General features: G+C 53.6%; 1 long non-coding RNA gene across 4 annotated transcripts; it reads left to right on the forward strand.

Annotated features, from left to right (window-relative positions):
- Positions 1-9,383: 9,383 nt before the first annotated feature.
- LOC123479124 (uncharacterized) lies at positions 9,384-27,076 on the forward strand. Of its 4 annotated transcripts, none has more exons than XR_006654640.2 (3): positions 9,384-9,521; positions 11,546-11,669; positions 26,966-27,076. It is a non-coding gene; the product is annotated as an uncharacterized lncRNA (long non-coding RNA). The 4 variants fall into 4 exon arrangements; XR_006654641.2 differs by lacking the exon at positions 26,966-27,076 and adding an exon at positions 25,206-25,808; XR_008426435.1 differs by lacking the exon at positions 26,966-27,076 and adding an exon at positions 18,786-19,112.
- The last annotated feature ends 43,444 nt before the right edge of the window (positions 27,077-70,520 follow it).

A 70,520-nucleotide genomic window follows, 5' to 3' on the forward strand; every position in this document is an offset into this window, starting at 1 on the left:
AGTGATTTATGAGTGCACCTGCCCACACCACGCTGAGTGTTTGTCAGTTTTTGACCAAAAATGGCATGATTCCCATGCCCCACCTTCCCTATTCACCCAGTCTCGCCCCAGGTGACTTCAGTTTTGTTTCCCTGGATGAAAAAAGCCCTCAAAGGGAAATGATGTGGAAGAGGTGAAACAAAAAATGGCAGAAGCACTTAAAGGCATCAAAATCGATGAGTTCAAAAACTGTTGTGAGCAGTGGAAAAAATGTTTCGATAGGTGTAGTGCATCAAATGGAAAGTACTTTGAAGGTGACTGAAGTTTAAACACGTAAAAATAAATACACAATTTTTGATAAATAAATTCCAGGTTTTTTTGGGGGTCCCCCCTTAAATGTAGAGGTAGGATTTGACTCTGGGTCTTCCAACCCCATGGCCTGGACTCACACCCACCATCTCCGCCGTCTTTGATGAGTTCCTCCGGGGAGGGATTGTGGCTGCTCTGCTCTCTGTGCCCTTAGCACCCAGTGCCAGCCACATGGGTCTGCTGTGAATGTTAAATAATTATTCCCATTTTAAAGATAAAGGAACTTGCCCTGGCTGGTGTAGCTCAGTGGATTGGGTGTGGGCTGCGAATGTCACCAGTTCGATTCCCAGTCAGGGCACATGCCTGGGTTGCGGGCCTGGTCCCCAGTACAGGGTGCGTGAGAGGCAACCCCACATTGATATCTCTTTCCCTCTCTCTCCTTCTCTTCCCCTCTCTCTAAAAATGAATAAATAAAATCTTTAACAAAAATAAAGATGAGGAAACTGAGGCACAGGAAATCAAATGACTTGTTCAAGGTCCTAGAACAGACAAGCAACAGAGGTGGTTGTCTTATGTTGGGTCCCCCTGCGTCAAGGATTTGAATGCAGTTTGCCTGGGAGGTGATTTCTGGATGTACAGGTAGATGAGCTAGGAAGTAAGAGAGGAAGGGGAAGGAGCTGAGAGAGGGTGTGTCAGAAAGTGGGTGGGCACTGTGGGCAACTGGGCCTCGGGGTGAGTGGAGAGCAGGCCCCATAGTCCTCTCTCCAGGGGGGGAGGGGAAGGATGAAGAGGCCGGGCTATTTGTCCTCCCACCCGCATCTCTTTGGCTGAAAGCTGTTCTAGGCTCTTCTGGCCCATTGTATACCTGTGGCCAGGGAGGCAGAGTCATAGGTGTTTGTGTGCGAAGCTCATGGGCTGCTGGATGTTGAGGGAGCACAGGGGGGACACCTGCAGCCTCTGCTGCAGCAGTGTTCACAGCTTGGCTTTTCAGAGCCTAAATTCATCTGTCTGTCCATCAGTCCATGCGTGCCTGCATCCATCTGTCCACCCACCCCCTATTCATGCATCCGTAAATCCATCACTCACCATCCATCCATCCATCCATCCATCCATCCATCCATCCATCCATTTACCCATCCACTATCCTGAGTCCTCCTGGGTGCTTGACACAGTCCTAGGGCCCAGTGGGTCAGAGATGACTGACCCGGCTCACTTCAGTCCCCATCTTTCTTCACAGGGGCTGCATTTCTGGCAGTTGCTGTGAGGAGACCAGGCAGAGTGGGAGTGGGCAGGCTGGCTCCTGTGGCCAGCAGCCCCCTGCTGTCCCCGTGTGAGATGTTTGGGCTCACAGCTCTTCAGCTCCTTGGAGGCTCCAGAGGTAGCTGGTGCCACTGTCATTCCAGGAAGTCCCTCAGAGTAAACACAGCTGCCACTCACAGACCGGCTGCTGGTAGCCTTAGAGCCCCAGCTGTCCTGTCCCAGTGCCCCGTGGGGGCCCTGTGCCTGGTTCCCCCATCAGGCTGGGTGGTGGGTTATGGGCCTAGTCCGGGCTGAGGACACCCACTGGGTCTTTTCTGGGCAACCTCGGGAGGCCGAGCAGTGCCACCGGTGCTCCTGGCATCCTATTCCCGCTCTGTCGTCTTGGTGCCCAGAGGGGCTCACATTCTGGAGAGGAAGTAGGGACAAAAAGCTGCCACTGAGCACCTACTAGGTGCCAAGCCCTCTGTGCAGTGGGCCCCCCTGAACCCTCGTGTCAGTGCTACAGATGGGCATTCTCATCCCACCCACCCCCTGCACACTCGAGGACACCAGGGCTCAGAGATGGGGCATATCCTGTGTGGATATTTCCACACAGGCCACACAGCCAGTGGATGTTAGTGCAGGCACGAGCCCAGGTCCCCTCGACTGGAGTTTCTGGGTCTTTCCCAGTCACTGGCCCCCTGGCACAGCTGTTCCCGGCCCTGGCTTCATCAAGAGTTTCCCCTCCCCTGTCATCGCCACCGTCACCGTCACACAGGCCCAGATGGGCGGAACAGCTCATTCCCTCCCCAGGGGCCGCCGTTCCGGGCACATGCCGTGTACCTGCCTGCAACAGAGGGTGCAGAGACGCGTGTCACCTGCCAAAGGCCACAGATTGTCCCCTGGTGGGTGGAGCCCAAATTTGGGGTGGGGCAGACCTGAATTCCGGCCTTGGCTTTGCTCGTTTCTTTCTGTGTGACCCTGGGTAAGTTACCTCCATTTCTAAGCTGTTTAGTTTCCTGATCAGATGGGAGAAATGCACACCTGTCCTGCAGGGAGGGCGGGACGAAAGCGGGAAAGGGGGAGAAGTGTGCACAGCGCCCTGCTCCCCGTGCCTGGCTTACTGACACCCTACGAACGAGTGGGGAGGAATAAAAAGGGCCCAATTCTGCGTGAGCATTTCAAGGCCTGGAGGTGCTAATTATAAACCAGTATTATTTAATCATTAAAGTAGTCTCTCCTTTTGCCCAGAGAGACTCTTATTCGCCTGGCCTAGTGCCTTTCAGAGTCTGGGGCACACATTTCTTTCTTCAAATGAAATCACACCTCAGATTTCAATGGTGAAAGCAGGTAACAGTGGATTTGGTCGCATAAAAGCTGGGAGGCTGCTCTGTCTCTTGCTGCTGCCCTCCGCCCCCATCTTCGGCCCCCCTCCCCTACCTTGGCAGCCCTTAAGGCATCTGTGAGGACACTCACAGCCCCAAGAAGCACAGTGTGAGGGCTCCTGGGGTCCCAGTCCTTGAAAGGGGGTAGGATTGGCTTGGTGGGCCCTAGAAAGGCCTCCCCAGGCCACACTTGAGTGAGGGAGTGAGTGAGGGAGGGAGTGAGTTTGTTGTGCACACAGGGCTGGGCCTGGTGACAAGGGGGCAGCCTTGTCACTCCCTGTTCACTCCTGCTCCCTGCGGGCTTTTCCTCCCCCTCCCATGGGCTGTCTTTACTCAGCCAGCTCTCCCTGTCCCTCAAGGGCTGGTGGGGGGAGGGGGGACTCATGGGTCACCTCTGGGTTTTGTAACAATGATTTAGAAACTGCCAGGTCGAGGTAGGGACTGAGGCACTGCTCAGGCTGAGTCTCTGCCAGGTGGGGGTCCCTCTGTCCGCCTCTGGCTCCTTCTCCGACTGCACTCCCTGGCGCTCCTATCTGTCTGGATTCTCCAGCCCATCACCCACTGGAAAGGCCCAGAGAGGGATAGGACCTGCCTGATGTTGCACAGCACCTCAGTGCCGGGACTGGGTTTGGGGGCAAAAGTCTGGGTGCATGTTGGACAAGGGAGGCCTGGCTGCTGGTTGGGAGTCCCCAAGTAACTTCATTCCGTCTTGAAGATCACTGGGGCAGAGACTATTAATAAAGTGGGGCCCCAGGGGTCACTCTGAGGGGTGATGTCCGTTCATTCCATCATCACTGGCCCTGGCTGCTTGCCGGCCTCCAGGCTCAGGGTTGAGGGCTGAGAAACAGAGCATGTCTCTGTCCTTGGGAGGCCTGCTGTCCAGAGGGCACAGGGAGCAGGTCCGGGATGCACTTCCCACTACTCAGCTGCTGGGCTGTGTGACCCTGGAAACTGCCCTCCACCTCTGGGCCTTGGTCTCCTTCCCATCCAATGCAGTTACCGGGTTAGAGCCTCCCAGGTTCACTGTGAGGCTCCCAGCACTGTAGACACTGGCTGCTGTGATTACTATTGGGACTGCCCTCGTAGTCTGCTGTGGGCCTGGCGTTTTGGATATTACCTGTGTGTTTCACCGTGACTCTGAGAGAGAGCGTTACAGAAGGGGAAACTGAGGCTGGGAGGTGCCACGCTCAAAGTCATACATCAAGGAAGTGATTGGGCTGGATTTTAACCCAGTTCTGTCTGCCACACCCCACTGCCTTCCTGGTGCCACCTCCCACCTCAGTAGATCCTGGAAGGGCAGGTCTACCCTTGCCTGGCAGCCCCGGGCCCACTGGCTGCACCTCTCCCCGTAGGGCCTGCCAGGGTTTCCAGCCCCAATGATGGATGGGTCTGGGGATGTTTTCTTCCAGGGCAACCACGAAGGCCAAGGGCCCTGCCAGGGTCTTCTCTGGCTTTTGTCCTCCCTCCCCCACCACTTTCCCCAGGGGACCAAGCTGAGACTGCCTGGGCCTGCCTGCCCCATCCCCTCTCATAGCTCACATTCCTCCAGAAGTTTCTCCCCCAGGCTGGTGGGCGGATCAGCACCTCGCTGTGCACAGCCCTCTCTTCCTGCTCTGCTCCCAGGTCTCGAAAATGGGTCCCGGGGTCACACAGGCTACTTCAGTCCCACCCAGCATCTGTCCAATGCCCCTGGTGCATCCCAGGTGCCTCCCCTGGCTGCCTGTACCTGAGCTGCCCATGCAGGCCAATGCTTAGCCCAGAGAAATGAAGGCCCAGTGCTCGAGGGGAAGACACAAGTGGGCAGGTGGAATGGTCTTCAAACCATGGCAGGGAGGCACCCACCTACCTGGTTTCGGTGGAGGGTGCTTCCTGGGTACGGTCTGTCTCCACCTGAGAAGGCTAGCATTCAACCGCCAGACCTCGCCAAGCCTCAGTTTTCTCGTCTGAGGAATGGGGCTGCGAACGTCTACCTCCCAGAGCCATGAGGACTCAGGGAGACCCTAATGGACCTCTGGTGTCCGTACAGAGAAAGGATGTACAAAATCATGTGATCTAGATGACCGGGGAAACAGTAGAAGTGTGCCAAGAGGAAAGGCACGCTGGAAAGGATGTTCCAGAGGGAACGGCTTGTACGAAGGCAAGGGGGTGTGTCATGATGTGAGCGGCGGACCAGCGGCGAGCCACAGGTGGCCTGACGGTCAGCTCACAAGAACTGATGGTTAAGTTCTCAGGAATCAGCAAACTGCTTGTTAGGCAAAGCCATCACTAAAAACTAAATTATATAAGCTTGTAATTGAACTAGTCATATTACAAAGAAAAGTAATACTCAAAGCTCATTCAGTCCTAATTATTTTGCTATTATCTATTCTCTCGATTACCAGTTGTTCTCTTACTTACTTCATTGTACCTGCATAATGGAAAGCTACATAATGGAGTGCTGCTTTGCGTCTCGCCCCAGCTTCGTGCTCAGGGTGTCAGGCCGTGGTGAGAGCATTCACGCGGTGGAGATCGGCCAAGGCTACACCCTGGGCCGCTCCCGCGCAGAGCCTGCTCTCAGCCATTTGCCAGCTCACCGCCGGCTGACACGTGGTAGGACCTCACGTGTGCCAGGCTGCACTGTTGTCAGGCCGTGCACACACTATGTCCTCTAAGCCTCTTGGCCACTCTGGGAGGCTGGCACTGTTGTCGCCCTGTTTCCCGTTGTGGAATGTGAATGTTCTCTGAGTCCTATAACAAGCGGCAGAGCCAGAAGCATTCCTGGTGTGAGGGGTGTCTGCTGAGGGTGGTTGGGGATGTTCTAAGCCCTAACCTTTCCCTTGCCCTCTTCTTCCCACAAAGGAGGCTGAATCTGACATTTGAGGGCGTGGAGGCAGAAGGAGCCTCAAAGGCAGCTGATAGAGTCCCTCTAGCCTGCCTCTGGCCTCCCAGCTGGGAAACTTAGGGGCCAAAGACCCTGAGAGTGTAGGGATGGCTGTGCCTGGCCCTCCTCTGGGACAGCCCTGAGTGTCACCTGCCTACCTGCTCAGCTCTTGGCCTCTGTAGCTTGGATGGTGCCAGTCCCTGCTCCAGAACCAGCCTGCTTGCCAGGCTGCGTTTCGCAACCGCCCAGGGCTGCCGCTTGGCTGGGTGGTGGCTGGTTTGTAAATACATGTGTTTTTGGCACCTTCGCCCCATTAGGCTGTGTAATTGCTTTGCACCACACGCAGCTGACACGGCCTAATGGGGCCCTGCCGACGTGGCACCTAGCCTGGTGGCTCCCAGGGTAGGGCTTGTGCCCCTTTGAGGCCAGTGCTCCCTTCCTGAGGTTCTGGGTTGTGGGGGCCCAGTGGTCTCTGAGCCTTAGGGGGCACTGACTATGCACTCTGAGAGGCGGTGTGGGGTCATGGGCTGTGAGCTCACTCAGACCAGGAGCTGCGTGGCTTGGGTGAGTGATTTCACCTCTCTGAGCGTCAGCTTCCTCATCGGCAAAAACCAGGCACAACAACAGCTCTCTGTGTTGTTTTGAGAGGATGAAGTGAAGGTTACCTGGCCATGTTCGGGAGGGAGACTGATGCACACAGAAAGCACTCCCCTTCCTGTTTTGCAGATGGGGAAATTGAGGCACAGGGAGGGGGAGGCACAGGGAGGGGAAGCCATCGCCCACAGTCATGCAGCACCTTAGTCATGACGGATACCTTACCGTCACAGACAGATACCAGGCTCTTTCCATGCCAGATTCCAGGCATCGTATTCACAGTTGTGGGGCTGAAAATTGTTTCAGAGGAGAACTAGAGGGAGGGTGTCTTCCTGGTTTAAATTCAACAGGCATTTAACAAGCTTCTTCTCTGAGAGCTCTTTAAATGGCTTCCGATCTCCGGGGAAGCCAGCTTAGAGCAGGAGCGCAGAGAGCTAAGAGACACGCCCCTGGTCACAGAGTAGGCCAGGGCCAGTCCTTGGCTCTGCAGACCCAGATCCTGGCCTTGCTGAGGGATTTGGGGATGGGCGCATCCCCTTTTTTGGGCCCCTGTTTCCCTTGGAGCTGGCAGTGTGCCAGGTTTGAAAGAGGGTGTGCTAGAGTGGATGGTGGGAGAGAGCGCGAGGGAGTTGGGGGCCTGGTGGGGTCACGGGACCCACAGACACTGGCCCCGTGTACACTCACCTTCCTGCAGCTCCCTGCAGGCCCTCCTGCACAAGACATGCTTGAGTGCACACACATACGTGTGCACCAGGTCAGCTCCACATGGACCCCAGCACACGCATGCTGATCTGAAAGATCAGACAGGCACCTGGGCGCACACACATGCTGCCCCGACCCAAGTATCAGGCGACTGTTGATTTGCCTTCTTCACTCCCTTATTCCCCAAAAGACTTTCAGAAAGGATATAGAAGGAAAAGAGGCTTCTGGGGTATCTTTATATTGCAAACAAGTGCTCAAATTAGCCTCTGTGTTTCCAAGTGGCCAGGGTAAAAAGGGATGGGTGGGCTTTTTACCCCACTTCCATCATAACCCAGGATGGAGCCAGATCTGGACTGGGAAGCACTTTACAAAGCATGGGACCTCTGTTAAGAGGGGCTGCGTGGCTTGGGTGAGTGATTTCACCTCTCTGAGCATCAGCTTCCTCATCGGCAAAAACCAGGCACAGTTATTAACAATGTCTGTGGACATGTCTGGTTTCACAGCTGAGACCCCCCCTCTGGCCTTGACGCCATATGTCTAACCCGCAGGCCTCTCCAGTCTTGTTGCCTGTCATTTCTTCACCCATGATGGATCCTCAGGTGGCACCAGGCGTTTGCTCGGGCTGTTGCCTCAGCCTGAACCAGGCTCACTGCTCCTTAGGAGTCTTTTCTCTTCCAAAACTCCTTCCCTGGACCACCCCAGCCTGGGGCTGGGCCCTCCCTGGACTTCCGAGATTCGATCACACAGCGCACCGTTTACACGCACCCTCCCTTGCCAGACCCCTTGAGGGCAAGGGTGGAGGCCTGGTTGGTTTTGACATCCCCAATGCCTGGCACAGACCCTGGCACAGAGTTGGTGCCTGGAAGGGGTTTGCTGAGTGAATACACGTTGGTAATGAGCCCACACCCTATCCTCCAATCTCCACCTGTCCAGTCAGGGCAGAGACCTGGGCTTCTGGGCGTCGTCTCCCCAGGATCCTTGGCTCTGTGGGGCCTGCCCTTGCCTGTCCTGGAAGGTAGGTCTTGACCCCAGATGCCTTCTACCTCTCTGAGCTGCTGAGGCCAGGAGAGGGCTGGAGCCCTGAACTTTCTGGGGCTTTGGCTGGAGCAGGGTGGCCAGGGTAAAGTCAGGGCAGGATGAGGGCTCCTGACCAGCCCTCTCTTCAGCCACTCATTTGTTCATCGATTCAGCTGCTGAATTCTTTTTTTTTTTTAAGATATTATTTTATTTATCTCTTAGAGAGAGGGGAAGAGAGGGGAAAGAGAGGGAGAGAAACAGCAATGTGTGGTTGCCTCTAACGCACCTCCTACCAGGGACCTGGCCTGTAACCCAGGCAGGTGCCCTGACTGGGAACTGAACCAGCAACCCTTTGGTTCATAGGCTGGTGCTCAGTCTACTGAGCCACATCAGCCAGGGCTCAGCTACTGAATTCTTTACCTGATTTTTGCTGCTTGCTGTTGTTGACATCTCCTAGCAGCCTCCCAAGAGGGAGAGGAAAAGAAAGGCAGAAGGGCCCAGGCAGTCCCTGGAGGGTGACAGCCACTGGAGGAAGAGGGGACACATATGGGTGTTTAGGCCCCAAGGCATCTGTGAGGGTACACCCCACTCACACATCCTCACCACAGGTTGTCACACTCACACCTATTCGCACACTTGCTCATCCTGGGCCTCTCACCTCTCATGCACGGGGCACCCTTGGACCCCCCAGGCACAGCACTGTCTCACACCCCTGACACAGTCTCACACTTGGTGTCCTCGCAGTCACATTTTACCCACCTGTGGGTGCTCACTTCCATCCACTCTGTTCCTTAAGGTCCAGGACACACCCCAGTGCATTCCCACTCCCAGTCTGGCACACCTGTCCTCACCCATGTCTGTGTCTTCTCCCACACACATTCACACACACTCGCACCCACAGCCTGAGTGACATGGGACACTCTCCCACAAACTCACTCCTGATGCTCACACACATGGCTCGTGTCCCCTCTTGGGTTATACACCTGGAACCCCGGTTACTGACAGCCACCATTGTAGCCTCCGATGCTACCCAAAGGACCCTGGGATCCTTGGGCACCCAGGCCGGCTCCCATCGGGCGGGCAGGGGTTTCCAGCTGCTTGGGCTGGCCCAGGGAGGAGACAGGGCCCTGGCCCGGGGTGCAGGGCTGGGCAGCAGCTGTACGGGCTGAGCTGGGATGCCCGCGCCTGTGCAGATCTGCCTGGGTGGAGCTGGTGCCAGCATGGTGGCCTCGCCCTCTGCCCTCCAGCTTATCGGGGCAGCCCATGCCAGGCTGGGGATGCCAGCCTCACATTCCTGGAGTGTCGGGGAAGCCCATGGAGGGGCAAGGCGGGCAGGCCTGGGCTAGGCCCGTCTCTCTAATTTCCAGCCCCAGTTTCCAGGCTGTGCTATCTTGGGCAGCATGTTCTGAACCTCGGCTTTCGCCTCTGTTAAACAGGTAGGATAGTAACCTTCTCTGCAGGGTTGGTGGGAGAGCAAAGTAAGGTCTTATGAAATCCAGGGCTTCGCTTTCCTGCCGAGCCTGCCTACCTCCACCCCATGCCCTTTTCTGCCCGTGCTGGACACCTCCTCCCTTACCTGGCCTCTCCTAGTCTTTGTAGGAACAGCTGTATTGAGCTACCATTCACTCACCCTACAGGGCACCTATTTAAGGTATACCATGTGATGGCATTGAGAGTAGTGGCAGACAGGGCAGCCGTCACCACCGTCAGTGTTGGGCCACGTTCATTACCGCAAAGAGAGACCTTGTACCTTTCAAATACCACTCCCTAGTCCCACCCCCCACCCCACTGCCGCCCAGGCAACTGCTCTTACTTTTTGTCTCTATGGAGTTGCCTGTTCGGGACGTTTTGTGTAAATGAATTTATATGACATGCGGTCTCCGTCACCGGCTTCCTTCATGTAGATGTAGCGTCAGATGTTCTAGGTCCACGTCGTGGCAGGCGTCAGTGCCGCACTCCTTTCCACGGCCGTGACGTGGACACGCCACGTGTTGTCCACCTGTTTGTCTACCGATGGGTGTTCGGGTCGTTCCCAGGGTTTGTGCTTCGTGAGTGGTGCTGCCGTGAACAGTTCGTTCCTCACTTTCTTCCCACCTGACTCTGCCCGACTCGATCGTTCTGACCTTTTGTCCTGTCCACCATGTTGGAGACAGGGAGGCCTGCGTTGGAGGACAGCTGAACGAGCAGGGACTCAGCGGGATTCTGGAGGCTGGTGGGAAGAGGTCTCTGGCCCTAGGGGTTGGGGACCACCTGTCTTCCCCACCTGCTATCATTTGGATACTAACCTGCCTTCCCTCTGTCCTCCGTCCTTCCACCCACTTGACAGTGGCTGTCAGAGGCCACATTATGCCAAGGTTGTGGCACCCAGAATGTCAGTGGACCCAGAACAAACAACGAACATGCACACATACACCAAACAGTGAAGTGGATGTTATGTGCATGCCCAGTTTACCGACGGGGAAACTGAGGCTCAAGAATTGAAGTGACTTTGTCCAGTCATGCAACTGCTGGGGAAGGATTTGAACCCATACCTGCCGCGTCCTTGGAGGACTGGACGTGACCCCCCCCCTTCCTGCTCCCCTCACCCCTTGTGTCTCAGTTCTGCCCCAGTGCCACATTGCCGACTCAGTTCAACTCAATCCAGTTTCTCTGTGCCCAGGTGAGCAACAGGTCAGAGCTGAGGAGTGTAAGGTTAGATGTGGTGATAGGGCCTTGCTGAGATTTATTATGTGCCAACCCTGGCCTGGGCCCCAGGGTCCAGACTGGAACAAGACTCTGTCCCTGGAAGCTGGAAGTCAAGGTGTGGGAAGGGTGCAGACCGAGGTAGGGCAGGCATGGGAGGCCGGGTGACAGGGCAGGGGTGGTGGGGAAACTGGCCCAGCTGGGTGAAGGGATTCAAGGCAGGCCCCCTGGAATGGCAGCATTCCAGCTGGGTCTGGGCAGCTCCTGAGTGGGGCATTTCTGGCAGAGGGAACGGCATGAGCAGAAGCATGGAAAAGAGAAAGAGGGAGAAAAAACACAGAGAGTTCTTACCACCTGGAGTGGTTCTGTGGGTGGGAGCCCAGGGTGTGATGGGAGATACTGATGGGTGAGACTCAGAGACGGAGAGAGGGTGGACCCTGAAGGCCCAGAGTGCCAGCAAAGAAGCTCGGTCCTTGTATGGGCGATGGGGAGGGACATGCATTTGGAGAGCTGCTCTGGTGCAGACTGGGGAGGGCTGGGGCAGGGGCTGAGTGAGCAGCAAGGGAGACTCTGGTGGGAGTGGGGAGATCAGAGGTGGCTGTGGCAGAAGGAGGGGTGTACACAAGACTGGGGTGGAGACAGGGAGGGTGTTGAAGACTTGGAAAGATCCTGGAGGCGAATTCATAGGATTGGACACCTAATAGCCCAGGATCCTTGGGCCAGGGGAGACCCTGGGGTTTGCTAACTGATTTAACCAGGAATCAATCCCTCTGTCTAGGTGAAATCTACGGACCCAGTATTTCACAGGACCGCGTGGCTCAATCTACATTTTGCTGCATACAAATAGCAGAGCGAGACTGGGATTTGAAGACACAAAGCCCAGCTGTGGAGACAGACAACAGGTCAGTGGTTGCCTGGGTTGGGGCATCAGCAGGGACGGGTAGGGGGGAGCCTCCCAGGAGGATGGAAATGGTCTGTATCTTCCTCCTGGTGATTACCAGGGTTTCTTGTTAAAACTCATCACACTGTACATTTAAGACCTGTGCGTAATTTTATTGGGTGTAATTTACAGCTCATAAAGAGAAGAGAATAAAATTTAGCAGCTAAGAACTGGTCAAAGACAGACAGCTCTGGAGTGAGGCAAGGGTCGGGGTGGACTCTGTTCCCTTGGGCGGCCCAGTGTGTATCCCTTACCCCCTGGAGCCCAGGAAGCCCAAGCTCAGCCAGAAAGGCCTGCAGTGTGAGACTGGGCCCCCTTTCCTCATGGCTCCCAGCATGTCTGCTGACACCAGCACCCAGCGCCCCGCTCAGGCTGCTGCCTGCAGGAGGAACCCCAGGGCTGTCCCTCTTGCAAATCCAGAATTAATGAATCCCAGGAATCTGCTGCCTGTGAACAGCCTCTTCTTTGGGGTTTTGCCGAGAGCCATGGGGATTAGGACCTGGCAGGCGGGGCTCCTCCTCCCGGGGGGCTCAGTTTTCACCCCAGGAGAAATCTGAACTGGCCCCCCCAGCCCCCCACTCTCATTTCCCCTTTGCAACAATCCCTTGTTCTTACAAGAGGCATTATCTACCTAATCCCCGCGCGCTCCGGCGGGCTCTGCGGGACAGGAGCGCGCAGGGGCCACTGCTGCCTGCTCTGGGTGCCAGAGGTGTCCCCTCCTCAATCCTTCTGGCCAAAGGGGCTGGACCATGGGGACAGATGGAAGTGGCAGACTATGGATGGGCCCCATGTACCAGGCCTATCAGCACCTCCCTGAACACACATGTACACATGTGTACATGCATTCACAGTCACTCTTACATGCGCATACTTCTTGGGGTTTTTGGAGTTGGCTGACGTGACTAGAACAGGTGATGACTGGCACCTCTGTCCCTGCCCCTACTTAGTGCTGAAGGGGTCAGCAGTACAGAGGGCGGGACTGGTGACTCCGGCAGGGACCGACTGCGCTGGCTGTCAAACATTGTGTATACCCCCTGCAGGCGTGGGTGTCAGACAGACCTGACTTTAAATTCAAACTCTACCGCCCACCCGGCTGTGTGACCTCGGGCAGTTTCCTTTTCTGTGATATGAAAATAACAGGAGAGTTTTCCCCAAAAGGAAGGGAGGCTTACATGCAAAACAGAGAGCTCTTGGAATAAAAGCTCAAAGCGGGCCTGCTGCCCTGCCCACCCTCAGATGCCACAGCCACCTGGTGTCTTCACACGTGCACAGTGGCAGTGCCCCTCACGTCGGACCCCTTAACAGTGCCTCACCGGGGAGGGGTCCCGCTCCCGCTCCCCGGTCACTTGAAGGCTGGTTCTGTCTCCCTGCCCCTCTCCAAGCCTTTGCCAGCTGTGACCACCTCTATGGGGGGGTCTCAGATGGCCTGGGGAGAATGTGAGAATGTTTGTTGGAGGTGGTAGTTAGGAGGGTGAGGCAGACGGGGGCCAGGAACAGACACCCTGAGAGGGGAGGGGGCAGGACCCCAACAACCTCAGCCAGTACCACAATTTCACCTTGGGCTGTTCCCAGCTGGGGCCCTGGGGTGATAGGAGAGGTCCCCTGGGATAAGGCCAAAGGGCAAAAGCTTTGAGCTCAGTGTCTGAGGCCACTCAGATGGCTGAGGTGGCCTGGGGGGGGCAGATTTGGGAGAAGATGTTGACTTGGGCCTTGTGGGGGACTCCCTCACTTCTGGAAATTCAGAAGGGATGACATAGTATTGTCCTCACTTTCCAGTGCTGTTGATATAGGGAGGCTTGTCCTGCAGCTCTGGAAGCCCCCTGGGAGTTCTCACTGTGCCCCCACAGGGGGCTTGACTCCAGTCACAGGAGGAGGGCTGAGGTGCCTCTCCCTCACCCCCCTTCTACAGTACAGAGACCCAACTCCGATGCCTGGAGCCTACATGACCTGGATCTGGGCTCAGGGCGGGCCGGTCACTCCATGCAAAGAGTTTTGTGGGGCCAGGAGACTGGAGTTTGGATTCCGGGCTGCCTCCTCCCTGCTGTGTGACCGCAGGCAAATCTAGTCTCTCCGGGCCTTGCTGAGTGGGTGACGCTTCATTGCAGGGGTCCCCTTCTCACCTCGGCTGGGTGAGAAGGGCTCCATGACTTGAGCTCTTTCCTGTCCATCTGGGTCCCCTGCTCTGGGGCATGGAGCAAGGACTCTCAGGAGAGAGGACACTCTCTGGACTGTTGCTGGGCAGAAGGACCTGTGGGCCTGGGTTCAGGCTCTGCCTCTTTGGGCCTCAGTTTCCTGCCTGTGAAAAGAGGAGGCTGGGCTCTCTCAGCTGGGGTCTGAGGGCCATCGGGGGTCGGGTGTGTGGGAAGGGAGGGGAGGGAGGCCATTGGCTGGGTGGGGCAGGGCAGGAGTGGCCCTCACCCAGGGCTCACAAAGGGGCCGTGTGTCCTCCACGGGTCTTGCGGGGCGGGCCGGGCGTCCGCTGTAGGGATGGGGATTTGGCTTGAGAGTGAGGCTTTATTATGTTTCCTTTTTAATTACGATGGTCCTGGCTCCTACAAGGGCAGCTTTTGTTGGGGCAGCTTAGAAGAGGGAGGGCGCAGGGCTGGCCAGTCTGGGGCTGGAGGGGGTCTGTGGGGAGGGGCAGCTCTCAGACCCCCTCTTAGTTCCTTGGGCAGGGAGGTGCGGGGGCATGAGGGAGGGGACAGCTTGGGGGGCGGGTGCAGCTGAATTTGAGCCAAACAGACACTTTTCTCTGCTCCAATTCTTTGCCAAGCTCCACATTCTGACCGGCAACACTGGATACTTGACCACCCTCCTCCCTCAGGTGGCCCTTGGGTACCTCAAGTTCAACATCAGCTTCCTCTAAACTGGCTTCATCCTTTGGGTTTTCCATCTTGGCGAATTCATTCATTCAACAACTATTTACTGAGCACCTACCTTGTGGCAAATCTCGCCCCAAGCGCTTGGGTGCCTCGGTGAGGAAAGAGACCCCACTGCCTATCTTGTGGGGCTGCCTGGCTCGCGCTCATGTACTCACAGGCTTGTCCCTGTGTCTCTGGGACAGGGAGGGGTTGCTGTGAGCCTGCCTGGGGCTCCTGGCAAAACTCGGCACACAGTAGGCCCTACCGGAACGTTCCCTTGCTGAAGAAGGAGAGAGCCAGGCGGAGTCTGAGGCTGAGGAGGGTGCTTGGCCTGGAGAAGGGCGTGGAAGGTGGCGCGGACGGCAGGGCGGAGCAGAGCTGACTGACTTGCTTTCATGCACCCATGTGCGCAACGCTGGGTCGTGTGTTCCAAAGCACAGCGGTGATTCTGGGCTCAGAAAGAGCACATGAAAAAATCTTTAAATAAAAAAGAGGTTAAATGAGCTTTAACAACAGACGACTTCAACAACAACAAACCCCAAGTCGAAGATTTTAAAAAATGGACTTCATCTTCATTTTCCCCTGAGAAATAAAGCATGTAAATTGTGGGCTCGGATAGTTACCTCTGCCGTTTCCCAGGTGTGTGACCTTGGGCAAGACACTCTGAGTTTCTCTGTTTGAAACCTTGAGGGCTTGCTGAGAGGGTTGAATGGGGTAATGACCATGAAGTTCCAGAGTGTTCTTACTGCACTCAGGCCTCTGGAGGGGGTGGGGGGCATGGTCACAGTAAGAAGGAGCCCTTCATCATGGGACCTGCATAGCCCCCGCCCACCACAGACCCCTGCACCCCCTGAAGCTCCAGGGTCCTAACCCTGTAATGCAGGGGTGTCTCTGAGGCTGGTAGCCTTACTCCCTGGACCCCAGGTTTGGTCACTTGGGGTTCCAGCTACTTTCCTTTGCCTTAGGGTTAGAGTCAAGACTCTTAGGCTGTCTAGGCCCTTGGACCTCGGCCTCTCCATCCCCCTTCTAGCTGAGTCCCTCTGGACCACAGGGCCCAGGCACTACTGAGTCTTAAGGGACAGAAGGCATTGGGCTGAGTCCAGTGGAGTGCTTGCAACAGAAACCTTAGTTTCATTCCTACAGGCCTGGTTTGGGGGAGGGGATGAGGTTCCTCTGGTCCTACCCATAATCCCCAGCTCTCTGGTCCGTGATGGGGATCTCAACCCAAATCCTCAGACAGGTCTTCCTAGACCACCCTAAATAAAGTAGAACGACTCCTTCCACTCCTGGGTGCCCTGGGCCCCTGGCATACAACGTGTGGGCTACATACCCAGGCTCTAGACCCAACGGCCTGGGCCAGGGTTTGCCGACTCCTGGAAGGTGGGCTCCTTGAAGGCAGAGACTTTGGTCTGTTTACTGCTGTATCATAGCCCCTGGGTGGACTGAGCACTTTTTGTATTTTACAGATGGAGGAAAACAGAGGTTCAGAGAGGGCAACTGACTCCTCCAAAACCACACAGCAGATCTATGGCAGTGAAAGAACTCTTGAATTCTACTTCTCTCTGGGAACCACCCCGCACATTTCTTCCCGATTTCCAATAGCTGAGTACCTCCCCGCCATTGCTCCCATCCCAACAGCCTCCAGAAAAGGCCGTGTCCAGAGGGAGGCTGTGATCTAAGCCTAGGCCCAAGTGCTGACGTGTGAGGTGGGAGCAGGCATAGGCAGTGCGAGGGGAAGTGCTGCCTGCCCTGCCAGCGCCCATCTGGACAGGGTGGCTGCAACCTGATCTGTGAGCCAGAGAGCCGGGCTATTTTCAGGGTGGCACCGGAGGCCCGTGCACCCTGACTGGGGGAAGGGGTGTCTCCTGCCCTGCTGCAGGTTTGGGATATAGGCCCTGATCTGGGGGCCATTCCAGAGGGCTGGGCAGAGGTGGGGCTGGCAAAAAAACTGCCTTCTGGGACAGGGTGGGAAGCCTTGGCTTGGCAGGAGGGTCAGGGCCCCAGAGGGAGTCTTCCTTACTTGGGGGCTGGAAGCTCTGGGGCCACAGGCATCAACTGAGGAGCCATACACCTGGGTCCTTATCCCAACCGGGCCGTCTCACCGTATGCCCTGGGGCAAGGCACTGTCCATCTCTGGGTCTCAGTTTCTCCATTCGTACTATTTGGAGCCCTCGAGTCCTGTTTGGCAGTGGTCTTTTATCATCCTGATAGCAAAGGGGGGGAAGCCTTCACGCTTTAAGGTTCTAGAGAAAGGAGATGGCTCATACGTGCTCAGATGAAAGGAAGAATTCTAACTTTTGAGGACTCTGAGAATAAAGAGAATGATTCAAGCATGCTGGGTTTTAGGGGGTGGTCATTAGGTGGCCGAGAGTCGGGAAAGGGACCCCCTGGGCCTCCGACAGTAGTGCTGTTGGGGTTATTCCTAGTTATTATTAGGGCGGTCCAGAAGGCATGTTCGCTCCCAGGGCACAGCCCGTGTGAGTGGAGAGGGAGGGCCCCTGGGGAAATGGGGGTAGGAGGGTCTGGGGCTGGCTGATGCCTGGAAGTCAAGGCTGGCACAGTTGGGCCCTCAGGGCTGGCCTGTTCTGGTCCTCAGCCAAGGCCAGGAGAGCAGCTGATACCTCTGCCTGCCCTGGCTTTTCTGCCAGGACCCACCCAGCTGCTGCCAGGCTGTGGTTTTTGGGCAGTGCCTGCCAGGGGCACAGAGGGGGTGAGTGTGCGCATGGGAGCCCCTGAGGACGACTGGGCTCCTGCCCCTCCCTGGAGCCTCTGGGGCCAGGGCTAGTGTCTTCCTGGCATAGCCAGGGCCCTTGGGAAGAGCTCTGGCACATGCCCTCACTGAGCCAGGCTTCTGGGAAGAAGGCAAGACTGGACCCAGCCTGGGCAAGGTCTGGGGTGGGAGTGGGTGGGAGAAGCCCAGGCACGTGCGTAACCCTTCTGGAGCCCTTGCTTCTTCATCTGTAAAATGGGGCAACAACACTCCTGCGTTAATTGATACAAACAGTGGACAGGGCCTCAACATTCATGAGCGTCTGCAGGCTAGAGATGGAGGCAGCTGGAAGGGTGAGGGACACATGCTCTGTGGGAGGAGGGGACTTCTCAGGGGAGGTGCCCCCATAGTGGCAGGGCGCGCATCACCTGCCTCCTGGCCCAGGACTCGGTCCAGAGACCCTGCAGCTGCCTTTCACTCAGCCTCAGAATTTTTTTTTAAATGAAACATCCCCACTTACCAGCCAGTGAAAACCCGGTCTGGGCTGGGTGTCAGAAGGGGATGGAAGATACTGGTCTAGGTCCAGAGGTGTGAGGAAGACAGCGCCAGGGCAAGAACTTGCCTTTCCTCAAGTGATACTGAGACCCTGGGGAGTAGGAGGTGACAGGGGTGGACCTCCAGCCTGTCCTAGGGCCCATCATTTCCAGGGTGTGTGTGTGCAGGAGCAGTTATTTTTACTGACTCCATATCAATCCTATCCTGTCATCTACCAACAGTTTCTTCAATCTACTTTGCTTTGCAAAGGGTTTGATGCAGCTGTAAGAAATATTTGTAATCAAAGAGAATAGTATAAGAAATAACCAGAAGCTTCTATAGTGCATGTGAACCTTTGAAACATCTGAACTGGACCTCCTGGCACTGCGGGGAATGCATGAACTTAACAAGTCAACCCCACCTTTCTGAGCCTCGGTTCCCACACTTGGAAGTGTGGGAGACTAGTTCCTGCCTTGTGGCTGTGCTGTGGGGACTCAAGGACCATGTTCGCAAAGGGCCTGGCCTGGCACTTGGCAGGTGGACGATGTCCCAGCTGAGGGCAAGGGTCTCTGGAGGTGCTTCTTGCAGTTCCTGCTTGATTTGTGTTGGCCATGAACCAACCAGACGGGCTTCCTGGAGGAGGTGTGGCTTTTGAAGCTGTTCTAAGTTAGAGTCCAGGTTGGAATCAGGACCAGGAGGAGGAAGTGGGGGCGGTCCTGAGTGTGGGCTCTGGGGAGTTGCTGGCAGAGCCCTGAGGATGAGGGAGAGGGAGATGATGTGGGGGGCTGGGACGATGGGCTTGCTGGCTCTGTCCAAAGCCAGGGAGCGGGATGGAGGGGAAAGGAAGAGAGGAAGGGAATATGCAGTCTGAAAGCACCCATGTTCTCTCAGATACCCCCAAACCCTGTTGGAGACACATGGGTGAGACCCACTTTTTTCAATCTTCACCTGACAATATGTTTATTGATTTCAGAGTTGGCGGAGGAGAGAGAGAGAGAGAGAGAGAGAGAAAGAGAAAGAGAAACACCGATTTGTTGCGTCCCATACACACCCTGACCAGGATCAACCCTGCGGCCCAGGCATGTGCCCTGACTGGGAATCAAACACATGCCCTTCTGGTGTGTGGGACGGTGCTTCCACCAGCCGAGCCCCCGGGCAGGGCAGGCCCCCCATTTATAGATGTGAAAGCTCAGGCCCTCGCTGGGCTCCGAGGCAGCTGTTGTTCCGTGGGGGAGACGACGGAGGGGAGTCACTGCGCCTCGCAGTTTCGGCTTGCGGTGCGCTGGGTTTCGTTACAAGCAAAAACTGACATTAAAAAACAATCAAATAATGACAAACAGCAATAACTTCATAGAGAAGGAAACACAGGCCAGCACTTCAAAATGCCCAGCCTGAGGTGGCACAGCCAGGGCCAGGGCCAGGGTAGGACGGAGCCAGACCCCTAGGCTTCCATCTCCGCCCAGGGTTCCTTCTCCTGGGCCGGGCCAGGGCAGGGGGTCCTTCCTAGGGCAGCTTCCTGCCCAGCAGCCCCCTCTCTGGTGCTCGAGGAGTTTATTGGCTTAACAGGCTCTCAGAGACCTGGCACCTGCCACCTTTTCTGTTCTAATAAAAGGCAGATGCTCTGAGGGGAGGGGTGGATGGGGAGGGGGCGGCGTGTGGGGGGCTCTGGCTCGTGGCCACTCTGGGCGACACATTCCTGGCTCCTGACTCACAGGGAAACGTCTTCTTGTCTCCTCAGCACTTTTGGACCCTGCAGCTGTGGTCGCATTCCTCCCCCCCTCCCCCCTCTGGCCAGAGCTGCAGTTACTGGCACAGACCCATCCTGGGCTGTGGAAACTGAGGCCACCGAGAGGAAGGTGCCAGTCCCCAGCCGTGCTGGCAGAGTGAGGGCAGGAAGGGAGCCTTCTCACACAGGGCGTGCTCTCACCCTCAGCTTGGCCTAGGGCAGGGACCTCATGGGGGCGACTTGGCCTTCCAGGGGACATTTGTCAATGGAGACATTTTTGGCTGTCACGACTGGTGGTGTGTGTTTGTGTGTGTGTGTGTATACACTGTTCTATTGGCATCTGATGGGTAGCAGTCAGGGATGGTGCTGAACAGCCTACAATGCACAGGATGCCCCTATCACAGAGAATTATCTGGGCCCTAAAGTCAGTAACCCCGAGGCTGAGAGACCCAGGTCTTGGGCTGGAATGGGGGTTTGGCGCCCCCATTCTGCATGTGTCTCCCTGTCTTGCTGGGGTAGACCCTGGACTGAGATGGTCATGTCAAATCCTGGGGCTTAGGGAAGCCCCTGGTCCATGTGGGAGACAGACAAGGGCCCAGCTCACCCCAGACTTAGGATCCAGGGAGCCGAGGGGTGCGAGCAGGAGGCCGTGAGTTCTGAGCTTGGAGGATGGTCTGTGATGCTGCAGACAGAGCGCAAGACGAGGAACTGGGAGGCCCAGCTCTGGGCAGCAGGGGTGGGGGGGCCCTGGGCAGGCTGCCTCCCTGCTCCGGACCTCAGTTTCATCCTCTGGCCACCGCTGAGCCAAAGCCACCGACTCCCAGGGCGCTCTGAGCTCTCGTAAGCTGGGGTCTCAACTCGACGGCAGCACAGCCCGGTGCAGGGTCTGTGCCCCAACTCAGGGTTGGGCACATCACAGCCCATCTGGCCTGTCACCTGTTTTGGGGAAAAGTGTCATTGGCACACACCCACGTCCATTCGTTTCTATATTGTCTGCGCTACATCAACAGAGTTGAGTAGCTTCAACACTGCCTGGCGGTGGACTCTGAAAGTGTTTTCTACCTGGCTCTTTACAGGAAAAGTTTGCGCTAATGAGTGGATTTCAGGTGTAAGTCATTGGCCCCCCTGGGAGCTGATGACAGGGCACTTATTTGGGGGAGGGGGAGGGTTGGGAAGGGCATATCTTACAGGAAGTTCCTACGAGTGCATAGGTCAGAATTTCAAACTCACACTCGGCGAGGCCTCAGTTCCCTGTGCGTCTGTGGAACTCGCTGTACCTGCCTGGCCGAGCTGTACAGAGGTAAAGCGTGATGGTGAGTGAAGAGAGAAAGTCTCGTGCCCGGGGCCAGGCAGCCTGAGCCAGGTTATTTATGGGTTTCCGCTGGGAGGGGGCCGTGGGCCTCGGGCGGTGTCTGACCTGAATTCTTACACTCACAGGAAATTAGAGCCCTCCGAAGCAGGTGCGCTGGTGAGCCCAGCACTCGGGTGGCCGAGAGGGTGATGTGGCTGACGGGGGTGGGGGGCCGTGGGGGGGGTGGTTGTGGGAGGAGGGGCTGCCCCGAGGGGTAGGGCTCCTGCCCCCCTCCCTCAGTCACAGAGGGAAAACAGAATGGCCGAGACCACGTGCTGGGTCTTCGCTCTGTACTTCGCTATGTTTGCGCAGTCAGCCCTCGCCGCCTGCCTATGAGGCAGGGCTATTCCTCCATTTTACAGACGGGGAAACAGAATCAGGACTTGAACCTGGGAAGGACTGCGTAATTCCAATTCTCTTGTCTCCTTATCAACGCCAACTGTCTTTGGGCAATGAGGAGGAATCCGAAGAGAATTCCGGGATGTTTTGTGGGTTTTGTGGTTTCCTGCTGAGGTGGTGGTGGGTGTGGGGCAGGGGCAGGGTGCGTGGATGGTCCACCGTTGAGGATGGAGTGGGAGGGTGAGGGGCAGGCATCTCGGGGAGTGCGTGGTTTTGTGAGTGCTGGGGGTGAGCCAGGGAGTGCCAGGTGTCCTCAATCAGCAGGGCCGGAGCCTGCAGGGGCGGGGTGATGGGGTCTGTCCCGAGGCCAGCTGAGCCGAGATGCCCTGGGCCGCCCACCTGTCTGACGTGGGAATGGGAGGCAGGTGTGAGAGAGACTGTGTGTCCCGTGCATGAGTGACACTGCCCTGGACTCATGGAGCGTGTGGGGATATGAACACATGCGCGACAGTGTGAGTCCGACAGAGAGAGAGTGCAGACATCTGAGTGCTTGCAGGGGCGGGCTCGGGCTTGGTGAGGCCGCACGTGGGTTCCGTCTCAGGTCCTTCTTTGTGAAAGAAACACAAAAGTACAAACACTGAAGAGCCTTTAAAATGAGAAAAGAAACCAAACAAATCACCCAACTTTAAAACTGAGAAATGCCACAAACGTTACCAAATTCAGAAAAATATCATAATATTTTTATTAATTAACTTCCTGGCACAAGCCTCTGCCGCTGATTTCCCTGCCTTCCCTGGCTTTGACCGCCACGCACACGTGTTGCGAGGCCCTCACAGGGCCTTGGAAGGAGCCTGCAGCTCGAGCCGAGGGTTTGTGTGTTTGTGTGGGCTACTGGTACGTGTGTGTCTAAGGATGTGACCAAATGTGGGGCTGTGTCTCACAAGAAAGTGAGAAATGGAGAGCTAGTCCTTAGCAAACTGCCTCAGCGCATGTTTGTTGACTGAATATAAGAGTACCATGTATATGTGTAAATGTGTGTGCGGGACACACGTGTGTTAAGTGTGTGCCCATCTATGAACGCACGAGTGTATGGTAGTGTCTGTGAGGAAAGAGCAGGTATGTGAGTCTGTGTGAGATTCCCTGGGTCTCTTTCTTTGGCATTTCAGTTTTGGGGAATCCCTCCTTGCCCGTACCTCCACCCCCACCCACGCTCCACTCCAGAGGCAGATGGGCAGAGACACACTGTGGCATTTGGTCCAGGCCTTGCGGGGACAGGCCTGGTGTGCGGAATTCACAGCTCCCTTCCCTGCCCCACCTCCCTTCCTCCCACTGATGAACTGTTGGTAATTCAATCCCCGAGAAGCTCAGTGTCCTGAGGAGAGGCTGGCATGGGCCCTGTGTGTGTGCATGTGCACGCGTGTGTGTGACCATGCAGGAGAGAGACCCACAGTGTCCAAGCGCCCAAAGAGCTGTTCACATCCTTCCTCATACAGAGCGAGACATCGAGGCTCAGGAGTAGGAAAGGCATGTGTCTGAGAAAAGTTCAGACTTGGGACCAGACTGGGACCAGAATTCAGATCTCCCGGGCCAGCAGTTCCAACTCAATGAACAAGAGTTGGGCACCTGCTGAGGCCCAGACATTAGATCAGGTGAAGGCATGGAGGGTGGTGGATAGAAAGGACTATCCCTGACCTAGAGATGCTTCTAGAAAAGTAGGGGAATAAGTGAGGGAGTCCTGGGAGAGAGGAGATATTTATGTCTTTGAGGGCACAGGCATGAGAAGCAGGCGGGGCCTTATCATGGGGATCCAGAATGCCCAGTTAAGGAGCTTGGTTTGCTCCAGAAGGGGATGGGAAGAGGTTAGAAGGTTTGGGGCTGGTGGGCCAGGGACGGATTTGTGTTTCAGAAGAAGCTGGCTTTTGTCAGGTGGGGGTGGGGTTGACCACCAAGGAGGCTGGTGCCCCATCTGGGAAAGAATAGGGGATCTGGTGGGGTGGGGAACAGGTTTGCAAGGTGGAGGTGACCCCTACTCTGGCCCTTCTCGCTGCTCTCCTCACCTTCCCCATCAGCTTTCCCTAACCAACAGGTCTTCACCCAGCCATATCCAAGAGAGGCCCCGCACTGGAGTTTGGAGGAAGAAAGGTGATGCTCAGCTGGCCTTGACCTGAGGCAGCTTCCTTCTTTTCTGGAGGGGAGATGGGCACATCAGAGAAAGCCTAAAAAGCAAGCAGAGCTGAGTTCAAATGCTGGCCCAAGTGGCTGTGTTACTTAACCTCTCTGGGCCCCAGATTCCTCATCAGTGGGGATGACAGCAGGAAGGACTTGGAGAGTTGTTATGAGGACTAAATGAGTTCAGGCACGGGTGCCTAGCATGGTGCGGCTATGTGTGTGATAGCTACTGTTTTAACTGTAGGAATCACATCCAAGATGGAGAGATTTCTTCTCACTTGAGCAACCTAGGAAGGCTTCCCATAGAAGGAGGCAACCTGGTACAATGATGAGAAGGCTAGCTTTGGGGTGAGACCGGAATTGGGATCCCAGCTTCTTCCCTGGTCCTCTGTGGCCTGGGTGAATCGGGTGAGTCACGGCCCCTTTCTGAGTCCAGTTCCTTCCCTGTGAGGAAGGTAAGTGCAACAACAAGAGTCAGCAAGTCCTGAGGACCTTTATACTTCAAACAGGAGGCCAGTGCTTAGGGCCTTATTTAATCTTCCCCTCCTCCACTCAGGAGGTGAGACTCTTTCAGCTAGAGAAACGAAGGCCCTGGAGGGGATGCCACTTGCCTGAACTCCCTCCGTTTGGAAGGGCAGAGCCAGGACTGACTTGGGTGGCTTTACCCATTAGGCCTGGTTCTGGCCCATGCTGATTGTGAGTGAATAGCTGTTAAAACAGTGAACGGCGAGCGGCATCAGAGCTGGGTCTTACAGAGGAACAGGACTTCCACAGGGAGCTGAGGGAAGACGGAAACCCAGTGAGGACATGGGCTGAGCAAAAGCAGGGTGGTGGGGAAGGGTCTTCTTCCCTAGGCACCTGTGCTTTTCATCTGCTGCAAGAGAGGTGCTTGGGCTCTTTTATTTTTTTCCTCTGGGAACGGAGCTACACGTGGTCAGGGGCCTTTGGGAAGGGAGGAGTCCCGGGGCTGATAAGAGCTGTTTGCCCCCTCACTCTGCCCTCCCTACCTGCTCTGGGCTCTGGGACCTGACAGCTCACACCGCATCCCCTGGCTCCAGCCAGTGAGAGGGTGGGAGCTTGAGTCTGGCTTCGTCTCGTCTCTTCGGAGTGGTCACTGGCTGGCCTCCTCCCTCTCCATCTGCCTGGGTTCCAGTGACTGCTCCCTCCTCGCTCTCTGGGAGGGGGATGCTAACAGCTCCCCACTGTTGCCAGTCCCTACTTGATTGTCCTTAACTCCGTCCACTCCTCTGAAAATCTCTCTCCTGTTACCCGTTTTGTGTAAGTCTGGTTCCTGCTGGGACCCTGTCTCCCCTGGCCTGTCCCTAGCTGCCCTTCTCTTCATTCTCCCGTCTGGCCTGGGCTCCTGCCCTCCTCTTAGCTGGGCAGAGGAATGTCACTTTCAAATTCCCAGTGGGGCCTGGAGCTTGAGCTCCCGGGATGACAGCCCCAGAGCCATTTCAACAAACAGCAAATGCAACGACCACAACTTTAAATAAATAAGGTCTGGTGGGAGGGCAGCTGCTCAGCCATGTGCTTTGGGGGGGGGCCTTTGCCCCTGTCCCACCAGTCTGCTCTGCTCATACTGTCTGCTTGCCAGTGTCCTGGTGTCCACAGCTCTTGGGGGCTTTGGGCCCTCTCTGTGCCTTGGCCCTGTCAAAAAGCTAAATAACCTCCTCACAGCAGCACTGGAAGGTCAGACCCTCTGCAACTTCTCCTAAGGGCACATTGAAGACGCTTCTTTTCCACACTCGGGAAGTTCTTCCCACAACTGACCACTTCCTCTACTGCTTTGTGTTCCTTTCTCCTAGTTCAGTCCTTAGCCAACTCCAGCCCCTCCTGACCACGTCCAAGATATGAGAACATAGCGGCTGCTGTGACAAGCCTATGGGAGCAGGGATGGAGGCAAGGGGACCATCCAGAATGCTCTCATGATAGACAAGCAGGAATGGAGTGTGGCCTGGACCAGGTAGCCACACAGGTGGAGAGAACCAGCTGGATTCCAAGAACTCTCCCATTTCAGCAACCAGATCCCATGCAAGAACACCAAAAATATAATTCTTTGGACAGACTGAGGCCTTGCATCTGGGTTCTGAAAATTTGTATCCTCTCTGGGAGGTGGCCCATCTATTATTCCCTTGGGGTGGGTGGGCCAACAAAAGCCAGGAGAGGCCTGCCGGGTATCTAGTCATTTGGCGCATAGTGACTGGTTTTCTTGCCCTGTGTGCAGGCCGTGTGCTAAACGGCCCTGTCCCCCTGGTGCTGCCAGCTCCTCAGTGTATTGCAGGTCACCATGTGAGGCCTTTCTTCCCCACCCCGTGTTTCCCAGTAACAGTACCTGCTGCTCGTTCGCCTTCTTCCCGCAGGGTCTTGGGAGCTTGGACAGTGCCTGGCACAGAGTCAGTAATTACTGAGCACCCACCGGTTTCAGGCACATATCACCTCCTCGAAACTTCCTTTCATTCAAGAGGTTGTGGTGTTTCGAATGCCAGGTTTCCTGTGAGGACACAGAGGCTCAGAGGCATAAGGGCCCACGCTCAGGGTCGCAGCGGTGGTAGAGCTGGGATTCGAACCCAGGCTGGCCTGACTCCCTGCCCTGTCCTGCCTCTGTCACTGTGTCCTTCCTCCTGCCCTCTTCCTCCTTCCCGTCCCTTCCCTCCAAGCGAGGCTGAGCCAGATATGAGACTGAGGTTCCAAAGACCTTCCTCCTTCTTGGTCCAGAGATAAATATTTGTATCTCCCAGTGTAAATACCCCTCTGTGTTTAATGAGGTGATTTCAGGCCATTTCCTGGCACTGCTCGGTGCCTGGAAGTCTCTTTCAATCTGGGAAAAACGGGCCTTTCTGCAGTGCCTCTCATTTTCAGATGAAACTGCAGCCCAGAGAGGGCAGCTAACCCATCTGAAGTCACACAGCCAGAATTCAAACCTGTGCAGCCTGGCTCTTGTCTCCAGGTTATGCTGCCTTTGTGTTCTGCTTCGTGGACACTTCCCTGGCCCCTCCAGTCCCCGGCACTGTGGACTGTGACTGGCAGGCCGGTGAGCGCTGAGTCCCGTTCCCTTCTCTTGGCATCTCCGGTCAATATGGCACTACAGCCCCTCGGGCATGGACCCCCTCCTGCCATCCCCACTTAAAGTGATACTTTAATAAATTATGCTTTTATGTTATTACACGTGGAGCTATAAAAGCAGAGCGTGTGCAGTGGTGCTGAGGTAAGGCGCCCGCGACTTTGCAATTTCCTGGTCTGGCCTGGCTCTGTTCCGTGCAGTGAATTTTTCATTAAAGTGCGCAGGTGACGCCACGGGGGCAGACACAGGCCAGGTACGCTCCCACGGTGGCGTGGCCCCTCCCCGACCTCGCTGGGTTGGACTGGTGATGGTGGAGGGCTCACACCCCGGGTGACCAGACATAACCTCACTCTGGGGCTCAAGCTGAGCTCTAGACTCAAATGGCAGGTGATAAGAACCACACTGCATCCATGCAGAAAGAAAGGGTGTCCCCTGGCCAAGCACCTGGCTTGGGGCAGACCCTGGGCCTGGCATCTGACACACATTACCTCATTTCACCCTCAGCAGGCCGTGAGCTCAGCATCATGAGCCCCACCGGACGGACGAGGAGAGGGGGCCCTGCTTACCAGGCCTGCACCCAGCCAGTCGGATTCCAGAACCTGTGGTCGCAATGGCTCTGCTCTCCTCACCTATTTCTCTCTCTCTCCCTTCTCTTCCCCAAATCTGTGGGCCCTTTCCATGTAGTCGTAGTTACAGAGGCGATGGGAGCCCTGAACAGAGGTTAATAAAACCGCTTAGACTCTGTGGGCAAGAAGCCTTCCAGACTCCATAGCTGTGCTGGTGCTGTTCCCTCCTGGCGTGTTTTGAGTTTCCTCCACGGGGCTGAGGCACTCAGGTCTCCTGCCTCACAGCCCTCAGCTTGCCCTCCTTGCCCTCTCCCCTGCCGGGTGCCCGCCAATCAGTGACTTGCTCACCTAAAGGGACCCTGAGTCCTGGCACATTGGAGGTGTGTCCGTCTTCCCACCCATGGCGCAGGGCCAAGGCCTCGGTGGAGTGAAAATGGGTCCACAGCAACCCATTGAAGCTTATGTGGTTCTAAAATGATTCTAGAAGTTTCCAGAATGAGAGAGGCAACAGGAAAGCAGGTGCCTTGGCCCTGTAACTGTACAATGTAGGTGCGTTCCTCTAACGTGGGTACAGGCATCTGCATGAGGGTCACTGAGAACAGGCTGCCTTCTGGTGCACAGGCCCAGTTGAGGCCAGATTTCCCCAGCTCTCTTGGGAAGTCATCCCAGGAGCTGAAGACAAAACCAAACTTGAACTAAACACTCAGGACCAGAATACCCCACAATTCTGGGCGAGCGCATCTCCCCTCTCCTGCCGTCAGGCTTGCTTCTGCGCCAGCCCAGAGCACAAACAAGAGGTAGTGTGGTGGCGTGGGTCTCTCTCGCAGAATCCATGAGATTAGCCAAGCAGATGTCCCCTCTCCAGACTCCGTGACTCACTTGCCTCCCTGGTTGAGACAGGGATCCAGCCGGGCCTAAGCTGTCCTGCCTGGTGATGAACGAGAAGCAGGGCAGAGGTCAGGGTAAACACCGGGCAGGGATCAGGGTGGGGACAAGAAGGAGGACAGAACATTTCCACTCAGCAGAAGGAAGAGCTCTCAAAGGCCCGAGCTGTGCTGGGGCAGGAGAGGCCACCTGGAGAGGTGGTGAGGGCCCAGTCCCAGGGGTGTGCATGTGGGGTCCCGAGGACCCTCTGAAGGCGGGAAGGATCCCACTCAGCAGGGAGGGTCCCTCCAGCAAGAGGCTCTACTGGACAGAGGGGCAACCTTTCCTGTGAAGGGTCCACTGGAAACTATTTTAAGCTTTGCAGGTCTCATACCCACCTCTGCTGCTGTAGACAACATGTAAGTGAATGAGTGTGGCTGTGTTCCAACACAACTGTGTTTTACGAAGACAGGCGATGGGTCAGACTTGGCCCGTGAGCCATCGTTTGCCAACCTGCAGAGGCTGTGGCTCCGGGGCCCGTGGGCTGGGGTCGGAGGGTCTCTCTGGAAGCTTGTGAATCAGAGCCACTGGACTGCTGTTATGTGCTTGACCCTGCTGAAGGTGCCCCTCCACCTGGAGGGGTTTGTCCTTTCATCTCCTCTTTCTCCCTTTCCCGTTCACTGTTCCTTCCATTCGCCCATTTGCTTCATTGTTTCCTTAACCTCTAATTCGTGCACCAGCTCAGTCACTTGTTTGCTCACTTGCACATCCACTGAAGAATTCATTCAGGGACAACTGTAACTGAACAACAACAACAATGAAAGTTTATAATGAAAAACAATAATTCAGTCAGTCACTTATTCGTTCACACCTTTCTCAGGGCTCTAAAATTTACGATATGGAAATGCTAAATGAACCGAGATTGTTTCATCTGGAGAGAACCTGGAAAAACCCAGGGGCTTGGTGGTTATCTCATAGGCTTTGTCAGGTTTATGTGAATAAGGTGTGAGGAGTTATTCCTTTATTAAGTCCTACATCGTTTCTGGACTCAAAGCTTCCTCTCCCTGAGGATCTGTGCTAGGGATTCAGCAGCAAAGACACTGCCCTTGTCCTGTGGGAGCCCACACCCCAGCCTCGACACCGACTGATTGAACGGTTGGGTTTTTCCAAGGGGGAGAAGAGCGTGCCCGTGACAAAGGGGTGAGACAGAGTGAAGTGTGTTTCGAAATGACGGTTCAGTCCCATTGGAGCCTGGTGCCTGCGCATGCCCCTCTCTGGGCCTCTGTTTCCTCGTTTCTATGACAGTTCCAACCTCATCGGGCTGCTGCAAAGATTACAGAGCGGTAGGCTCAGAGCTTGGCCTCAGTACTTGCTAGTTATTGTCAAGGGCTGATCAATGTTAGCCACTAATAATTGCTGTTCACAGTAAGTATTATTAGGTGAAGACAATGAACTGGTAGATGAGGATCAAGCCGGTGGCCTAGCTGGCTGGACTGCGGGGAGAGGATGGAGTCAGGGACCAGTCAGGGCTTGTTATGGGCTCAGTCAAAATATAATAGGAGGAAAACAGCAGTAATAGCAGCTAACATTTGCTGGTCACTTACAAACTCTGCAGTTTGGGTACTTTCCTCACCTCTTCGAACTTCCGGGTTTCCTTCTGTACAGGGTGTATGGTAGTAGGGCCACGTTTCACGTTGCCATATGGATTAAGTGAAAATGATGGGCGTTAGTGCCTTGTCCTGAATAAGTGGTAATTAGTATCTTCATTGTTACAACCCACTACGCACCAGTAGTCCTTGCACATTTGGATCTTCGCAGCGGCTGCTCTGACTCCCACCTGGCAGCAGAGAGACCGAGGCTCAGAGTGCAGTGCTTCGCCCCAGGTCACCCAGCTGGCTGGGCCCCAGCAGGATGAGGCACAGGTAGGGGCAGAGAACCGTAAGGACGGCCCCTCCTGTCTCACAGGCCTCCTTCCTGGCAAGTTTCTTGTCCCTCCTGCCACTCCCAGGACGTGTCTGTTCCCACGCCGTCTGGCCTGCCCCTCCTACCCCACCGGGTTCCTGGTGTCCTGAGTCTGGAAATTTCCCGGGCCTGGGAGAGATAAGGGGTGCCTTACCCAGGCCCCTGGGCCGTGCCGGCCGCGTTTGATCACAGACCAGATGGTTCTGCCAGCCCAACTGTGGGAGAAGCAGCTGCAGTGATAGGGGCAAGCCCAGGGAGGGGCTGGGCCTGGTATCAGCCACCTGGAGGGGGCACCTCCTGCTGTCGCCATAGCAACGGGCACCCAACCCTGCAAACAGGAAGCTGCCCCTGCACTGATGGTGGGATAGGCAGGTGTGAGGGAGACCCAGCCCCTTTAATCTTCCAGAGGAAGTGGTCCGGGGGCAGGGTCTGGCTTGGGCCACCAATCTCCTATCTCCTCAATGAGTGTGGGGGTGGGGCACAGCAGGGATGGCCCCCAACCATACAGTTGCCTGAGTGCTGACGAAGGGTGGATGGTAGGAAGAACTTTCCCAGGCGGCCCAGGCTCACCAGTCAGAGAGGCTGTGCAGACCCTTTCCTGAGGAGGCCTCCAAGCTGGGCACTCCCAGGCTCCAGCCCCCTGCTTCCTGGGAGGCAGCAGAATCACTTTCAGGCACCCGGGGCAACTTTGAGCCCCCTGCCCAGCTCAGGCGGCCGCAGAAGCTAATGGTCTCGGGGACTCTGCACTTGGCTGGGTAACCTTGAGCGAGTCACCATTTGCACATCAGCAGGATGGGGGTCTAGAGTCTTCCTCAGGGATGGCATGCAGGCCCGTGAGATAATCTAGGGAATATGTCTGTCAGGAGTAATGCAATTTAAGGTTCAGTGATCCCACTTCCAGAGCCCCGACCCTAGAGAAACCTAACACCCCCACACCCAACAGCCATGCAGTACTGGGGATGAGGGGCTGGCAGGCTTGAGGGGGTGCCTCCCCCAAGATGCCAGGCCCTGAGCCGGCTGCCTGCCTTGCTGCCTCTCACTTCATCCTTCCAACAGCCCTGACAGGCAGGAACATGATTCCTGTTTTATAGGCAGGGAAACTGAGGCTGGGAGCTTTACTCATTGAATCTTGGGCTTCCTGCTACATGCTGTAAGTCCTAGGGATTCAGGCTGGAGGCCCCCAAACAATGTGGGCACTCGGAGAGACCACTCACTTGGTGGTCCTGGTGGCCAGGGCAGGAGCAGTGACCAGCAGGGGCAGTGGGGTCATCTTAGACCCTGGGCCCCACCCTGTTCCAGCTTTCTCTGTCAGCCACTCGAGCTCTGTGAGGGTCCGCAGGGCCCTTCCTTCAGTCCACACTGTGGGGCTGCAGGAATGTGCCAGGTTCTTGCTGGGTGACGGGGGTCCACAGAGGAGTGAGATGTAGTCCTGCTTTGAAGGAGAACAAGATCTTGTGTGCACATGTGCGTGTGCAGGCAGGACGTGTGGACGTCGGGGAAGGTCACAGTGTCGATGGCCACGGCGGCGCTGGAGCAGGAGTGGGGGACGCAGTGGTGCCTGTGAGGTGCTGGCTTTGGAGAGAGTGATGATGGTCTTAGTGAAGCTGCTAGGGACACGGGTATTGGCGACAGAATAAAGAGTATGCAAGGTGGCCCCAGCCCTTGTGTCCTCCCTGCTGCTTCTGTCTGGATCCTCCCTCGAGCCTGCGGGCAGTGCCTGGCTCACACGGACTGTGGCAGCTCCCTTGAGGCACCACCTTCTTCCTCCCTTCAGGGGCAGGGTGACCTCACAGCCCCTCGGGGCTGCAGTGAGCCCGGGTGTCAGGGAGGGCGGACCAGAGAGGCTGGGTGAATTGCTCAAGATCACAAGCAAGGTAGCCACTGAACCAGGACTTCTGGCACCTACTGCAGGCCTCCACCTGCCCTCCCTGCCCTTTCCCATATCCCACAGCCTGCCCCTGGGCCGACAGTCTGTGCCAGGCCCTGTGCCGGGGTCTGTAGGGGTCCGAAGGCATAACTGTGCTTCCTGACCTCAAAAACCTGCACCCAGCTGGGGAGGCAGACACCTAAAGAGACAAGGATGACAGAGGGAAGAGGACAGGCAGAGGGTGGTGGTGGGAGTGCCTGCCAGGAGGTGTCAGGGACACCTGACTGATGCCCTGAAGGGTGCAGAGGGGTTCCTGGCTGAAGTGAAGGGAGGGTGCTAAGGGCAGGGGCTCTGTAGGTGCAGAAGCCTGCAGGTCTGAGGAAGTGCAGTGTCCTCTGAGAACTGGGACTGGGGGTGGGGCGGCCGGGCTCTTGGCTGAAGGACCAGCATCTTAGAGACTGTCCCCTCTGGTGCCCGCCCCTGCCTCCCCCCTCAAATAACTGGAATTGTTTGACGGAGCCGGGCAAGAATTCAGTTCAGCAGGTTATACTGGTCAGGGGAAAGGCCCAAAGCTGAGTGTGGAGCTGCTGGTTGGGGTGGGGGGGGGGGCACTGAGTGGGACTTCCTGGGAGAAGGTGAGAGGTCCTGACCTCAGGCCAGGGCCAGCGCCCCTGTGAGCGCTGATCTGGGAGCAGATTACAAGGGAGACGGGCCAAATCAGCTTTGGCACAGCGACAGTGAGGGGGCCTGGAAAAGCTCCTCTCCCTGCCTGGGGAGGGGAAGAGAGTGGGGGTGCAGGCCTGGAACGGAGTGCTGGTAAGGGGTGCTGTGTGGGTGTGCGAGGGTGTGTGTGCATGTGTACGTAGATTTGGGGGTGTATTTGTGTGTGAGTGGGGTGTGTGTGTGTGTGTGTGGTCTGATACACCCACCTCTGTGTGTGTGAACACATCTACGTATCTCTTTCATGTCTATTCTCATGCGCATCCCTTTCCTTCTCTTTCCCTTTCTCTCCTCGCCCTAATTTTCTAATCCTCGGTTCTACCACTATTAGCATTGACTCATTCAAAAAACACTTGCTGCTGAGGGTCTGCTGTGTGCCAGGCACTGTTCTAGGCTCTGAGGACAGCTGGGAGGGACAGAAGAGATACCTGATACTGCAGGAGTGCATGTCCTCCTGGGACGAGACAGACATTAGACAAACAAGCAAGGTAACAACACGCCAGATGGCGACACGTGTCAGGAGAAAAGTTTGGCAGGGACTGCGAGGCTGGGAGGGCTATTTTACACGGCTGGCCGGGGAGGGCTTCGCAGGTTGGGGGTTGGGACGCAGACCTACGGGACACAGGCAGGGAGATGACACGACCACCTGGGAGGAGGATGTCCCAGGTGGAGGACACAGCCAGTGCAAAGGCCCTGAGGTAGGGGCGTGCGTGGGCTGTTCCGAGAACTGTAGAGGCCGGTGTGGCTAGAGTAGAGTGAATGGGGAGAATGGAAGGATGGGAGTCAGCAAAGCCACGGGGGCACAGAATCATGTGTTGGTGGCGGCTTTGGCTTCTGCTCCGAGTGCCAGGGGCGTCATTGCAGGATTTTGAACAGGATTTGGGAGTAAAGGGGAGGCAGAGAGACCATTGATGAGGCTGTTGCAAGAATCCATTGAGGGGAGACAGTGGCTTGGTGAGGGGAGCACAGGGGAGGTGGGGAACCTCATTGCAGAGACGCTGGGTTAGGTGCAATCACTGGACCTCGGGATTTGATCACCCAAGCCTGGAGGTGGAGACACAAATGTGCGGGCCATTGGCACTCAGCATTGAGAGCCGAGATCACCTGGGAGCCCTGTCCTGCGTTTGCATAGTGTGTCCGCGTGTGCCCACACCCTGATGTGGCTCAGGACCTGAAGCCAATGGGCCCCAGTCACAGGCCTTGCCCCCGGAGAAGCATGAGGGGTGGGTGAAAGCAGGCAGGGATGAGTTAGGGGGGCAGTTCTGGGGGTGGATTAAGAGCACATGGGTTAATATTAGACCTGGGTTAGTGTTCTGGTGTGACCTTGCACAACCAAGGTCAACCTCAACTGCTCTGAGCTGTGCCATCCCATCTGCAAAGTGGAGATAACGACAGTATCCCCCTCGAGGGGACCTGTGAGGACTCAATGGGACGGTGCCTGGAGAGCTTAGACTAGGCACTGGCCCCCGGTTATTCTGGTCAGCTCCAAGCTGCTGTGGAGGGAGCCCTTTTGGACAATTTGCTTTCTTCCTCTGGGTGGGGTTTAGGAAAGTGGCATTTCCTAGGTGCCTGGCTCCCCCACACTTGATGAATGAGGAATCTGAGGCTCGGAGAGGTTGTCGTGCCCAGGGCCACACAGAAATGGTGAAGCTGGCACTGCAACTGATTCCACACCATGTCCCTGGCCACCCCCTCCCTCCTGCCCATGGCTTTATGCTGCTACAGAACAGGAAGCTTCAGGCGCGTAGGAGGGGCTGAGGTCTGAAGACTGACCTGCATGCCCAGGAAGCTTTGCCTGGGGGTGTGAAGGCAGCAGCTGGTGTAGCCTATGCCATCCCCTACCACAGGGCCCTGGGCATTTATTTCAACCCGATTTCTCTAGAACAAACGCTGGCTTCTGGGAAGAAGGGGGTGGGGAGACGGTGCTGAGAAGCAGAGGCCCTGGCACAGGTCCTCTAAGATCCCCTGTCTAGTTTGACAGGGGTGCTGGAGGCGGCCAGACCTGGACCCCCGCCCCACAGTGCTGTGGGCAGCTCCTTGTTCCGGGGTGCGCACGCATCACCTGTCTGTGACTGTGCGTGTTGTTGGGGGTCAGACCTGTGAGGACGAAAGCCAGAGTCTGGCAGCGGGGGCTGGGCTGGAGGGAGCCACACTGCGTAGGGATCTCCTGCGGTCTTTGAACCACATCAGAGCTGCTGTGGGAAGGCTCCCCGGTGCGTGGAGAGTGGAGAGGGAGGCACAGGCTGGTGATTTATCAGCATCTCCTCCTTTTTATCTGCTTCCCTGGAGAGACTCCCTCCTCCACACCTGGGGCTGCAGCGGGAGGCCTGGGGAGGGGCTGCCAGCTGGCCTGGCACACAGGAAGCTTCTTTCTCCTGCATGGCCTTGCTGGTTCCTGGTTCCCGATGTCAGTGTCACTGAGTAACCAGGCTCCATGATACCCTAAGTTCTGTGAAGGCTTCCTGTTCTGTTGGTCAGGCTCCAGGGCACACTCATCCCCGCGTCTTCTGGGCTAACTCTGTGTTTCTCTGTCCTTCTCTTTCTGCCTCAGTTCATAGCCTTCTTCCTCCTTCCTCCCTGCCTAATGTGCCAAGACCCCACTCCAGGTATTTTTAGGGTCTGGGAGCCCTAAGAATTTCAACTTTTGCTCTGGTTCCAAGGGCTGAAGAAGCCCAGCTTTCAGGCAGGGTCTGGGCACGGCTTGCAGGCTGGTCACCAATGGGCAGGTGCAGAGGAAAAGAGAGGGCAGAGCCAGCCAGAGCTGGGTTCGAGTCCTGGCTCTGCCCTCTCCCAGCTGGGTGAGACCAGGTATGCCCGTGGCTGATGCTGTGCAAGGCCTCCTGGCGGGTCCTGGAAGAACACCCGAGCCACAATGTCTGGGCATGTCTGTGAGCAGGCGGGCTGCCCTGGGGCAGGGGACAGGCAGCACTTAGCCGTCCAGGTGGGGCTGGGGGACTGGGAACTCAGCCAGGGAGAGGCAGAGGTGGAGTCCTCAGCACCATGAGTGTGCCCCGGGCAGATCTGGGTCAGGGCAGGGACAGGGGCCTCCCTCAGGTCCCAAGTGACAAGCCCACCTGGTCTCTTAGTGGGGGACTGAATGGGGGAACTGAGCAGCTGCCCCAGCCAGGCCAGGATCAACCAGAACCCAGAGCCCCCTGACTGGGATAGTGGGGCTGAGAACGGAGGGGCCAGGCAGCCTCAGCTGCTGGTCTGGGTCACTCTTGGGCCTGGAAAGGGGTGGGCACAGGATAGGGTGGGAAGGGAGGCAGTGGCAGGGGCAGGAATGGAGGGAAGCAAGGGCTGGACAGGGTGTGGCTGTGTGTAGGGGCCTCTGTCTACCCACCCCTCGTCCAGGGGCCTCCCGGGCCAGGTGCCCCACCTGACTCTGGTCCTGATGGCTGCAGTTCCCCCACCCCAGGCCCCTCACTCCTTCTCTGGCTCTAGGCCTTCTGGCTTCTCAAGGCTTCATGTTTGCATATTTATTTTTCACATATTTGTTCTTTTTAAATCATTTTTTATTATCATTCTATTACAGTCGTCCCAATTTTCCCCCTTTGCCCTCCTCCGCCCATCCCACACCCCGCTCCCACACTGTTGTCCATGTCCGTGGGTCATTCATACTTGTTCTTTGTCTGCTAACTTCCCCTCCTTTCCACCATTATCCACCCCCCACCCCCCGCCCCTCTGGTCACTGGCAGTCTGCTCCGTGTTTCCATGCCTGTGGTTGTATTTTGTTCGTTTGTTTATTTTATTCATTAGATTCCTCTTATATTTAAATTCATCAGTTTTCTTTTTCTGGCTTGGATTCTTTATTTTTTTAATTGCCAAGGAAGGGCTTCCCTACCCAAGAGCACGAAAATCTGTCCTCTCAGTGCTTCCTGGCCGCTTTCCCAGCTGTAGCCGCCCTGCATTCTATCCCATTGTCTGTCCCTGACCCAGCGGGTTGTTCGCCACTGCCCGCTGGATAGAAGCTCTGTGAGGACAGGGACTCTTGTCTGCTCTGTCCCACGTTGTGTCCCCAGCCCCTAGCAGGTGCCTGGTGCCTTCGAGGTTGCGCACCGCGCTGATGAACGGGGCACCAGGATGCGAGTCCAGAACTCTAAGACAGACAGTGCTCAGCAGAGACCCCGCTCACCATGTCCGTCCCCAACTCACTCTCTGGCTCCCACCCCATATGGTTCCCTCTTCTCCGGGGGCCTCTGCTCCAAGTGCGCAGCCCCCTCCTGTCTGGAATCCCTTCTCTCACCTCTCCTCAGCCCACACACTCCCCTAGCCCTTCCCAAATCTCTCTCGTTCCTGACTACGGATGGAGGAAAGAATGCTGACAGATTCCATTCACAAAGGCTGCTGGGTGCCTGCGGCACTCAGAGCTGGGGTGCAGAGCTAGGGGAGCTAGGAGGCCGGTCTGCACCCCCATGCCACCCACTGAAGACTATATATGACAAGGGCAAGTGCGTGCTGCCCGGGATGCTTGCTAGACACTCCATCTGAAGAGACATGGCACATGTAATTGGCCCCCAAATTATTGCTCATGAGCTCAATTATATGTAAGTAGCCATTAATTTCTATTAAAATTGCTGGAGAGGAGTGGCTGGGTTTCTATTAAGGGATAAGAAATTCCAGCCTCAAGCTGCTCATCAATAAAATGAATGCATAATTATACACCCCAGAGCTCCATAAACCCACTCATCACGCTAATTAAATGACACAGTCCCCGAAGCAGCACCAGGGGTCATGGTCTGGCCTGTCGTTCTGTGCCCGTGCAAGCTGAGGCTGAGAACTGTAATCCCAGAGCACGTCTGCCGAGTGTGAGGAGCCGGGAGATGGGAGAGACGTGCTGTGCGGGGAGGCCGACCCCACAGGACTCGAGGGCGGTTGGATTGTGGTTTGGAGGGGCAGGGAGGACTAAAGGATGTCTCCCAAGGGCCTGGCCTGCACACCTGGGGATGGAGGGCAGCAATAGTGATCACGAACTAAAGCAGGTGAGCAGGCGCAGCGACAGTGCAGAGACAAAGAGGAGATGTGGCGGGTGCTGGGTGGCTGTGTGCAAATCCTGTCCCCTCTCTGAGCCTCAGTTTCCTCTTCTGTCAAATGAGATTCAGAATCTCTGCCTTGGCAGCGCCTCTGAGAGTGGGAGCATGCATTGAAAAGCTCACCGTCAAGTTAAGACATGTGATTTCAGTAAATTCTGTCTGACTGGGGTTGAATCGGTGTGGCCTGGCCCTCAGGCACTGGGCTCAGAAGTGGGCACCGATTTACATGGCTGCGGCTGTGCAATTTTGCTCCTGTAAGAGTTGGCTCTGGAATGTTCTTGGCGATGCAGTCAGGTCCAAAGGGAGCCCAGACCTCTCTGCTGGCGACAGAGACCCCCACTGGACTGGCGGGCACCATTTGATGCCTTCAGGCCAGCAGCAACATGTCCCCTCCTAACCAGCCTGGGGAGGAGGGCCCTCATGAAGGGCAGCATGGACAGCCCAGGGTGCGTACTAATGTGAGAAACTCACTCATTCGCTTCTTCATTCACTCACTCTGGTTGGGTGGGGCCAGCATAAAACAAGAACATAGACAAGGAAAACTAGACTCAGTTGCCTCAGTGTCCTGAAGAAAACCAACAAGGGGCTGAGGTGTCAAATGGCAGGTCCCTGCTGTGAATGAGGTCAGGAAAGTCTTTCTGAGGAGGTGACAGCCCAGCTGAGACCTGAGTGATAAATGGGAAGGTGCCATGGGAAGAGCGGAGGGGCAAGGGTTCTGGGAAGGGGGAAGAGCATGGGCCAAGGCCCTGAGGTGGGAAAAGCTCGGTATGTCTGAGAAATGACGTGGCTGGAGCGACAGGGTGGGGAGCAGTGTGGTGAGATGAGGCTGGGGAGGAGCCTGGGCCACACAGCAGGCATGGGGAGATGAGGGTGGGGTGGGGTTGAGGCTGACCGGGCAGCTCACCCCCTCCTGCACAAATGGGGCCGTTCCAGAGCCAGTCCCTTCCTTGGGTCTTGGGCAGAGCAGGCCAGGTCCACCCAGGAATTTGGGACCCTCGGCCCTGGCCCCACAGGCCTCCAGACAGGCTCCCCAGCCAGCCCAGGTGTGGGACCCTGCAGGGCCTGGGCGAGATGAGGCACTCGGGTGCCAGCTCCAGCCTGCCTTTTCCCAAGGCTCTCCAAAACGGCCCTGTGGAACCAGCACCCTGAGATCCCGTTAGGGCAGCTACAGGCGAGCGTGGGGTAGAAGGGTGTCCACTGCTCAGAGACCGCCTGTGTGTGAGGAGGCGGGAGCTCCCGGGCTCCCTGGCTCCTGGGTGAAGGCAGAGTCGGGGAAAATTAAGACAGAAATCCCACCTCAAACCCACAACCAAAATATTTCATAAGAATCCCCCTCCCCTTTTTGTCAAGTAAAGGATATACACGGCCTTTCTACTTGTAACCTGGCCAAGAATAATTTGTGGCAGGAAAGTTTGAGCATTTGTAAAAATAAAATAAAAATGTAAAAAAAGAGAGCGAGTGAGCACTTGAGTGTACATTCGTGTGAAACTAAACAGGGGGAAAGTTATTTAGGTGGTAAAATGTCTCCAGGTTTCCCTCCCACCCCCTGCGCCCTGACACTTGGCCCCCCTCCCCAAGTGTTGAAATTGAGATTGCTGGGGTATTTGTTTTGTTAATCTCCTGCCAGGGCCAAGGGGCTGCAGGCTGGGTTTCTTCTTGTTCACAGCAGGGCTCCAGCTGCCAAATGAGTCCCCCTCACCTAGCCTGGGGCTGGGATCTGTGCACCTGTTCCCTGCTCACCCGGACACTGGTGGGGCTGGGGGAGTATGTGTGCCCTCCCGGTCGAGCATGCCTTTGCCCTACCTGAGACCCCCAGCTCCCTGAGGACTTGCCTCCCCATCGCCTCTGGAGCCTGGGAGCTCTGGCCCGCACCCCTGGGTGCTGCTGAAGCCTTGTGGGAGTGCCAGACTCTAGATGGGGTCCGGTGCGGTGATTATGAGAACCAGGTAGATGAGTTACCCAGACCTGGGTTTGCGTCCTGACTCAGCCATGTGCTGTTTGGATGAATGACTTCATCTCTCTGTGCCTCTGTTTCTCATGTGCCCAATGGGGACAACGGTGACGGCCACTTCCTAGCACTGTTGGGAGGATTGGAGGTGCTAACACAGGGCAGGGGTTAGGACTCTGCCGGCCACACAGTAGCTGCTCAATAAGCGTGAGTGCTCACTGCCGATGGGCTTTAAGCAGCAGTAGAGGCTCTGAGACGATGGCGTTTTACTTCTCCGCGCCTCAGTTTCCCTCTCTGTAAAATGGGCACAGTCTCTGCCCACCTCATAGAGTTGTTTATGAGGATGGAGTTAAATAAGCATAACGCTGAGGTCAGTGTCAGGCACGTGGAGAGTGCTCATTAAATGTCAGTGGTAGTATTGTTGTGCATTTGCTCTGTCATAAAATTTCATTTTGGTTCAACAAAAAAGAAAGGAGATGAGTGGTCACCGGGCATTTTACTGGCCACACCCTGCACTTGGCGCTCTTTCACAAGCGAGCTCACTGCATGCCCTTGGAACCTGCCCACACACATCTACTCGCCCCCTTTGGCAGGTGAAGAAACTGAGGCTTGAGTGGGTGATTCAGCAGGTGAATGGCAGAGTGGGGGTAGAGCCCAGGCTATTTGATGCCAAGGAAGACGCTTTTTTGTTTTTTAATACTCACCCTAGGACATGCACATTGATTTTAGAGAGAGAGGGTGGGTGGTGGAGGGGAGAGAGAGAGAGAGAGAGAGAAACATTGATGTGAGAGAGAAAAGGTTGCCTTTCGTAAGCACCCCAACTGGGGGATTGAACCTGCAACTTTTCGGTGTATGGGATGACACTCCAACCAGCTGAGCCCCCTGCCAGGGCCAAGAAAGGGGCCTATAAGGCTGAGCCCTAAAGGGGCCACTCCAGGCCGGGAGACGGGGTCGATGAGGAAGGCCGCCACAGTGCCGACGGCGCGTCCGAGTGCTCCCGGGTGGGTGCGTGTGAGGCGCAGTGCACTCGTTATCTGAGGGGCTCCCCCTACAACCCGATGAGGGTCTGTCGCCCCCGCTAGACAGAAAAGGCAGTGGAGGCGCAGGAAGGCGGGGAGGTAGTGTCCACTGACCTGAGCCTTCTGGGCCGCGTCTGCCTTTGGCTGCTCTGCCACTAACAAAGAAGCCAGGCCTTGGTGCCTGGGAGTTGGTAGATGCCCCACGCAGCCGTTCACCTGTTCACCTTCCTTACCTGTTCACCTTGCCCTCGCCCTTTTCCCCAGAGAGGTCAAGATCAAGAGAGCAGAAAGGCAAGACTCAAAGCCCAACTCACTTGTTATACAAATGGGGAAACTGGGTCCAAGAAGGGGGAGGGGACTTGCCTAAGAGCAAGCAGAGAAAAGCCCATTGGATGGTCTGTGAGGCCCAGATGGCTCTCTGGTGGGGGAGGGGGGTGAGGCTGAGGTTGGGGAGGGTTGGGAGGAGGAGAGGTGGCCCGGTTGCTGCTTTGAAAGAGGTGGGTTGAGGGTGGGGTGGGAGGTGAAGGGAACAGTCTGGGAGGAGGAGGAGTAGTCTGTGCTTCACAACTTGGCTGCCTCACCCCTCCTGAAAATCCAGCCTTCCCTGCCTCTCACCCCCATTCACGACTCCCCACGCCAACTCCCCCCACAACCCGTCCTTTAGCAAGACTTCAGGACTGGAAGCTAGGACCTGGTTCCAACACCCTGAGAACTGGGGTAAGCCCCTTCCTCTCTGGGCATTGGGAAAGCGAGGGACAGCGGCACCCACCTCCCCTGGCAGGTGCAAGGACAAGTGAGGTAAATGCAAAGGCCAAAAACTAGACAGAAATGGGAGTTGTTGTTATTTTTGTTATTACTACATGAGATAACTGGTTGGACTGCATTTTTCTCCAGTCGCCCCTGGGGCCCTGCAGAAACTGCTTCAGACTGTGCTGGAAATTATTGAGGATACAAATGAGGAAATCTAGGTCCCACCCCAGCTCCCACCTGACCTGTGAGGTGCTTTGGACAGGGTCCTGCCCCTGCCCCTCTCTTGGTCTCCATCCCCAGTCTGGGCGATACGGAGCGGCTGAGGTGTTCTGTCCTGATCTCTGGGGCTTTGCAGGTGGCAAGTCCTGGCTTTGTGGGGTGTGGCAAGGGTGCCCTGGAACAACAGGGAAGGGGACAGCTGGGAAGGATGGGTCCCTGGCAAAATCTACCCACTCCCCAACGCACTTGAGCCAGTGGGCTTCCTGGGTCTGACTTTGGACACACGTGAGTCCCTCCCTCCCCTCCACAACATTTTGGGGAAGGAGAGGTGGCCCATCCCGAGGCCCCATGATTGTGATAAGCCTCAGTGAGGGGGCTCCCCAGTCAGCAGGGATAGAAGCTGGGCTGTTCCAAGAGACTGCCAGGCAGAGGGGATGGGGGACGTGGAGAAGCATCGTCCAGGCCATGGATCGGGGAGCTGAAGGTGGAGGCCTGCAGGGGCTGGGAAGATGGAGTGTGCACATCGCCACCTAGGCCCCGAGGCGGGCAACGCAGCCCTAGCCGGGCTCCTGGGCAGCTCCTGCCCACTCCCTTCAAGCCAGGATCACCCTCTGGGCACCATGTCTGTGCTGGGGCTTGGGGACAGAGTACAGTGCCAAATGGCTCACTGTCCCTGCCTTTAAGGTGCTCCCATCATGGACAGTGCTGACACTGCTGCTAAGGTTTCCTGCTTTCTTACCAGCTGGCTGTGTGACCTCAGGCAAGAGACCACCTCTCTGAGCCCATTTTCTCGTCTGTGAAAGGGGCACTACTTCCTCCCTTGCAGAGGTGCTGAGGGCCTGAGCAGGATGTTGCCTGAGAGGTGCCCAGCCCCAGGGTCAGGTACCCAGTGAGTGTCCCGTGGCCCGTTGTTGCCCTTGTCTTTCCTCTGCAACTAAAGTCAGAGGATGCAGGAGAGCACTGGGAAAGAAGCAGCTTGCTGCTGGGGGCGGGGGAGGGGGGTGGTGGTGTCAGCGAAGGCTTCACCGTGAAGACAGGGCACTGGAGTAGGGTTTGGGGGTTGAACAGGAGTTTTGTGGCATACCAGGGCTCTGTGAAGGCAGGGACCAAATCTGCCTTGGATTACCCCTGCCTGGGATGTAATAGGAACTCAGTAAATATTCGTCGGGTGGGTAGATGGCATTGCAGGGGGCAGGGACAGCATGGGCAGAGGCATAGAGGCATTCCTGGGCCGCCATCACTGGTGGATGAACCCCTTTGTCTATGAGAGACCATTGTACCTGTGGGTTCACCTGTCTGTGTCCCTGGGAGACTGTGGGCACCACAAGGGCTGGCTCCTGTGGCCTTTGCCTTCCTGTCCCTAGGGCCTCGCCTGAGGATGGGTCCTAGATTCGATGCTCAGGAGAGTCAGTTGGCCCCTTGAGACGACTGTCAAAATCCTTGTGTGGGGTGTGGTGGGGGCTGCCTTCCCATCATGGTCCCCACTCTCCCCAGGGACCAAGGACAAAGTCCAAGCGCTGTATTCTGCCTCACTTCAAAGACACTATGCACTCTGAGGAAAATGTAGCAGGGCAGAGGCCGGCGGGGGAGCCCCGAGGGGAGGGGTTGCTGTTTCAGGTGAGGAGGTCAGCAAGGGGCCTCCCTGGGCAGGTGATGCAAGAGCAGTGTGTCAACTTCCCCTTCAGGCTCTGGGAACAAAGCCTGCCTGGCCCTGAAGCTGGGCTGGGCGTCTGCCTGGTGCCTCATGGCTTTGCATAGCCTGGCCCAGTCGCTTCTTGGCCACGTGACCTTGGACAATTTAATTCTCTTTTCTTTGCCTCCATTTCCTCATAGGTCAAATGGGAATGAGATAGTACCTGCTTCCGGGGTGTCTGCGGGGGTTCCATCTGTTGTCATTCACAGAGGGCTAGGACAGCACCAGCGTCCCAGAAGTGTGTCAGTTATCAGCATCATTGCTTTCATCCCATTTCTGCATCCCTGTCCCATGGATGCACTGGCTTTTGGGTCTCGTCCAATCTTCTGGAAATGGCACTGGCTGGAAATTCCCACGGGAGCCTGGGCAAGACTTGGGCGTGAGGACAGTGTCCAGCAGGCTCCCCAGCTGCTGGACGGGAGCGGTGACTAAGCAAGCCCTCAGTTACGCTCCAGGATGGTGCTGAGTCTCTCGTGCATCGTTATCGCAGACAGCCTTCCACAGTGGCCCCGCCCTGCACCCCAGGAAACCCCGACTCAGGAACTGCCAGCCTGGGTCTGACTCCCAAGGTTGGCCTGACTCTACGCTCCACAGCTCCACGGCCTCACTGGAGAAATGCCTTCTGGCCACATCAGGTTAACACTGGCTGGGGGCTCCATCCACCGCAGAGACCAAAGCCTTAGGTAATGGGGTGGAGTTGGAGCGGATCTGCAGAAGGCCGTGTGTGGGCAGCCGAGGTCTTTCTCAAGAAAAGGAAGGTACATTGTGCCATCCATGTGCCTAAATTCAACTGTTCTCCTCTAGTATCAAAAGGGGTGTGTGTGTGTGAGAGAGAGAGAGGGAGGGAGAGAAGATGCACAGCAGTCTGAATGTACTTTATACAACTGAGCTGTACACTTAAAAGTGGTTAAGATGGTAAATTTCGTGTTATGTGTCCTTTACCCTAGTAAAAAACACCCCATCAGTTTATCTTTTCTCCTTGGTCAGTAGTTTGGCTATTTTTCTAAGAGTAGTGGGAAGTGATGGGAAGCCACTGGAAGTGATCAAGTGGTCGGTTGATCTAATTGCATCCGCGTAGTTTGTTGAATGACTTCGGCCGCTCTATGGAGAAGGAATGCCAGGGCAGCAGGAATGGATGCAGGCAGACCAGTGAGGGAGGGGGTAGCTGTTCAGGAGCTGGTGGTGCCTTGGACCAGGCCAGTAGTTGCAGATGTGGTGAGAGGTGGGCGGATCCAAGAGGGGTAGTGGAGCAGCATCCACAGCACCAGTGCTGGATGGGAAGGAGGAGGAAATGTTATCTGTGACCTTTGGCTCCTCCAGTCCAGTGGGGATTTAAAGTTAGATCTCATCATCTCCAGGCTGGGCTAGTCAGCTCAAGGCTTAAAAGGACTTCAGGACATCATTTTGCCCATCCTTTTGCCTCCAGAGCAGACAGGATCCACCCCTCTCCCCAAACCCGATTTCCAAGAGAGCGCACACTGGGGATTCCAGCGCTCCCCCTCCCTGCCAGATGTCTATGCGGGGATCAGCAGACTGCATCCTGGTCAGAGGCTTTATCACTTCCGGAGCCTGGTCACAGCCCTAGTCCATCTGATGGTCCCAGCATCCCGGGGGTTGAAGGGGAAGGTTCTCCTCCGTCATGCTTTTGAGGGAAGGGAGTCTCAGAGAAGTGCTGTGCCACTTGTGACGAGGTGTGTGGCTCTCTTGATGATGTATCTTTCTTGACTTTAAAGATGTGATGAGGATTCAAAGCAGGAAGTTATGAGGAGGTGCCTGGCTGGGGAAAGCCAGGCTGGTGGTCCTCCGTGATATGGGGGTGAGGCAGGGCTGTCACCATAAAGTACAGGGGACCTGGCAGCCTTGAAGTGCCAGGAGACATTTCCCTGTTTGTCTCCAAGCACAGGGCAGGAGTTTCTGAGTGTACCGCCCCCCCCCCCCCCCCCCCCCCCCCCCGTGCTCCATCTGCAGCCTCCTCTTGAGGGGGCCTGGACACCACCCAGAGCTGTAGCCCTGGGATGTTGCTTTTCGCCGACATCCCAGAAGCCATGTGCTTTCTCTTCCACAAACTGCCAAACTCAGGTGGCCTGGGAAGAGAAGGCTGACTGCCCACAGGATTGGCCCACTCATGCATTTGGAGCCCACGGATGTGGGAATCGGAGGTGCTTCTAGAGGGTTGACTCTCATCTCCACCCTTTCAGCCAAGTCCAGGAATGTGTCTGGCTGCAGACAATTGGCGTCAGGGCTGCACACCGAAGTCTTCCAGGGCTGGGAGTAACTGAGAGGTCCTCCCATCCACCCTCCAGCCATAGAGGGCGGGGGACATGTCCTCCCTTCCTCCAAGGACCAGCCCAGCCAAGGGGAATGATAGTTTTCCCCCAAAGAGCTCCTCTCCCCTCCCCTCCCCTCCTCTCCTCTCCTCTCCCTCAGGCCTTCATTCCTGTAGGGAGCAGCTTCTAGCCAAAGACATCTTCCCGAGGACTGTAGACATCTTTAGTTCCGCCTGCCCAGCACATACACCCACTTCCGATAGCAGCCCCCTTCAGAACCTCCCCAGCCCCACCTTTAGGTTATCAGTTTGGGTGGGGCTTGCCACAGCCCTGCTGCCACACTGTGGTCCCCCCATCTCAGGATTGCTTCCGGATGGGCATGAGACTGAAACAAGGCCAATCAGGTTCTTTGCTTCCTGACAACAGCAATGAGTCTGGACGCAGCCCTGTCTGAAGCTCGAGCCCCATGTACATCTTTAGTACATAAGCTAATGGCTTCCCTTCCTGCTTAATGAGTCCATTTAAGTTGTGTTTCTGTCATTTCTGGCAAAGTGCACCAAGCCCACCCTAGGGCCTCCCTCCTGCTGCAGAGCCTTGTCCTTTGGCCCTGCCCACAGTGGGCTGGAGGGCTGGGCTATGCCCTGGGCAGGAGGCACCTTCCTGTCCTGGAGTCTGCTGGTCCACCACTGTCCACATCTGTGTCTGCACTTGGGCTCACCCTCTGCCTCTGTTTCCCCTTGGCTTCGTGTTGTTGAGAACTCTTTCTGCTATACGCTGAGAGAAGCCCACATCACATCAGCTTGAGCAAAACCAAGAGCTTGATGGTCTAGGAAGAGGCTTGAGAAAGGCCCTGGGACTGGAGCCAGGGCCCAGGGCCACCAGGATTCTCTCTCCCTCATGCACCTCTGCTTGTCTCTGCTTCCTTCTGGGGTCAGCCTCATCTTCTCCCTTCTGTGGGGTAAGGAACTTGGCCACCATCAGACCAATTTGGCAACCCCAGTCCAGGTCAGTACCAAGGAAGGACTTTGGCTTTGTTGTTCTCTTGCCCATTCTTGGACCAGTCACTGCAGCCAGGGAAGTAGGTACAGTCATTGATCAAGTCAGGGTAGTATGGGGGGGCACTGAAGGTTAGTGAGTGACAGAGTCCTGTGGGGAAGAAGGCAACTTTCCAGAGGAGATGGGAGGCTAATGTTGGGCAAAGGATGGGATGTGGGGGATGCTGGGTAGAAAAGCCAAGAGATATCCACCTTAGCCACCACTGCTATCACCACTATCACTCCCTGTTAACATTTACTGAATCCCTAGCATGGGCCAGATTCCTTGAGGAATTCACTCACTCATTCATTCATTCATGCATCCATCATGCGCTAGCTCTGCAACAGACCCTGAGCTAGAGGTACAGTGATGAGACAAATGCCTCTTGTCTCACTCACAGAAGGGGGTCTCAAGTCCAAGGTCAGCCTAGAGGGAAAGAGCAATAAATAAGCCATTACATTTCCCTGGGATAAGAGCATTGTTATGGGAGTACAAGGCACTCGGAGAAGGGCCAGCTAATGTAGTTTTGGCAGGGTGGTTAGGGAAGGCTTCAAGGAGGAAGTGACAGCTGAGTGGAGACCTAAAGGAAGAATAGGGGATAGCCAGGTGAGGAATGAGAAGAGGGTCCAGGAGAGGTAGTGCTAGGAGGAGTAGACTTCATGTCTCCATAGAGTTCATGGATGTGGGAAGACAGGATATGAACCCATTCATTCGTCTGTTCCTTCACTCAGCTGGTGCCAACTCAGTGCTGGCAAGGACAGCGAGGGGCTCCAGGAACAGGTTCGGTCTGTGCCGAGTCTTGATGTGAGGAGCTTACCAGATGGGAGTAAAACCACAGGTCCCCTGTTCTCAGAGCCGGTTCCTCTAACCACTGTCTTCATAATTACCAGTGTGTGGGTGTCCCCAACAGCATCCTCTTGATGGCCTCTCACTCCTGGAGAAGCCTCACACCAAAGTTCTCAGCCAGAGTCGGTCCCATCCTTCCTCATATGCTCACGAGTGGCATAGAGGAAATAGGTCACGAACGTTGATGAAAAAGACGGTAAGTAGACCGACTTGGGCAGAGATGGTGGGAGATGGTGGTTTGGTCTGGATTTGAAGTCAGCAGATGGGGCTCTGGTCCTCCTTCAGCCACAAAGTTACCTGTGGTCTTGGGCAAGCCCCAGCCCACTCCTGGCCTCCATGGATTCCTCCACTGGGTGGGAGGAGCACACAGGTCTTGATAAGGCACCGGTCCAGTTCTAACATGGTGGGGTTCCTGGGCCGGTGGCCCTGTCTCTGTGCGCTGGTTGAGGATGGTGGAGGTGAGGTTGCTTTGGGGCTCCTGGCTCTTGGCCGTACCGCCTGCAGCCTTCAAGTCCTGAGTCATCTTCCAGGCAGCAAGTGACCTCTCCATACCCCTGTCTCCCCCCAGCCCTGTGACCTTGGGCGGCGCAGGGCCAGGCCGTCCCAGGCAGGCAGCACGGTGAAATCACAATATTGACCCAGCACGCAGGAAGTGGGGAGGACAGGCCGCCGGGGTTCCGGGCCTGAGGAAGACAGCTCGCTGAGTGATGAGCTTGGAGCCAAGCTCTCTCTCCCTCCTGGGTCACCCCCTCTGCCCATCCGCCAGGGCTGTTCCTCCCAGCTCCAGGGCCCCCTCCTGGACTTTCCTCCCCCACATTCCCCTGGCCCAGGCCTGGGAGGGGAGCTGCTGGTGAGCTCTGCGGCCTCTGGCCCTCTTGGGCCCTGCTTCCCTCCAGCAAGGTACAGGCTCCCCTGGGCTTTCCAGGTTTAGCAGGGCCAAACTGGGGGTGCACCCTCACAGGCCGCTGGCCTTTGGAATAGTCCTGCCTCCCATCTAACAGATGGGGAAACTGAGGCCCAGAAAGTAACTCGGCCAGTCATATCAAAGCCAGGATTCAAACTCAGACCTGTCTGACTCCAGGCCAGCGCTCTGCCCACCACCTATGAGTCAGTCAGTTATCTTTGATAACGACAGGAATGTGAGTAATAGACCACCAGCTGCGGGAAGCACCAGGCTCACTCAGTCCTCACAACAACGCTACAAGGGGGTCAGTTGTTGACCTGACTTTATAGATAGGAAGGAAAGGCTCAGAGGAGGTGGAGTAGCTGTTCCAAGGACACAGCTAGTAAGCAGCAGGGTCGGGGTTCGAACTGAGGTTTGATCCCAAAGCTCGTGCTTTGTCCTTCCTGACAAGCTGCAGCTTGAAGGTTTGTTCAAATGCCCCCCACCCCCGAGCCCTGGGACCACATTCTGCATCCATGTTCCTGTGGGTACTTGCATTTGCAAAGGGGTCCTTGGGGCAGCCTAGCCTGCCAATGATGGAATTCTCGGTGGGTGTTGCTTGGGGGCTGGGCCATAGGACTTGGAGGTGAACCTCCAGCTGGCTGATGGGTCAGGCTGGGCCAGGAAGTCCTGCTGAGTGGCCAGCAACCTCTGGGGAGTCAGTGGGTGGGGGAGCAGAAATACTGCTGGGCTCAGAGAGGGAGACTTGGGGTTCCTCCCGGCCCCTCAGAGTCTCTGTCTTCTCATCCAGGGAAGGGCTCGGGGGCTGTCTGAAGGTCTTCTCCCCAAAACCAGAAAGTGAGGAGTAGGTTCCTGTTATGCCTAGCACCCTTCACACGAGCTGGGTGTGGGTGGGGCCAGGGCTTACGTGGGCTCTCATCAGGCTCTGCTCGGATATCATACCCTGAGCTTTCTCTGTGTACAGTCACCAATCACAACCCACCAATGTGCTCATTCTAGGCTGCCATTGAGGACGTCACCTGAGTTGTCATAAGGCTCCTGTGGGAGCCTGTTCAGCTTGTGCACTGGACCAGGGCGCCGGGGGTGATGAGGTGAGTCCAGCGTGTGCCTGAAACCACAAGCAAAACTCACTCGGACTGTACTTAGTGCAGGCAATCTGCAGAAAGCCTGGGAAAAATGGTATAACATTGTATCATGGGTACTAGTGTGTGTGTGTGTGTGTGCGTGTGCACAGTCGTGTGCATGCCTGAGTATTTACCTCTTTGTTTGGCGCCCATGAAGTTCAGGGCCAAAGCCGTGGCACCCAACAGCTGCAGGACTTTCTAATTCAGCTTATTTCCCGGTCTCCCCCTCCACTGGCTCCACCTGTAATAACTGCCACTTATGGAGTAGCTACTGTGCAGTAGGTACAACCCTGTGCCAGTTTTCTTGTTTCCTCTGTACCAAGGTGGAACCTGGCTTCCGGAATGTGGACAGTGTGTATCATAGGTGGCGTCGATCAGTGGCGTGTGCCCTAGGCACAGGGAGGGGAGTGCTGGTTCAGAGATCTCAGATTTGCCTTCCGCCGTTCATTCAATGTACACAACTGTATGTACTGCTGTATTTTTAACCGTATGTAATTGTGTGATCTCTCTTCAAACCTTTGTGGAATAAGATTTTAAAAATTAATAATAATGCTTCATTACAAATAATTAACAATTCAGTGCCTTCCGTAGGTTATATGACTCCCTCCTCATCATGTCCCTGCAGGAGAAGGTGGGTGGGTCATTACAGAGGCAGAAACTCAGGCTCAGGGTCAGGACCTCAGTTAGCCTGTACAGCACCTTTGTGTGTATTGGAAAAGTGTGCCCCTCTGGGTGATCGTGGCTGAGCACACACCGGACTCATCACCCCCTGCGCCCTGGTCCCGCGTACAAGCTGACCAGCCTCCCACAGCAGCCTTGTTCGTGTCTTGCCAAATCCCACGATTATATCCTGCACTTCGAATCCAGGGCTCATTTCACTGCACACGGCTCACAGACCACATTCCGGGTCTTGGACACCCGTCCCAGGCTCCAGGACAGATGGTATTTGGTCTGGGGCTAAGTAAGGGGGTTAGAGAAAGAGCCACATTAACAACTCAGCCTGTGTTTGTGCCCCGAACAAGCAAGATCGCTTCTGGTGCCCGCCCCTGCCGGCCAGGTTCCGGTGAGGATCTTGGGCTATGAATAGTCCCAGTGAGGCCCTCTTGGAGGACCTGCTGGACAGCCCCAAAGCCCTGTCCTTGGCCTCCACCTCAAGCTTGCTGCTGGAAAACCTGGGGTGAGGCCTCCTCCTTGGCGCCTCCATCCTGCACGTTTCTTCCCGCTCGCTTTCCGCCCGGGATTACCGCCGGGGCTGGGCTTCTGCACACTGCTGTCGCTGGGGCTCCCACACAGGATGCTTGAAAAACATCTCTCTGAAAGCAGAGAAAGTGTGAGCCTTCGAGAAGGAGGGTGTGGAAGGAGAGCGGTCCTCAGAGGAGGGGAAATTTACAGCATTCATTTGGCCAGTTCTGAGGACATCAGGAAGCCAGTGCAGAATGCCTTCCGGAGGTGAGCACTTACGGTATTTTACAGCTTAAAATTGGACGTCAACACGTTGGTGCCCTTGGAGATTGCCTCCACTGCCCTCTCCTCTGACAGACGGAGAAACTGAGGCTCATACCAGAAAGTGACTTGCCTAAGCCTGTACAGCTGAGGGAAAACATCCCGGCACCATGCTTGAAGGCTCTGAGTGCATGCCCAGTGCCCCGGGCATCAGCTCAGGGACCGAGCACAGGGTGGTGTGCCGCTCAGCTTGGCGCCATTAACCACCAGCCCACTGCATGCCGGGCTGTTCCCTCGACCCTTCACAACCTTCCCATGAAGACAGAGTTACCATCCAGATTTTACCAATGGGAAACTGTGGGCAAGAGGGCCCGAAGCACTTGCTAAAGGCCACACTGCACTGTGCTGAGGGCAAGAGCGATATGTCACAGTGACTGGGAACGTGCCCTCTGGAGTCTGGCGGGCCTGGGTTCTGTTACCACCACCCACTGGCTGGGTGACCTTAGCTAAGTCTCTCTGAGCCTCAGTTCCTCATCTGTAATGTGACGGCAATAACCGTGTGTTACGAAGACTCGGCAGGATAATGTATGGGAGGTGCTTAGCACAGTCGTGGATATATTCACGTTCAGTAGTTAGTGCAATGTCTGTGTGATCATCATTAGCGACATTATTAGTCATCTATAGCAGACATTTGTTTGGTTGGCCGCCAGAGCCCAGCCTCTGATTTCTTGGGGCAAATGACCCCTGCCCTTTGTGTGGTCTTGATGGGGGTGGTAACAGTGGGGTCTAGTTCTCGGCACTCCCTTCCCTCCTCCATAATAGGAAGAGCCACTACCATCTTCTCTCACCCCGAGAATAGCCCGTCACCCCGAAATGACCTCAACTGTGCTCTGCTGAATCTTTGAGTCTTGCGTGGTGATTCAGTACCACTCAACGTCAGTTGTTGTTTTTCCTGGTATCACAGTTGTAGGGATGTGCTGGGAGGGTTGTTTTCCCCCTACCAAATGCTCATTTATTGATTCATTCAGTGGTTATTCTGGGAGCACCTGGGCCAGGCACTTGTCTGGGGGCCTGGGACACAGTCACACAGTGACACATATGAGAGGCACAGTCCCTGCTTCTCGTTCCCAGCTTTCCTGAGCCCCCTGGGACCTGCTGCTGCTGAGCTCACTTCTCCAGCCCCGTCTTGGTTCCGCCAGTTTTCCCTCCTGCTCACGTCAGCCGATTAGCCAGAGCCTAGCTAACTCCGGGCGGCGGTGGGGTTGCACCCCAAGCTTCCCTGTCTGCTGAGCCTGGGCTCATCCCCTGCTCTCCGGTACCCATAGTTGTCTTGATACCCAAGCTCTGGCCCTAAGAGTGGCCTGGATAAGACCGCCCAGGTCACAGGATTCATCTCAGAAGAACAAGGTATGACCTGGACTTTGAGATTCCTGCTGTGTCCCTCAGAGCTGTGCAGTTCTGCAGAGGTACCTGAAGGGCGGCTGGGATTCGGGAGTGGCTGAGGGGGCATTGAGTGCAAGAGTTCACCTGCCCTGCCCACCACCATGCCTATTTTAACCAGAGTGGCTTTATTTAGTGTGACATTTAACAAGCATGGGTTCTGGAACAACGCTGCCTGGGTTTGAGTCCTGTCTCTGCTACTTGTGAGCTGTGTGACCTTGAACAAGTCGTTTAATCACGCAGTGTCCCCATCTGTAAGTGGGAATGAGGATACTTCAGAGAGTCGCTGTGAGGACTGAAGGGATGTGCGGTGCACTGGCCTACGGTCAGACTTCACTAGGCACTAGCTACTGTCACTCCCCGCTTCACATATTGAGTTTTGATGGAATATTCCACAGGGAGAAAAGGGGGAACTTTTTGTTGCTTAAGAAACGATTGAAAATATCTGTTCCACATGCTCACTCAGGCGTGATCCCCTACCCTAGCCTGGCTTTAGTGCCTTTCTCCAGCAGTTCTTCTCCATGGAAATTTCCAGCTCTCAAAATTCACCCTGAGTTGTGTGAGGAGTCGCTGGTGTTCTCTTCTCGGGCCATGTCAGGGCATCTGGCCATGTGGCCAGTGTGCGGAAGCAGGTGGTAGCTGCCCTGCTCTGGGGCTGAGTTTCCTGGGTCTGAGCCCTGTCTCTACCACTTGTGAGCTGTGTGACCTTGAACAAGTCATTCAGTCACTCTGTGCCTCAGTGTCCCCATCTGTAAAGTGGGCATGATGCTACTTTAGGGGTTCTGGTCTGTCCTGCATGATGACCCTTTAGCGCAGGTGTTTGGGAAGCTTGGGGCTTTGTTGAATCCTGGGCTCTGCTTCCTCCCTTCATATCAGGGACCCCTCCCCGAGCTTAGAGGAGAGAAAGAGGCTGTCATTGGCCCTGCCAGGAGAGACAGCTCCTCTCCACTTGGACTTGGGGAGGGAGATTTGGATGCTAGCTCTCAGCTGATGGAGAGCAATCCAGCCCTGTTTTCTTCAAAATGCCCTTTTTTCCTCTCTGAGGCCACGTTTCCCCGGGGTCCAGTGGTGGGTCAGGATGGTTCCTGCCTGTGTCCACCTGTGCTGAGCCTCTTGCCCTGACGTAACTGAAGTTTTGGGACGATCAGGAGGCCACAGCCTAATTTGTTCCATGAAGTGAGTGGCAAAGGCTGAAGTCTGAGTATCTTGTCCTTGCCCCAAGCACTTTCCCTTGCTGGGCTCCCATACACTTTTCTGAAACATGTATGCATTTGGGAAGCAGAGCCGGCCCTTTGGCATGTGCCAAGTTCGGTGCCTGGTGCTGAGGAGGCAAACGTGTCCCACTGCAGTCATCCTCACCTAGGGCTCCACCCTCAAAGGGTCAAGCTGAATGGACAATCTGATGTGTAAACATGTCCCTGCCAAGGACTGTGATGTGGAGTAGAAAAGAGAGACCAGAATAGGAGCAGAAACATTATGTAACTGTCGACCATCATGGAGAAGGGTGAGGAGGCAGGGGCATGTAAGAGAAAATCTTGTCTTTAATGAGGAGTCAAGAGATACTGCCTAGAGCTGACAGAGAAATCGAAGCGTGAGGGTGTTATGTATGGGTATGGAGGGAGCGACCGGAAAACCTAAGACTAGAACTAATGATCATCAGTACTCCTGAGTGTTCATCGCGTACCGGGTGTGGTTCTAAGTGTGCGTCAACCCACGGGTCCTTTCAACAATCTCACATGCTAGAGGTCATCATTATCACCCCCATTCTAGGGGGAGCAGACTGAGGCCCAGAGATATGAAGGTGCGCCGCTGGTAAGTGGTGGATCCTGGATGTGAACCCTCAGCTGTCTGACTCCCAGAGGTCTGCTTTTAACCACCAAGTACTGGTGCTCTCAAAACTTCAAAAACGTTTTCTGGGTGATGTAGCCAGGATAGGGTGAGGGTAATCATTTCTTTTCTTTCTTTACTCTTTGCTATTAATATATTCATTAGCATTTACATGAATTACTTTGCTTCATTATGCATTCACATAAACAACAAAGAGCACTGATTCTGGACTAGGAGAGAGAGAGAGCTCCCGCTCTGGTTTCGCTACTTACTGGCTTTGTGTCCCAGAGTAAAGTGCTTAAACTCTCTGTTTCTTGGTTTACAAAATGGAGACGATCAAAAGCTGATAAAATTGAGGAGGACTTAGTGAGCTCATGCATGCAGGTTCTCGTGCGCAGGGCCCTGCAGGGAGTGTACTCAGTACATGTCAGCTCCTGTTGGGCCTGGGTTCAGTGTGGCACAGAGGAGGGGAAGCAACTCCATCTGAGGGAAGGCTTCTTGGAGGAGGTGATGCTCAAGTTGGTTCTTTAAGGATATACTGGAGCGCTCCAGGTGGAAGGGCAGTTCAGCCGGACTGAGCACGGAGGCCTGGAATTGTGTGATGGGTTGGGAGCAGCACATTGTTCAGGAGCCCTGAAAGGTGAGGTGGGAGCTGGTGGGAGACAGCAGGAGGTAAGACCTGAGAGGAGGGAAGAGCCTCATCATGTAGAGCCTTGTGGCCAAGTTAAACGTGTCCCGAGGGCAATGGGGAGCCATGGGAGGGCTTGAGTGAGGGAGTGACCCGGTCAGCTTTAAGTTGTAGAAGGACAGCTCAGCGGCCCCATGGACAATGGATGGGAGGGGAGACCCTGGGGCCCACTGCAGTCATCCTGGTGACAAGGCCAGAAGAGAGAGATGGGACGTCATCAGTGCCCTCTGACCTGGGCCCAGCAGTCTTTGCTCTGATTCCATCTGGTGAGGGTGGCTGGGATGACCTCCAGCCCACAGCTCAAGGTCATGGCTCTGAAGGCCTGAAGAGCTGGCTGGAGAGGAGGCTGACTCCAGCCTGGAAAGGGGAAACAGAAATGTTTGCTCAGCTGCAAAGACAAGCTCATGGGTCTTTCCTTCCACATGAGGAGGAAAGACACTGGCTGGGGTGGGGGGCTAGCATGGACCTCCCTCAGCCCTCCCGGGCTTGCTCCTCCCCATCCCTGGAACAAGCCCTCTGAGATCTGAGGTCAGTGACGGTGGCTCTTTTTCCTTTTGCTTCTCTAATCAAAGACACCTAACTCTTTCATCTTTTCCTCGTGTGACAGAGACTGACCTTTATTCTTATTTTTAGAGAAATGTCCAGATTCAGCAGTCATTGATTCAAATCTCTTTTCTACTGGCTGACACAGATGAGGCACCATAAGGGTTTAGAGCCGGGACTTTGATGTGAGGCAGACCGAGCTGGAACCCCAGCTCTGCCACTGCTCCTCTTCTTCGTGACCTTGGTCAAGTCACTTAATCTGTCTGCGTCTCACTGGGCTGCTCCTCTAAATCAGTACTCAGAACCCCTTTTCCAAAGGCTGTTATGAAGATTAAATGAGCAGACATTTATAAAGCACATAGTAAATGCTCAATAAACAGTAGCTATTATTTTCTGTGTCTCTGGACTTCTCGGTATTGCTTCAGCTTCCTCTGACACTATGGTCCCAGGCAGCTGTACACTCACCAGTTCCATGACCTTGATTGAACACTTCTGGGTGGGTGGACGCCTAGACGGCCCCAGTGAGCCTTTCCTCCTGCTGTCTTACCTGTATAATCTCCTCCCTTCGAATGTGACTTGTTTCTGACCCACACAGAATACATCAAAGGTAATCAAATGTCACTCCTGCGATTTCATTACATAAGACTACAACTTCTTTCTTGCTAGACTCTCTCCCTTACCAAGGTGGACGAGAAAGGAGCCACATACTAAATCCGACAAGCTCAGGGGAGGCCTGCATGGTGGGCTTACAACCTCAGAGACCTGAAGTAACCACGTAGGGTCGTCTGAACGCAAAAATTCCTAACAAAAAGCGAGTCATGGGTGTAGTCATATCCTAGCCCTATTAAACAGATGGCAGAGCTGAAGTTCAGAATCGTTCACCCACTTGCCCAGGGCGGAGGGGTGGAGGTCTCAGGTATTGGCAGACCCAGAAAGTCCTCTGATACCCTCTCTAATGGTGTTATGGGGCCTAATTTTCATGCAGAGGGTGTAGCAGGGCAGCAGGGTGCAGCAGCCAGCCCGACGCACACAGTGGGGTGGAAGGACCACTGGCGTACTCCTGGCTGCCTGCAACTTCAGCAGGGTTAGTCTTTGTCAAGAACAGTTCACTGTCAGCTGGGTTCTGCAGATATAGAGCTTATTCAGGAAGGTGGGGTGCCAAGGAGAGATGGAAAATCCCATAATTAATTCCACAAACAGGTACTGAGCACCTGCTATATGCACGGCCCTGTGTTGGGGCTGCTGCATGAAACACACTGATGAGCAAGATATGGTGTCTGCCCTGAGATGCGCACAGTCTCATCAAGAGTGCGGGCACAGCGGGAAGGTGAACAAATCTTCCCGTTGTGGCTACAAGGCAGAAGACCCAGCTGTGCCGCGTGGCCCCGGGAAAACCACCTAGCCTCTCTGTCCCATGTCTCATGGGTTGTTATGGAGTCCAAGGAGAGCCCTGTATTATTTCCCTAGAGCTCCTGTAACAAAGTACCACAAAGTGGGTGACTTAAGAGGCTGTAATTTATTGTCTCACAGTTCTGGAGGCTAGAAGGCCAAGATCAAGGTGTCGACAGCGTTGATTCCTTTTCAGAGCTGTGAGGGAGAGTCTGTTCCATGCCTCTCCCCTGGCTTCTGGGGGTTTGCTGGCCATCTTTGGTGTTCCTTGGCTTCTAGAGCATCACCCAGGTCTCTGCCTTTATCTTCACATGGCGTTCTCTCTGTGTTTGTGTCTCTGTATCCAAATTTCCCCTTTTTATAAGGACACCTTTGTATTGGATTAGGGCTCACCCTACTTCCGTAGGACCTCATCTTTACCAATTACACCTGCAATAACCCTACTTCCAAATAAAGAGGTTAGGACTTCAACTGAGGAATTTGGGATGGGGCACAATTCACCCCATAACACTATCTTGGACCTCTCCCTGTGGCCTGGGCTTCTCCCAGCACAACAGCTGAGTTCCAAGAGGGAGCACCCACAGCAAGTGCTCAGAGAGACAGGTGGAAGCTCCGAGTCTCTTCTACTGTATTCTGTTTGTCCAAAGTGAGTCACAGGGCAGGGGACCGCACAAGGGTGTGAATACGAGAGGTAGGATGGGGGCCAATTTTGGAGACCAGTTACCCCCATTACATGGGAAGCTCACACGCCTCCTGAACCCCAGAAGGAAGCGTCTTCTCTTTCCTGTTTGTGTCCACCCTGGGTAGCTCACAGTGTTTGATCGGGGGTTGTTTAGTAAATGACTGTGGCGTTGAAGTATATTGTGAAAGGGGTCTGCTCCCCGTTAGCAGGAAAGTGACAGGGACCAGCCCCGGTTGGTTCTTTGTCCCCCTGCAGACTCCCTTCCTTGGAAACTAGAGGCTAGTGGGGGCCAGGTCCCGGGACCTGAAGGGTCTGAAGCCTGCACACAACAGACTGCTTTTCCCTGCCCACACACCTGGGCTTGCCGCTGGAGCTGGAGGGAAAAGCTCCGCAGGCAGTGGGAGTTTGCCAAACCCAGCAAGAGGGAGACCTCATTGGAAATGTTTTCTAAATCCTCCAAATAGAGGCTCTGCGGCCCCCACCTCCACCCCAGGGAGGTAGGAAAGGCAGCGAGAGGAAGAGAAGGAGTGGGTTTCCAGTCTGTTTATATTTCAGGCTATTTCAAAACCCCCTGAAGGCACTCACACACAGGGGCACATTTAAATGCACCAGGAAGTGCCCCCGGAGTGGAAACTGGAGTCGGAGGAATGCTGGGGCATGGCGTTGCCGTTCTGGTCTTCTGTCCCTCAAACAACCACCAATTCAGCCCCTTCAATGCCCAAGTCAGAGCCGCTCTGGCCGGAAGGGCTCCTAAAGTTCATCTCATTCCCCTTCTCCCTCCTCACCAAGCATTTACTGAGTGTCTCAGCATCTTTGTTATGTCAGTTATAGGGCTCTTTTGGCCACAAGAAGAATTAGAAAAAAGCTGATCTAAATAAAAAATAAAGGGAGATTTTATCGGCTCAGTTCACTTTAAAGTCCAAGGAGAATTTAGCTTCGGATGTGGCTGGCCCCAGCAGATTCAACCATATCATCAAAGTTGGCCTCTGAGCATCCCTGGGCTCTGCTCCCTCCATGGTGGCCTCATTCTCTTCAGCATTATAAGGAGGCAAGATGGTACTCCAGACCCTCATCTTCAAGTCCTGCAAAAGATCTTAGGATGTGATGTTCCCATTGCCCGGGCTGAGTCCCATGCATTGCCTCGCACTCCTCCCCCTGCTCACCTGAGAGTGGAATCAACTCTCTCTGAGGTTCAGAGGTACCTCTCCCACCCAACCATCAGGCAGGCAGGCAGCAAAACCATATCCATGCTCTCACCCCGACAAGTGGTACCCATGTCCTCCACTCACGCCCCTCCGGCAACAGAGGGCTCCCCAGCATGCAGCAGCCCTGTCCTTTGAGAACTTCATCCACATAATTTCTCTTACTGTGCTTTGGTGTAATTCATTGTTCTCCTATCTTCCTTATTGAGCCCTGTTCTTCCTGTATCTCCAGCACCTAGCCCGGGGCCTGACGTAGAATGGATGCTCAGTAAGTGTTTATCAAATGAAGAAATAATGTCTTCTGTTACTAAGTGATAGTGCATGCCAGGTGCTTCATACATGTTACCTCAGTTGATGCTCATGACCACTCTCTCAGGTAAATAACGTCCCTCTTTTTATGTTTGAAAAAAACAGGTTCAGAGAGGTTAACCAGGGTCACCCAACAACATGTGGGGCTGGGATTCGAGCTGAGGTGTCTCTGACTTCTGCCTGAGGTGGGGGTGGAGAAGCAGGGAGAGAAGGGCAGCGAGTAGGAAAGAAGGAGAGCAGGGAGAGAAGAGAAATAAGGACAGAGGGAAGGGGGAGGGGAAAGCACTGAACATTCAAATTTCTTCCCTCTGATGGTTACTCTGAACTCACTTTTTGGTCACTGACTCCTTCAATAATTTGACTAAAGTTAGTACATTTTAATATGAAAACGCATTCAAGCACTCTGCACATAAGAATATTAAATAGAACTGAATGCTGTCAATACTGATATATCACATGAAGAGTATAAAATCGGATAAATGAGGAAAAATGCTCTAATTTCTTTTGGGGTACAGAGTGTAGTTTAAAAAGAACTTTCGAGCCCTGGCTGGTGTGGCTCAGTGGATTGAGTGTCAACCTGGGAACCGAAGGATCTTTCGCTCAGAGCACTGGTGGTGGAGGAAATTGCTTGTCTCCTGGCATTTCAAGGGTGACTCAGACTCCACTTCCAGTTGACAGGAACCAAATCTTTGTTATGCTACATGGGCTCCTCATCTTAATAAATGGTTTCCTGCTAAGTTTTAATAGAATATTAAAATTATTAATAGAACTACATTATGATTAATTATAGTGCAACATAATATTCTAATAGGGTAATTATTATATTATTAATGGAATAATAAGAGAGAAATATAATGAGGTGAGTGACCAAAGACAGCACGTGGCTTTTCCACAGTGGCCCCAATTCATGTCACAGTTTTGGGATTTGCTTTTAAGATTTAGAATAGGTGTCAAGTTAGAGAGTGGGCTCCTGGCCTTCCTTGCTGGGATTTCTGGAGTTCGGAGCAACCAGAGAAAACAGGGCGGGGAGCTGCGCATGCAGGGGGCTTCCTGTGTGTGCTTTCAGGGCCTCGGAAGATCCTTTACGTTTCACGAGCGTGTGCATATGAGGAAGTGCCCAGAGCTGGGGAGAACTGCCCAGAAGCTTTAGAGGGAACAGTACTTGGAACTCACAGGGAGTCTGGAACAGCGCTTATTCCCTCCTGCTAGACCGAGAGCCCTCATTCTGAACAGGGCATGGGCAGAGGACGCAGAAGGGTCTTGCCGCAGTAGGGGGAATAGTTATTCCTCTGCTGCCTGCAGCTCTGGTCTCTCTGGAAAAAATCCCCAAAGCAAGACTTGAAAAGATCAAGCTGTTTCCCATTAAATTAATTGTGTGCCAGAACAAAGATGAAGATTTTTTAAAAGAAATGTGAAATGTCCAGCACACAATGAAGCAAGGCCCACAAACGAAAATGATTAATCATTCAAAGAAGTGAAAAAATACAACCCATAATGAAGAGAAAAATCAAAACCAACCCAGAACTGACACAGAAGTTAGAATTAGCAAACAAGGACATTAAAAGAGTTATTATAACTGTATTGCACACATTTAAAGAACTAGAGTAAAGATCGAACATGTCAAGGAAAGTGACAGAAGAGATAAAAAGGGACTCGAATCAAGCATCTAGATATTGAAACTACAATGTGTGAAAAAACAAAGACACTGAATGGAATTCATAGCAGAGTAGACACTGTAGAAAAAAAGGTGAGCAAACTTGAACACATCAAGAAAAATTATTTAAAATGAAACCAGAGAGAAACAAGACATAAAAATAAAAATGAAGAGAACATCAGTGATCTGCAGGACAACCTCAAGCAGCCTAATAGATGAGGAGTGGATTCCCCAAAGGAAAGGAGAGAAGGGATGAGGAAAAGAAAAAATATATTCAAAATAAAAATATTAGAATAAATAATGACTGTCATTTTCCAAATTTGAGCCAAGAATTTCAATGGACCCCAAGAGAAGAAACACGAAGAAAGTGACCCCGTATCAAATCCTAATCAAACTGCTCAAAACTAGTGGTAGAGAAAAATCTTATAAGTAACTAAAGAAAACAGATATAATGGACACAGGAACCGAGGTAAAGTTGACAGCAGATTTCTTGTTGGGAACAATGCAAGTGAAAAGTCAGTGGAACAATAGCTTTAAAGTACTGAAAACAAAACAGAACAAAACAAAAATCAAAACTGTTTATCTAGAATTCTACACCTAGAAAAAAAGTATTTCAAAAATGAAGGTGAAAAAAAGACTTTCAGAGAAATACAAAAGCCAAAATAATTCATTACCAGCAGATTCATACAGTGAAAAATGTTTTTAAAAAGTCCTTTTGGCAGAAGAAAAATGATATCAGATAGAATATGAATTTACACAAAGGAGTGCAGAGCACTGAAAGTGGTCATTATTAAGATAAAATACAACATTTTTCTTATTTAAATATCTTTAAAAGATAATTGACTAAACAAAAATAATAACAATGTAGAATTTATAGCATGTACAGATATAAAATGGATGAAAACAATAGCACAAAAGCTGAGAGAGAAGAAATGGAAGTTTGCTGTTTTACATTTTTCATACTACTCATGAAATGTTATCACATTGCTTGAAGGTAAAATGAGAGATTGAATATGTATACTACAAACCCTAAACCAACCATGAAAATAACAAAACAAAGGGATATAGGTATAAGAAACAAAGAAGATAAAATGAAATCAATTAACCTGAAAAGGAGGCAGAACTAGAGGAGAAAGAGAACAAAGAACAAATGGAACAATTGGAAAACAAATAGTAAAATCATAGATTTAACCCTAACCACAGCAATGATCACATTAAATATAAATGTTCTGAATACCTCCAGTGAAAGACAAGGTTGTTAGATTGGACGATAAAGCAGACCCAACAAAATGCTGCCTAGAAACTTACTTTAAGTATGAAGCCAAATTGGTTAAAAGTAAAATTATAGAAAAAAAAATACCATGTCACACTAATCAAAAGAAAGCTGGAGTGTCAGTTAGTAATATCAGGCAAGGTAGATTTCACGGCATGAACTTGACCAGCGATGAAGACGGTCATTTCAAATTTATAAAGAGGTCTGCTCATCAATAGGGCATGATCCTAAATGTTTATTATGTATCTTACAAAAGAGGCTCAAAATACAAGACACAAAAACTGATAGAACTGCAAGGAGAAATGGACAAATGCACAATTATAATCAGAAATTTCAATACACTTCTTTTGCTAACAGATAGAACAAGTGGATAGAAAATCATAAGGATGTAGAAGACTTGAACATTATCAGCCAACTTAATTCACATAGAACATTCCACCGAATACCAAATACAACACTCTGTTCAGGTGCCCACGGAATGGTTATAAGATGTATCTGGGCCATAAAACAAGTTTCGATAAATTTAAGAGAATTTAAGTCATACACAAATATGATCACTGATGAAAATGGAATTTCATTTTTATTTCACTAGAGTGAAAAATCAATAAATGAAAGATATCTGGCAAATCTCTTTAACATTTGGAAACTAAGTAATATACTTCTAAATAACCCAAAGTTCAAAGAAGAAATTAGAAGGGAAATTATAAAATATTTTTAACTAAATGAAAGTGAAAATACAACATTCCAGAATTTGTGGAATGCTATTAAAGTGGTACTTAGGTGGAGATTTGTAGTGTGATGTATTTGCATCAGGAAAGGTAAAAGGTCTGAAATTTCAGACCTCAGCTTTCACCGAAAGAAACTAAAAAAAGAAGATCAAATTAAAACCAAAGTAAGCAGAAGAGTGGAAATAATAAAAATCAGAGAGGAAATAAATGAAACAGAAAACAGAAAAATGAGAGAAGCACTCATAGGACCCAAAGCTGGCTATTCGAAGACCAATACACTGAGTAATCCTCTAGTCTTTCCGGTCAGGGGAGAGAGAAGACCCAAATTACCAATACCCAGAACGAGAGAGGTGCACCCCCACAAGTTCCACAGATATTGAGAGACCAGAGAATATTATTAATAACTGTGTACCATAAATTCAATGACTTACATGAAATGTAGACTTTCCTTGAAAGCCATAAGCTACCAAAGGTCGCTCAGAAAAATAGATAAGAAGAAACAGATACAGCCCTACATCTATTAAAGAAATTGCGGTATAGTTAGAAACCTTCCCACAAAGAAAACCTCAGCTCTCACTGATGAATCCTACCAAACATTTAAGGAAGAATAATAGCAGTTCTACACAAACTTTCCCAGAAAATTTAACAGGAGGGAAAACTCCCCTCCTCGTGCCACGAAGCCCAAACCCGAAAATGACATTACAAGGGAATAAGGCTGCAACACGCATCCTTCACGAACAAAGATGTAAAAATTCTCAGCAAAAATTTTATCAGATTGGATTCAACAATATATAAAAACATAATGCATCATAATTACATGGGTTTATCCCAGGATTGCAAAGTTGGTTTAACTATTGAATATAAATCAATGTAATTCACCATATCAACAAGCTGAAAAAGACCTGTATGATTATTCCAATAAATACAGAAAAAGCACTTGACAAATTCATTGTCCATTCCTTATAAAAACTCCCAGGAAAGTAGGAATAGAAGGAAGCTCCCTCAACTTGATAAAGGACACTTACCAAAAACCAAAATTTCAGCTAACATTAAACTTAAAAATGCACGCTTTCTCCCTAAGATCAGGAACAAGACAGAGATGCCTGTTCTCGGCACTTCTGGTCAGCACAGTGCTGCAAGCTCCAGCCAGGGGCATGGGGGAAGATAAAGAAATGAAAGGCGTTCAGAATGGAATGGAAGGAGTAAGACTGTTGTAGATGACGTGATATTGTATGTAGAAAATCCAGTGCATGCTAGAATTAATAATTAAGTTTAGCAAGATTGCAAGATACAGCTCGATATACAAGTTAATTGTATTTCTGTATATGAGCTATAAACAATGAGAAATTGAGATTAAAAAAAACCCCACTTATACTGGCATCAGAAAATATAAAATCCGGAAAAATGATGTACAAGCTTTGGACACGGGAAACTACAAAACATTGCTGAGAGAAATTACAGAAAACCCTAAGTAAATGGAGGAATATGCTATGTTCATGGTTTAAAAGACTCAAATGGTTCAGATGTGAGTCCCCCTCAAATTGACCTACAGAGTCCACGCAGACCCAGTCAAGCTCCAGCAGGCTTTCGTGTGAAAATTGACAAGCTGGCTCCAAGATTCACAAGGAGATGCAAGGGTCCTAGAGTTGTCAGAGCCATTTTGAAAAAGAAGGAAGTGTGAGGATGTATACTACCGGACTTCAAGACGTACAAACCAACAGTAATTAACATGAGTGGTGTTCGCATAGCGATGGGTAAGCAGCTCAATGGGAGAGGAAAGAAATACAGAAATACCCACGCCTAGATGGGCAACTGGTTTTCCAAGGTGATTCAGTGGAGAAAGAGTCGTCTTTTTATCAGATGGTGCCAGAACAACTGAATATCATCATGTAAACAAAGAAAAGAGAAGGAAAGAAAAGGACTTTGGCCTGTCTATATCTCAGACCATATTTAAAAATTACATCAAAAAGATCATAGATTTAAATGTAAAAATCTAAAGCTATAAAAATTCTAGAAGAAAACATAGGGGAAAGTCTTTGTGGCCTGGGGTTAGGCAAACATTTCTTAGATGAGACACCAAAAGCACAATCCATAAAATCAAAAATAGACAAAGTGTACTTCATTAAAATGAAAATAACTCCTACTACCCCCAAAACACAGTCATGAGAATGGAAAGACCAGCCACAGACAGGGAAGGGGTTTTTCAGATCATTTATCTGATTAGGCATTTATACCTTGACTACATAAGGAACATACAAAGCTGTGATTAAGAGCTGGCACAATGCATTTTTTGAAATGAGCAAGAGATTTGAACAGTTACTTCACCAAAGAAGATATGAGAATGGCAAATAAGCGTGTGAAAAGAGGCTCACTATTATTAGCCATCAGGGAAATGCAAATTGATGCACAAAGATACCCCCACACGCATTAGAATGGCTACCGTCTGGAAGACGGATCATGCCGGGTGTTAGGCAGACATGGAACACCTGGATCCCCACCCACCGCTGGGGGGGAATGCGAAATGGTACAAACACTTTGGAAAACAGTTTGGCAGTCGTATGAAGTTAGCATACACCTACCATCTAATCCAGCCGTTCTACTCCAGGTGGTTACTCAATAGAAGAGAAAGCCTATGTCCCTACATATCCATACACAGACATGTACACAAATTCACAGCAGCCTTATGTGTTAATAGCCACAATCTGGATACAACTACCTGTCCACTGACAGGTAACTTGGTAAACCAATTGTGACAGAGCCACACAATGGAGTACTACTGAGCAACAAAAAGGTACCAGCCCTGACCTGTGAGACAACGTGGATACATTGCAATACATTGTGGGGAGAGGAAAAGCCAGCAGTACCCACTACCTGACTGTATTAACATAAAATTCTAGAAAATATAAACTGATATCAGTGAGAGAAAGCGGATCAGTGGTTGCCTGGGTTGCTGGGGAAGGAGGAATTAGAATGGGACTATCTCTTGTGTAGCGTTGGTTTTGTAAACGCATGCATATGTCAAAGCTTATTCAGCTGTGTACTTTAAATACGTGCAGCTTCGTGTAGCTCAGTATAGCTGTCTTTAAAAGCCATATACACTTAGCAGCTACCTACTGCTTACAAACAATTACCTACTATTTACAAAGCATTTTGGGGACCATACAGATGTACTCATTTATTTATTCAGCGAGCATTTTTGAGGGCCTATTATACTGTCATGTACTCTTCATATACCGTATATAGTCATAAGTCAGTAAGGCCTGGGAATACTTCAGTCAACAAAAACAGACAAAGAAATTTCTGACCTCGTAGAGCTCACATTCTTGGTGGAGGAGTAGGGAGTAGGGAGACAAATTGCCAGCAAATAATTTAAATATTTAATATGTCAGATGATGATGAGCGCCATGAAGGGAAGAAGGAAGGCTAGGAGATAGGGAGCGTGGGGAGGGGATGGGGTTGCCACTTTAAACAGTGGTCCGGGAAAGTCCAAATGATAATGTGACATTGAGCAGAAGCCTGAGGGAGGTGAAGAAAGGCATGCTGGTATCTGAGAGAAGAGACTTCTAGACAGATGGGAGAGAATGTGCAAATGTCCTGAGGTGGGAATGTGTTTGGTGAATTGGGAAATATGAAGGATTCCAGTGTGTCTGGAGCAGAATGAATGACGAGATGAGGTCACATTTGGGGCAGGTCAAGTTCAGCCATCGGAGGCACTTTGGCTTTTACAAACATGCAATGAGTCCTGTCCCGCAGAGAAGGGACAGGAAATCTATTAGCATTTTTGGTGGACCTACTGTGTGCCTCCTGCCTCCAAAGCCAGAAACACAAGGAGCCTGCCCCATCCTACTGCATTAATGGACACATATTTGAATGGTACCCAGCCCCATGCCTGGCACACAGTTGACCTTGAAATATTAGCTGTGATTGTCCTAGAGAGAGAGGAAATTGGGCCTGGCTTCCTGGAGAGAGGCATCTGAGCCAGGCTGGGAGGATTATTCTGAAACTCTACAGCTGAAAACCATTGTCTCTGGACAAGCCAGAGGGGACAATAGGCTGTGGGTCCCCTGAGAGCATGGGTCACGTGGCTCTCGTCAGCCTCTATTTTCAGGCCTGACACAGCACCCGGCGTGCCGCTGGAACTCCCCATGTGTTTGTTAGATGAATGACTGATTGAAGGAACAGTGGAGGGGAGCCAGGGACTGCCCAGAGCCCCGAGAGACCCAGGTCCCGAAAAAAAAGACAAAGACCCCAAGTCCTGGAGTCAGAGAAACCAGGATTCAGATGCCAGCTTCACCCCATTCTGTGAGACTATGGGGTGGCCACTGGACTGCTCAAAATCTCAGTTTCGTCCTCGGCCAAATGCAGACAATAATAATATCTACTCCACGAGGTGCTTATGAGGACCAAATGAGAAAATCACCCTTGCAAAGTACCAGCCACATGGAAAGTACTCAGCAGGTAATAAACTTGGTTTTTATTGAGTACTACAGGGGGCAGGACTTGAGCTAGCGGCTTTTCGTGGGTTAAGTCTGCATTTAAGCATTACACCAACCCAGTGGGGGAGGCACCAACATTCTCAACCCATCTAACAGATGAGGCGGCAGAAACTCAGAGAGGTTCAACAACTTGCCTGAGGTCACACAGCTAGTAAGTGGGGAAGCTGAGATTTGAGTCAGAGTCCACACTGGTAACCGCTGTTCTTTTAGGTCTCTCTCTCTCTCTCCCCGCCTCTTCCTCTAACCAGACTGAGGATTGGGGCTTTGCTCACAGGGCAAGACAGAGCTATTACAGACCCTGAGGAGGAACAAGAGCATCTGACCCTTGCCGGCCTTCTCAAGGTGGGAGGCACGCACACGCAAACCCAGGAGGCAAGGCGGGGATTTGTGTCGGAGAGCTCACTGCCGACTGTCCCTCCTCTGTGTGCTCCCAGCCGGGCTTGCTGTAACCTTGAAGGCAAATGGGGAACAAACTTCCCCAGAGCCAGGCCGCCCCTGTGTTGGGACGAGAGTCAGCTGTGTTCCTGGATAAACCTTTGGGTCCATAGCTTGTCCCCTAAGAGGGACTCTTGCTGGCAGTGACCTGCCAGGGCAGGGAGGAGACCAAAGAGGTGCCCAGGGCTGGCTGTCTGGGCGGGTCTCACGGCAGCTGTAATTGCCGGGCAGCAGAGCCCAGGCTGGGCCCTTTATGGAGACATTTATAGCCAGTCCGTCTGGGGGACAATTCAAGTGGTTTTCTCTCTTTTGTGTCCCTTTAATAAGCGAGAAGAAGAGACATCAAATTAAAGTGGATACCGGAGAAACTTGGCTTTGCTGCGAGGCTCTGGGGAGGTCAGGGGAAGGTTATTCTGCTCTCTGACCCCGAGGCCTGGAGTTTTTACCACATGCTTTTAAAAATGTACAGACTCAGATGTCAGGGCTAGTTGGGCCTTTGAGGTCACTGAAACCAACTCTCAGCCTTGTGCAGTGATCCTTGCTGGCACATTTGCAACCTTCCAGGGATGGGGAGCTCACTACCTTTAAGGCAACCATGTGGTCAATGGACAGCTCTCCTAGTCTCTCTCCGTGGGGGCTGTGGAATTAGCCAGGCCAGGGGGAAAGTCCCAGCTCTGGTGCCCACCCATGGCGATGTCAGGCCCTGAGCAAGCGCTCTCACCCCTCTGAGTCTCCTACTCCATCAAATGTCACTCATTCATTCAAACTATGTTCAGTCTTAGCCTGGGCTTCCCCAGAAGCAGACTCAAGACAAGGATTTGTGTGCAGGTATTTGGGAGGTGGTCCCAGGAAGAACCGTGGAAAGGGGAGACTGGGACAGGGAAGCTGCTATGGATTGAAACGTGTCCCTGCAAAAAGATACTGAGGTCCTGACTGCTGGGCCTTGTGACTGTGACTGTGTTTGCAGATGCAACTGGGTTAAGATGAGGTTGTGTCAGGTTAGGGTGAACCCTAATTCAGTGATTGGCGTCCGTATGAGGGAAGTTTGGGCACAGGGACACACTGAGGGGAGGTAGCTCTGTGGAGACAGAGACACACACGGGGGAATGCGTGTGACAATGGAGACAGAGGTCGTAGTTATGTTTTGGGCCACCACCAGGTTCGGGAGAGGGGCACGGGACAGGGTCTCCCTCTGAGCGCACACAAGGACCCATCCCTGCTGACGCCTGGATTTCTGACCGTGGGCCTCCTGAACTGGGAAGGGTGCCTCCCTGCTGTCTTAAGCCACCCAGTTGGTGGTGCTTTGTTGTGGCTGCCCTAATGCAGCAGGGCAGGAAGTGATAAACCAAAAGGGGTGATCAGCGCAGGGCCACTGTGGGAAACTGAGGCTGGGTCCCCGGAGAGCTCAGGAAGGCAGTGGACAACGTGCCTGAGAGTTACCCCAGCCAAGCGGCAGGGGCAGGGTGTTCGTCCACCAGCTGCTGTCGGCCCTTGCCTGAAGGATGCTCCTGGGGACCCTCACCCTCGACACTGTCCTCACCAGTGTGTGGACAGGGCAGGCTCCAGCCGCTGGGGAAGCCCCAGATGAGAGTGGCTGGTGCTGGCGGTTGGAAGTACTGGGGCTTGGAGCACAGGAAAGGGGTGCTGAGGGGGTGTGGGTGGGGCACCGACAGTGTCTTGCCAGGTCTTTATTGGGTGCCTGCTGTGTACACAAGGCACCGATCTAATTACATGGACTGTAGCTCCCTGGGGCCGGGCTGGGCCGGCCCTCCTGGAGAGAGACAGACGACAGACAGCCTAGCAAACCAAGAGGCAGCATTATGCCCCAAAGAGCAGACAGACGCACACAGTGACAGGTGGTTGGCCAGGGTCCGTGTGGGTCACAGGGGGTGGCCCTAGGTGAGCCATGCTGTCCAGGGCAGGCCTCTCTGAGGTGACTGGAGTATGGAGGAAGTCCAAAATTCAGACGTTGTGTGGAAGAGCATGCAGGTGGAGGGAAGTGCCGGTGTGGGGGCCCCGAGGAGATGGAGGCTTAAGTGAGCTGAAGGACTCTGCTCAGACCTCCAGCAGAGGAGACCCACTGCCCCGCCCCGGGCTTTTGTTCCTGGTTCTGCCCCAGCCCATGCAGCATGGTCAGTCCACTCCTGGTCCAGGAGCAGCCCTGGAGAGGCTCTGGCACAGGGGTCCGGGGAGTGGGCCTGGGCTCCCCTCACCCCGGCCCTCACAGCCCTTTGACCTTGGACAAGGCTCTGAACCTCACTCTTCCTCTCACTGTAGAACAGCAGTAAGAACAGTGTCCACCTCCTGGGGTTGGTGTGAAGTTTAAAGACTGCCTTTTCCCAGGCAGAGAAAGGGGGATTCCTTACACTGAAGCCCTTGCCTGAAATTCCATTTCCACTCCTGCAGGAGGCCAGATAACTGTCAGCAAACGCTCTTCGTAGTGAAGGAGAGTCACCAGTTGTCCATTAATTAGAATAGCACTTGTATATATCTTTATATATCTTAATCCATCAGTTAAATAACAACCACCGCCACCCTGGGAAGGTCCCAGTTCCCAGGAAGGGAAGATCCAATGGGAATCGAGGGATAACTGGCACTGGCTGAGCCTGCTGTACACGTTTGCCTCATAATCTTCCCAGTAAGAAGGGAGGGGGCAGCAGATATTTTTAACTGCAATTTTTGTTACACATTTAATACATTCTTATGGGTTTAAACATTTTCCAATAATTTAGGAATTTATAGGATGAAATAAAAACCACCCGCCTCTCCCCCTTCCAGTAACTTTCCTGCTACCTGTTTGGGTGTTTTCTCCCAAACTTTTCCATACATAGCAACCTTGTAAATGCAGGTTTTGGTTTTTTGTTTTTAACAGATATGGGAGCACATTTGCACTTTTATGTAATGTGCTGTGGACATCTTCAAAAATACCGAGGTAGAAACGATTGCCTCATTTTATTGGTTCTTTGCCAAGCTTGGGGAGCTAACGTATTTAGCTCCAGGTCTCGCGCTGGTGAGTGGCAGAGCCAGGACCGGGACCCAGGTCCGTCTGAATCTGGAGTCCCAGGCCTTTCTGCTGTGCCGAAACACTGCCATTGGTCATTCTTAGCATCTCCGCAGGACCTGGTAAGAGGCA

This window comes from Desmodus rotundus, chromosome 3, assembly GCF_022682495.2.
Source record: "Desmodus rotundus isolate HL8 chromosome 3, HLdesRot8A.1, whole genome shotgun sequence".
NCBI classification, from domain to species: Eukaryota; Metazoa; Chordata; class Mammalia; order Chiroptera; family Phyllostomidae; genus Desmodus; species Desmodus rotundus.